The following is a 72,089-nucleotide window of genomic DNA, read 5'->3' as shown; positions in this document are numbered from 1 at the left end:
TGGAGTGCACGACTAATGGTTGTCCTGTGGACAGATTCTCCCACCTGAGCTGTGGATCTGTGCATCTCCTCCAGAGTTACCATGGGCCTCTTGGCTGCTTCTCTGATTAATGCTCTCCTTGCCCGGCCTGTCAGTTTAGGTGGACGGCCATGTCTTGGTAGGTTTGCAGTTGTGCCATACTCTTTCCATTTTTCAGGTGATGGATTAAACCGTGCTCCGTGAGATGTTCAGAGCTTGGGATATTTTTTTTATAATTAAAAAAATTAATTATTTGGGACTTTGAGGTAATAGGGGCCGTTCACATCCCCTCCTCCATCCCAATTCAATATTTAAGGAAAAAGAGCAAAAGACTGGACTTTATATGAGGCACGCGGGAGCAGAAGCATAAAATATAGTAAAAAACAGGTTTTAATAAATTCAAATAGTCATATTTACATGTTATTGCACATAGCCATATATTAGTATTTTCTATTTCATCAAGATATACATTCCAACAAGGACTTAATAGCAAATACATGAAGAACTGAATATTTAGTAAACACAAATTATATGTAGGTACATGACCCATTAAAGTGTCACTTAAGGAAAAGAGCAAAAACAAGGTGACGTGGGCCTCTTCAACGTCGGAGGTGCGGCAGGGAGCAAAGATTACATCATCTCTCACTCCCCACATCTCCACTCTCCTGCCCTCACTAAATGGACCAGTGCTGCCAGCCTGCCACCAATGAAGCGACAATGTACATTTGGTGGCACTGGCTGGCATGGCAAGTGACGTGGCAAATGACAATCCACATCAGGTGACGTGGCAAGTGACAATCTGCAAATGGTGGCAGGTGATGTGGCAATCTGCAAATGGTGGGAGATGTGGCAAGTGACAATCCACATCTGGTGGCAGGCAACATGGCAAGTGACAAGCCACATCTAGTGGCCGGTGACGGCAAGTTAAAAAGCTACATCTGGTGACAGGCGACGGTGGCAAATGACATGCTGCATCTGGTGGCAGATGTAGCAAGTGACACGCCCAGGGCTCCCACAAATTCTGCCTTATGGTGAGTTGAGTTGAACCACTTTGTTGTATATTAGAATGTAACAATAGAAACAATGCGCTTTGATCACCCTGACACCATATCAACCATGGTGCCATGATGATTGAAATGCCAACACCAGCCTTTGCCTGCAAAAAATTGCTTACTACCGACGTGCTCCGTCGGCCTGCAAAAAAGGTTGGTGACCGATTCTATGGGCTCTAGACCCAGATCTTTTGCAGACCTAGCAATGCCCCTGGTTAGGGGTATCGGATAAAAGGGAGCTGAATACAAATACACGCCACACTTTTCAGATCTTTTATTTGTAAAACCTTTTGAAAACCATTTATCATTTTCCTTCCACTTCACAATTATGTGCCACTTTGTGTTGGTCTATCACATAAAATCCCATTTATGTTTTTGGTTGTAACATGACAAAATGTGGAAAATTTCAAGGGGTATGAATACTTTTTCAAGCCACTGTATCTATGTACAGAGGCGGTGGAATGTGCAGTCTGTGGATACCTGATGAAAAGATGGCTGTGTTCTCTGTAGGTTACCAGCAGTAGACTTCGAGGCATGGCTTGAAACTTGTAGGCTCCGAGGCAAAAGATAACCTGGGACACCCCTACTACCACTTGCCACTTCCACCGCGTGCCAAGATACTCCAAGTGGCTGAAGAGTATTTCAGATCTTTACATATAACGACAGTAATTTTAAAGATTTTGGAGAAGCTGTCCACATTTTGACATACCTTTTCAATGTATTTCAGTAACCTGGAGCAGGGGTAAACAACCTTTTGAGAAAGATCACTGGGGTTCAGCGCCCACTCTTTTCTTTAGCAAAAAATAAAAAATAAATTAACTAGTAAAGAAAACTTAGAAAAAAAATAAAACAAATGTCACTGCAAAAAAATTAAACTTTGCATACCTTAAGTGTCAGTAATTTTATGTTTGTCTTATTTATTCTTTTTTAACCTCCCTTTTTTTTCTTATTTTTTTTTTTTTTTACAATGGTATTTTTGAAAATTTCTTAGCAGCCCCATTTGGGGTGCAGGTGAAATATTAGGGCTCTAAACTGACATTTTACTTTTTGAGACAGAGAAAGGAGATTGAGGACACAATCCTCAATCTCTATCGCTGCAGCCTCAACTGCACAGAATGAACGAACAGGAATTATAATTACTGATCACTCACTGTGTTCAATCAGAAAAGGAATGAGCTGGTAAATGACATATCATCCCCTGCAATGACATAACATCCCTCGCAGCATGGTGAGAGAGGCGAAGGAGGGAAGCCAGACGCACTCTGGGGGGCACAGGGCCCAGGCAGCAAGAAATAACAGTAACCTGGACAGGAGGGGCCATGGGGTCAGCATATACAGGAACTGAACCCCTTCATTTTCCTCCTGCAGCCGCTGAATGGTGGCAGGATGTAGGGAGAAGAAGCAGGCCTTTAGCAGCTGCAGGAAGAAAATGGAGGGGATTGGTTCCTTTATATTCTGCCCCCCGTCCAGATTTAACACGGAAAGTGACAGGATAGTCGCACAGGGCCGGACTGGCCTACTGGGACATTTCCCCGTTGGCCGCCTGCCCCGGGCGCTTCGAGAGGCAACTGCTGTGCTCTCCTCCCTCTGTCCTCCAGCACTCATATGTCATGGAGCTGAATCTGTGTGTGCAATGTCCCCTCCCCCCTAGACCAGCTCGTGTGATAGTCTTCTAGATGGAACACTGATTGAATCAATGTTCCGCCTATCACACAAGCCACTCTAGCAAGGTGGGCAGGACCTTGCACACAGACCCAGCTCCATGACATACGAGCGCCGGAGGACAGAGGTAGGGGAGTGCTGTGTGTTATGCAGAAAATGGTGAGGCTGACAGTAGTGGGCACAGAGGTTGCAATTGGTGGGCACTGAGGCTGACAGTGGGCACACAGGATGCAATTGGTGGGCACAGTGAGGCTGCATTAGTGGGCAAGGCTTCATTGGTGAGCACAGAGAGGCTGCATTGATGGGCACAGTGAGACTGCAATGAATTTAAGCTGCATTGGTGGGCACAGCGAGGCTGCATTGGTGGGCACAATGAGGCTACAATGATGGGCACAGTGAGGCTACGTTGGGCACACGGAGGCTGCATTCATGGGCATAGGGAGGCTGGATTGGTGGGTACAGTGAGACTGCATTCATGGGCACTGTAAAGTTGCATTTCATGGGCACAGTGAGGCTGCAATGATGGGCACAGTGAGAGTGCATTGAATGGGCACAGTGAGGCTGCATTGATGGGTACCATAAAGCTGCATTGATGGGCACAGTGAGGCTGCATTTGATAGGCACTGATGAGGCTGCCGTGATCTCTTATATGATGTCTGCAGTCTCTAAACATCTCCTGTACCATGCCTGCAGCCTCCCACACCTCCTGTATCATATCTGCTGCCTCTGACCATCTCTTGTATCCTGTCCTCAGTCTCTAGCCATCTCTTGTATCCTGTCCTTAGTCTCTAGCCATCTCTTGTATCATGTCCTCAGTCTCTAGCCATCTCTTGTATCATGTCCGAAACCTCTGACCATCTCTTGTCTTATATCAGTGATGGCGAACCTTGGCACCCCAGATGTTTTGTAACTACATTTCCCATGATGCTCCAACACTCTGAAGTGTAGTGGAGCATCATGGGAAATGTAGTTACAAAACATCTGGGGTGCCAAGGTTCGCCATCACTGTCTTATGTCATGTCTGCAGACTCCGAGGGGGAGTCTGGAGGGGAGTTAAGAGTGGGAGTGCCGCCAGGATGGGGGTCATGGGAAAAGTCAGATATGTGTGGACTGTAGAGAGGAGACTATAGGATAAAACCAGAGCCACCAACCTGGAGCCATCTAACTGAGCCCTCCACAGTGCACCTGAGAGGAGGTCAGTGACAGCGCTGCCAGGCAAGTCGGGGGGGGGGGGGGGGTCACTGATATAAGCAAAGAGTGAATACAATAATATAAGGGGGCACTGATATAAAGGTTTCCCCCTTATATCAGTAAACCCCCCCTCCCCATTCTTTCTGCAGAAAGTGATCTCTGGAAACCAGAGTCCCTCCCCCCACGTTCCTGGGGTGCCCCTTGATGAGGGACCAATTTTTACCACTTTTAACTGGAATTTGCGTTTTATTTATATATATATATATATATATATATATATATATATTACTGTGTATGCACTCTTCAAATGTGCTTTAACCACTTAAGGACCGCCGCATCTACCTCGGCAGAATGGCATGTACGGGCACAAGCCCGTACCCATACGTGCTTGCCTTCCAGCGGCTGGCTGCGGCGGTCCGTTTTGCTTCAGGAGCGATCCGGGATGAGCAGATGGCCGTTGGTTTCTGGCCATCCCCTCTCGATTGCTCCTGGCGAATGAGAAGCTTCCTCTGCCTGTGTAGACATAGGCACACAAATCCCCCCCCCCCCCCTCCCAGTCACAGTGTCACTGATTACAGTGATCATTTATTTACTGATCACTGCATTTAGTGTCAGTTGTGACAGTAAAAAGTGTCAGTGCAGTTAGTGTTAGGTCCAGGGTAGCCCCCTACCCCCCCCATAAAGGTTTAACCCCCTGATTGCCCCTAGAGTTAACCCTTTCACCCCCTTTTGCCAGTGTCACTAAGCAATCATTTTTCTGATCGCTGCATTAGTGTCACTGGTGCTGCTAGGTAGCTAGTTATTTTTTAGGTTCACCGCCAGGTTTTTATAGCGTTTGGTACCCCCATATACAACCTAATAAAGGTTTTAACCCCCTGATTTCCCCTAGAGTTAACCCTTTTACCAGCGATCACCGTATAAGTGTCACTGGTGATGCTGAATAGCCAGTTAGTTATTTAGGTTCCCCGTCAGGTTTTTATATAACGTCAGGGACCCCCATATACTACCTAATAAAGGTTTTAACCCCCTGATTGCCCCTAGTTAACCCTTTCACCAGTGATCACCGTATAAGTGTTACTGGTGACTCTGGTTAGTTAGTTTGCTTTTTATAGCATCAGGGCACCCACCATTTATTACCCAATAAAGGTTTAACCCCCTGATCACCCGGCGGGTGATATCAATTAGGTTTTAGGGTCAGGGTCTGCGTCGCCCCAGGCAGCGCTAGGTTAGTGCCAGTACCGCTAACACCCACGCCCAAAGCATACACCTCCTGTAGTGGTATAGTATCTGAGCAGATCAATATCTGATCTGATCAGATCTATACTAGTGTCCCCAGCAGTTTAGGGTTCAAAAAAACGCATTGTTAGCGGGATCAGCCCAGATACCTGCTGGCACCTGCGTTTTGCCCCTCCGCCCAGCCCACTCAAGTGCAGTATCGATCGATCACTGTCACTTATAAAACACTAAACACATAACTGCAGCGTTCGCAGAGTCAGGCCTGATCCCTGTGATCGCTAACAGTTTTTTTTGGTAGCGTTTTATATTTAAATCCTGAAGGCAAAACTTGGTTTCCGGGGTCCCGTACGCGGTTAGGCTCCCAAAAAACCCCCCACATGTGGTATCCCCATACTCGGGAGAAGCAGCAGAATTTATTTTGGGGTATAATTTCACATATGCCCATAGCATGTGTGAACAATATATCATTTAGTGACAACTTTGTGCAAAAAAAAAAAAAGTTCATAATATTCCCGCAACTTGTGGCAAAATATAAAATATTTCATGGACTCAACACACCTCTCAGTAAATAGCTTGGGGTGTCTACTTTCCAAAATGGGGTCATTTGGGTGGGTTTTGTGCTATTTTGGCATTTTATTGCCTTCGAAACTGTGATAGGTAGTGAGGAGTGAAATCAAAAAGTTGCACCCTTAGAAATCCTGAAGGCAGTGATTGGTTTTCGGGGTGCCGTACGCGGCTAGACTCCCAAAAAGTCCCACATATGTGGTATCCCCGTACTCAGTGGAAGCAGCAGAATATATTTTGGGGTGCAATTCCACATATAACTATGGCATGTGTGAGCAATATATTATTTAGTGACAACTTTTTGTAAACTTTTTTTTTTGTGTGTCATTATTCAATCACTTGGGACAAAAAAAAAATATTCAATACTGTGTGTGTGTGTCTACTGTGTCTAAAATGGGGTCATTTGGGGGAGGTTTGTACTGCCCTGCCATTTTAGCACCTCAAGAAATGAGATAGGCAGTCATAAATTAAAAGCTGTGTAAATTCCAGAAAATGAACTCTAGGTTGTAGACGCTATAACTTTTGCTCAAACCAATAAATATACGCTTATTGACATTTTTTTTTACTAAAGACATATGACTGAATACATTTTGGCCTAAATGTATGACTAAAATTTTGTTTATTCGATTTTTCTTATAACAAAAAGTAGAAAATATCTTCTTTTTTTTTTTCAAAATTTTTAGTCTTTTTCCTTTTATGTCGTAAAAAATAAAAATCGCCGAGTCAATCGAATACCATCAAAAGAAAGCTCTATTTGTGGGAAGAAAAGGACGCAAATTTCGTTTGGGTACAACATTGCATGACCGCGCAATTACCAGTTAAAGCAGTGCAGTGCGAAATTGTAAAAAGACCTCTGGTCCTTAGGCTGACAATTGATCCGGGGCTTAAGTGGTTAAGATGCATGGTTTTCCCTTTCATGAACAAGGAAGTTATGACGTTATGATGGTTATGATGTTGGGCTGGTATAATAATGCTATGGGCTGGTATGACATTTTTTCCAGGGCTCCCGGTACAGGCTGGAAATAAATATATGAACGTGTCAGTTTTTGATATGCAGGACACGGGAAAGCTTGCATATTGTGTCATTTCTCATAAGTAGGGATGAGCCGAACACCCCCCGGTTCGGTTCGCACCAGAACTTGCGAACGACCCCCGCGTTCGGTACGAACGTTAGAACCCCATTGAAGTCTATGGGACTCGAACGTTCGAATTGGAAAGTGCTAATTTTAACGGCTAATATGCAAGATAGTGTCCTAAAAAGGGTTTGGGGACCTGCCTCCTGCCTCAGGGGACATGGGTCACTGCAAAAAAAAGTTTTAAAAACTGCCGTTTTGGCGGGAGCACTGATTTTAATGACGATTAAAGTGAAAAAAAAAAAGTGAAATATTCCTTTAAATATGGTGCCTGGGGGGTGTCTGTAGTATGCCTGTGAAGTGCCACATGTTTCCCGTGTTTAGAACAGTCCCTGCACAAAATGACATTAAACGGAAATAACACCATTTAAAACTGCTTGCAGTTTTAATGTTATATCTGGTTCCTGCAATATGGTTGAAAATCATTGAGAAACATGGCATGGGTAGCCCTCCCTGCCCATTACCAGCCTATTTGGGTCTTGTACGCATATTAAGGGGAACCCCGTACCCATATTAAAAAAAGGAAATGCGTGTGGCCCCCAGGCCCTATATACTCAGAACAGCAGTATACAGGCGGTGCAAACAAGACCGGGACTGTGTAGGTTTGTTGTGTTAAGTTGAATCTGTTTGTCATTTTCAACCGGTACATTTTTAAAGTGTAGCTCCAGTCAAAAAAACTATCTTTAAGCTTTTTGGAAAACATAGGGAAGGGTTATCACCCCTGTATAATTTGTTTTGTCGTCCATCTTTTTTCATCTCACTTGCTGCTGTCTCCTTGCGTTTGCAAGTAGGAGATGTTTGAAAGTAGGGGCCTGCCCTATATTATAGCGGTATGTACTGGGTACAGAGCACGCAGACAGCACGCACTATCTCCTAACACTACTGACTGCAAGCTCTATTATTAACCACTTGTTAGCCCAATGTTTGCATAAAGTGAAAGATGAAGTTATGCTGAGTAAATAGATATCAAACATGTCACTCTTCAAAATTGCACATGCCCGTGGAATGGCGCCAAACATCGCTACTTAAAAAATCCCCATAGGCGACGCTTTAATTTTTTTTTTACTGGTTACATGTTTTGAGTTGCAGAGGAGGTCTAGGACTAGAATTATTGCTCTCGCTCTAACATTCTCGGCGATACCTCACATGTGTGGCACATGCGAGCACATGGGGACATGGGCGCTTTAATTTTTATTTTATTTTTTTATTGTTCATTTTACTTTATTTATTTTAGTTTGACATTTTTTTCCCCAAAAATATATTTTTGATCACTTTTATTCCTATTACAAGAAATGTAAACATCCCTTGTAATAGGAATATGGGGTGACAGGTCCTCTTTACAGTGAAATCTGGGGGGTCAATATGACCCCACATCTCACCTCTAGGCTGGGAAGCCTGAAATAAAAAATAAAAAAAAAGATTCTGGCTTTGATCGTACTGGCGAGTTGGTAGAAGCACCGGAGGGCGGTGAGGGGTGGGGGGCATCTATGGCTGGGTATTTCAGGGTATCACCGAGTATGGCTGGGTATCTCTGAGTATGGCTGGGTATGGCAATTTATGGCAGGGTATTACAGAGTATTGGCGGGGTATTGGCGGGGTACTACAGAGTAATAGCAGGGTACTGCAGAGTATTGGGGGGTACTACAGAGTAATGGCAGGGTACTGCAGAGTATTGGGGGTACTGCAGAGTAATGGCGGGTACTGCAGAGTAATGGGGGTTACTGCAGAGTAATGGGGGGTACTGCAGAGTAATGGCAGGGTACTGCACTGCAGAGTAATGGCAGGGTACTGCAGAGTATTGGGGGTACTGCAGAGTAATGGCGGGTACTGCAGAGTAATGGCGGGTACTGCAGAGTAATGGCGGGTACTGCAGAGTATTGGGGGGTACTGCAGAGTATTGGGGGGTACTGCAGAGTAATGGGGGTTACTGCAGAGTAATGGGGGGTACTGCAGAGTAATGGCAAGGTACTGCACTGCAGAGTAATGGCAGGGTACTGCACTGCAGAGTAATGGCGGGGTACTGCAGAGTAATGGCGGGGTACTGCAGAGTATGCACTGGTATTGCAGAGTATTGGCAGGGAATTGAGGGGTTAAATTCGGTGAGCAGCGATGTGGGCACTGCAGATGCAGCCCACATCGCTGCTGACACCGATCTCTTTCCCCTCCGCTGTACCGATCGGTACAGAGAGGGGAGGGAGGAACAGGCGTCATAACATGACGCCGGTTTGTTTCCAAGTGATCACTCCGTCATTTGACGGAGCAATCACGTGGTAAACGGCCGCTATGAGCGGCCGTTTACCGTGATCCGTGATGCGACCCGGCGGTCACGGATGCTCTCGAGTGCGCACACCTCGGGGCACGCGAGAGCAGAATTCTGGGAGGCCGTTAATTAACGGCCTCTCAGAGTTAAACAACCCCCCTGAAGCCGTTAATCGGCAATGGGCAGTTGTTAAGTGGTTAAAGCTAGATCACTAGCTATATAGGTGAGGTGAATATAGTGGTGTATACTGCAGTCAGGGCACAGACAACAACCACTACACAGCAGCAAGATAGGAAATCAGCCAAAAACGATTGGTGTGTACTGTGTTGAAGGTACACAGAACACCCACTGCTTCAGATGCTAAGTAACACACTACACGAGGCCGCCTCAAAGGCGGCCTTATATAGTGTGGGGCGTGCACTACACAGCCTGAGCTATGATTGGCCACAGGCAGGATGCCTGTGGCCAATCATGGCTCTCCTCGCTGCCGGCGCTGCGATTGGCCAAGCATGCGGGGTCACAGTGCATGCTTGGCCAATCATGGGGCAGCAATGCACTGCGCCACCGCAGTGCATTGTGGTCCGCGCGCGCGTCACTCGAATTTTGACGCGAACGGCCCAAACGTTCGGAATTCGCCGAACGCCCAAACAGCCAATGTTCGAGTCGAACGTACGTTCGACTCGAACACGAAGCTCATCCCTACTCATAAGTATCAGATTCCAATCAATATGAATGTGGAAATATAATACCGTGCTTTGTTATCCCTGCAGATCATTGCAGCTGTAAGATATGCAGAAGGATCCTCTTGCTAACCCCTCCTTTATCAGAACTGTATTATTCCTAACGAGGGTCTTGCAGGTCTCGGATAAGAGTGGGGGACTGATTCTGCTGATAGTCACAAAAAGTCAACTTGTATTGACAGAGAAGAAGCGTTGTCTGCGTAGGTTTGTTTCTCTAAAGCTGGCCATATACAGCTCAAATGTCAGCCAATTCCTGTAAATCATCACACGCCTCAACAAACTTCAATTGCAAAATCAAAGGAGTCAGCCAATCGGCTACATTCACTGGTTGGGTGTTGGGTTGAGTGTAACCATGGGTGTTGGTTGTCAAAACACCATGTCTGGCAGGGGAGCTTGGTCCATCCACACTGTTTAGCATGGATGGGAGAACTTATGGATTTTTCTCGTTCAACCCAGTTTAAGTCCACACAACTGTCTCACAAATCCAAACCCTACTTGGCAGACTGGATTATCTGCCACTATTCACTGATCTTTAGACCCCTTTTCCCATGTTCTTTTCAATCTCACACGATCCTCTCTCGCTAACCTTTCAGTATATTGTAGGGCAATCCGTTCCTTTATTGATGGTACAGCACACAGCAGTGCAATCTGAAGTCACCTTTCATTATTTAATTCCAGTGAATTGGGTTGCTCCCAGAGCAGCCTTTCTAAACCAGGCAGAGGCGTAGCTTGAAGCTTAGGGGTCCCGATGCAAAACTTGACCTGGCCCCCCCCCCCACTACTTCCAACATGCATGCAGATACATCCACCGCATGCAAGGATACTTAAAGTGGCTTAAGAGTTTTGCGCTCACAGAGTTCCTCTTTACATCAGAGGACAGGGATCACCGCTGGAGAATCAGAGGATGGGGAACCCTGGCAGGTAACTTGGCAGAGCCCCTTTCCCATCCCAGCACTGTATACAGCCCCCCACCACACACACCTGAAATCACATTCCTTTACACACACTCTGTGAAGGCTGACAGAGTGTATCCGGCTTTTATGTTGCCCTTCTGACCTGTGAAATCCCCTGGTCGGAACAGCAGTGTAGTTCCAGTAGGCAGATACACCCTGTGCAGATCATGGCTAACTGGCTGTGTTGTAAAGGAATGTGATTTCAGGCCTGCGGAGGAGGAACAGTATAGAGTGCTGTATTGGGAAAGGATCTCAGCAGCTAGGCATAGCATGCAGGGTGGAGGGAGTGGTCAGGGGGCTTTGGGGAGGCAAACTAGATATGGGAGGGCAAAGCCATGTGACACAAAATCTGGAGCCTGCAGCCCTACAGGGCACATAGCACATCAGGGCACATGGCACATCAGGGCTCGGGGCACATCAGGGCTTAGGGCACATGGCACATTATGGGGCATATCAGGGCATGGGGCACATGGCACATTGGGGCACATTATGGCACATAGCACATCAGGGCACGGGGCACATGGCACATTGGGGCACATCAGGGCACATGGCACATCAGGGCTCGGGGCACATTATGGCACATGGCACTTGAGGGCACATGGCACATCAGGGCGCATGGCACATTATGGAGCATATCAGGGCCCATAGCGCATCAGGGCATGGGGCACATCAGGGCAAGGGGCACATGGCACATTGGGGCACATCAGGGCACATGGCACATTATAGGGCACATAAGGACACATGGCACATCAGGGCATAGGACATTGGGGCACAGCACACATCAGGTCACCGGACCTATCAGGGCATAGAACATCGGGGCACCTCAGGGCATGGGGCACATGATGAAGCACATCAGGGGGCATATTATAGAGCCCATCATGGGATTTTACTAGCCAGCATGCAGAGTAGCACAGGAAGCATCTGTCTGTAATAAGTTCTCTCTCTCATATAACACAGCGCTGCTCGCTCCCCGGCGGCCCCTCCTCTCTTCTCATCTATCCCAGATGATCTTACAAGCCAATGGGGATAGACGAGAAGAGAGGAGGGGCCGCTGCGGAGCGTGCAGCGCTGCGTGACATGAGAGAGAGAACTTATTACAGATGGGCGTTTCCTGTGCTACTCTGCATGCATCTCGATCTACCCGTTAGGCACCAGCTGTCGGTGGTTGACGGGTAGATCGCCGCGCACCTCAAATGTGGCTGAAACTGGTCCACACTGGCCAACGGCCCACCAGGAATCTCCTGGTAGTCCCAATGGCCAGTCCATCCCTGGACGCCAATGATCTTTTTAGTTATCTGTATAGGGGGATTCTTCTTCCCAATGACCACAAACGTAAGGAGCAATCTTCCCACTGACCATCACACCACTGAATCTTAAAATGTAGGTAAAAGGAGAACATGCCCATGGGACTTTTTATTGCAATACATAAAATGTTATAAACATTTCTATCCCATATTAGAGTTTAAAAGACAAGGTAAACAATACCTATATCTTGGTATAGGAATGAAAGACATGTCAATGCTGACTGGGTGATCCTTTCTCAACTCATTGATTCTGTTTTTGAATTTTTTTAAACATTTTCCAACATGTTGGTGTTATCTTTCACTTAGATGTTATAAGTTGCACTTATAGAGTAAATATAGCTGAATAAAACAAAAATTGTGTCTGTCTTCATTTCAGACTGCAAAGCAACAAAATGTGATTATTTTATAGGGGGTGATTATTTTCTATAACCACTGTATAACTGCATTAGCTGGTATTTTATATGTTTATCTGAAGTTCAACTTCACAAGTGTAAATCTGTCACTTCCATGATCTTATGGATATTGAATTCTAAATTATAATGTATTTTATTTGTAGTCTTTGACCTGTCACCTGACCTGTTTTTTTTCACAACCAGTTTGTATTCATTTTTTTAAAATTGGGTCAAAATTATTTTCCTAATTATTATGTCTCAGCTAATATTGGTTCCTAGATACACTGTCATGAGTTTAAAGAAAATTTCAAAAGCTAGAAACCTGGTGAGGAAGGTCTGGTTGGATCCATGTCTACTACTTCTGGACCTCCACTTGAGATAAGTAGACTGATGAATTATCAGAGCCCTCAATGATGCAGCTTCATAATCCAAATGGGCTATGAGACAGCCTAATGTTAAACATATTTCACATTCCTCGTAGTCGTTCATACTCTCATGTTTATTATGTCAGGCGACTTCTGGTTCATGTTTCTTGGAACAAGATACAGAATAGAGCACTCGATCTCCATCCCGAACAAGTGTTTTTAATCCCCATGGACAATTCTGGGGAACCTCTACTAGTTTTTCCATCCACTGAGGAAATATCGAATCCGTGTGCAAGGAAATTGGGAACTGAGCCATACAGAGTAATTTGCCATCAGGGGTATGGACTGTATGTGCTCCATCTGGTGGATCAATATATTGCTCTTTTAGAGGTTTTTGGCTTTCTGACAGAGGTTACTAAAGTCATTTGAGGCAAATTAGCCAAAAGTGTCCATATGTTGGATTAAAACCTAAGCACACAAAGAAAACTGCCTGAAGCTACGTATTTTTATGCTTCCGGGCCTGGCAAGCGTAACAAAAGACTGAACCTGTTAAACTGGAAATGCTAAGTAATGCCGCGTACACACGATCGGAATTCCGGCCAGAAAAAGACCGATGAGAGCTTTTCATCGGAAAATGTGACCGTGTGTATGCTCCATCGGAATTTAGCTGTCCGCATTTCCGCCAGCCAAAAATTGATAGCATGTTCTCAATTTTCCCGACGGAAAAACGTTCTATCGGTAATTTCCGATCGTGTGTATGCAATTCCGACACGCCAAAAATCGGGCATGCTCAGATTCAACTACGAGACAGAAGCTATTGGCTACTGGCTATTGAACTTCCTTTTTCTAGTCACGTCGTACGTGTTGTACGTCACCGCGTTATAAATTATCTGAATTTGATGTGACCGTGTGTAGGCAAGACAGCTTGAGCCGAATTCCATCGGGAAAACCATCAGAGCTTTTTCCGACCAGAATTCTGATTGTGTGTACGCGGCATTAGGCTTTCCTCTGCCTTCTGATAACCACATTGGTCAAGTTGGAAGAATTGTCTGTTCAGTTGCCGTACTTTTGTGTGCAGGCTTACCTGTAGGATGACTTCAAGGATCTTAAAATAAAATCTTATCAACATGCTAAAAGAAATTGTATGCAATATGTAGGATATCCATATTTGTTAATAACATAGGCTTTTCTGTCTGCTTTGCTGTGCTACACCATTGTTGTGCTTTTCTTCTCCTTCTAACATTGTAAGTCAGCCGACTCATTGAAAACAATGCACTCCCTGTGTGGGTCTTCTCTCGGTGCTTGTTAGCCTTGGTGCAGAGTGGCTGCATATTTGCGCGCAATAGAGCTGTGCCTAAAGCATGCGCTGTGCACACTCTCAGCACAGTGACAGGCGGCAAACGGAAACCTCCTGATCGTTGCTTGCGATTGGGAGTTTGGTGACCATTAAGGATCCCTGACCAATCCCCAACTAGGATTGACAGGGGCCAGGCCTCCTTAAATACTTTGGGTCAGCCCAGCTACGGAGGAGTTGTTTTGGTGGAAGAACTGAGAGATGATGTGTTGGGCTGGCGGTGCCTTGGAGACAGCACTCCTGTCTGGGGGGTTGACCTTGGGCTGGGGCTCGAAGCTGTAAGGGAACCCCTCCATACAACCCAAATGAGGGGTGTGCAGAGCCGGAGAGGACAGTGGGGAACACTGCCAAGCAAGTCTTCAGGAAGGATTCACCTGTTTTTCCAGTGAGTGACAGGCACAGTTGGAAGATCTGGGAGAGGTATGCCAGGAGTGTATGTAGAGCCAGAGGGAAAGACTGTGATGTTACTGGCGTTGAAGTAGGGTGACCACATTTCCACCTGCACTGTATTTGACCTGTACAAATGACCCCTCATCTCCTCCTCCCTCTGTGTATGACGTATGGCTCTGCTGTATGGGATTAGGACAGGAGGTAGGTAGGAGTTCCTGGTGACCTGTGGACGTAAGATGGTGGATAAAGGGTGAGGAGGATCAGTACCCCAAACCCATTGTGTTTCACAGTTCTACAGGATGACCCTGGCACAGGATTAGACCTAGCGTTTCACCAAAACTAGGGGGCTCTCTTATGTACAGTGGTCCGTGAGGACTCCTATTTAAAGCTCATTTACAGCATATTAAGAATATGTAAATGGTTGTCCAAAGCCTGGCCATAGGTTCAATTTAAATTATAAAAGAAAATTCTACATCTGTCAACCGGGTAGGGGCATTAGGATTTTGGGAATATTTTTGGCATGACGACACAAAAATTCTTTGTCATTTTGAATCCACACCTTCGAGTATAATGTCCACCAGATACGTTGGATTAAGAAGGCTTCTCCTATTTGTAGCAAGGTCCCGGGCCCTTTTTAGACTAATCAGAACCTCCAGAGTTAGGAATAGCTGACATGCTTCTGTGTAGAGTGGGTTACAAGGCATGGTGGGTGTAGCGCAAGGTAGGTTCATTCTTGAATTCAAAGAGATTTATTGTCTCTTAACCGCTTGCCAACCAGGCGCCATAGTTGTACTGCGGCAACATGGCTGTGCGAACTAAAGGGCCCACGGAGCCGATGCGAGTGCCTGGCAGTCCCGATCACCGCTGGGCTCCCGTGATCGCTCGGGGCACACCGAGAACCAGGATCTGTGTGTGTATAAACACACAGTTTCCGGTTCTCTGAGGGGAGAACAGACAGATCGTCTGTTCATATTGAGTATGAACAATGATCTGTCATCTCCCCTGCGCAGTCCCCTCCCCACACACACTAGGGAACCCATTAACCCCTTGATTGCCCCCTAGTGACTGCCAGTAACATTTTTACAGTAATTAATGCATTTCCATAGCACTGATCGTGGTAAAAATGCCAGTGGTCCCAAAAATGTGTCAAAATTGTCCTACATATCTGCCATAATGTCGCAGTCCCAATAAAAATCATAGATCGCCACCATTACTAGTAAAAAAAAAAAAGAATTATAAAAAAGCCATAAAACTATCCCCTATTTTGTAGACGCTATAACAGTGGTGACATGATTGGAAACTGGTCCCACCGGCTGTCTATAACAGCTAGGTCGCTGTGTTGCGAGTGCGCAGTGAGCATGGTCTTGGCACACAAACCTCGGCCATCCATGGACGCATGTGAGCGTTAAAGCCCCTCCTTTTTTGTCGCCATAAACCACATTACATGGGTGGCAAGAGGTTAAAAGAAAACATAAGGTTATTTTATATTGTACTTTAGAATTATGCATGGATTTCCTATTGTGTTGTAATGTGAAACAGTTTGTTGTATAAGTTTATATTTATTTAAAGCGTTTGTTACCCCAGAATTTCATATATCTGATATCTGCCTGCTGTATTATGTACTTGTATGAAAAAAATATCCTGTTCACTTTATATTGTTTCCTTTGTGTGAAATCCCTGGTGATCCTGACAGTCACTCTGCTTTCCTATTAAAAACTGACCACACTAAGCAGGAAAGCACACTGTGGTCAGTTCTCTAGCTCTGCTGGAAACTCCGCCTGTTGTCCAATAATCAGACTTATCCTGACACGCCCCCCCTACACAGCCTTTTACTGGGAAGCTTAGTGTACTGCTGCTTTTCCTCCCCCCTCCCCAGCTCTTATGTAGCTGAGAACAGAGGGAATGTGATCACTTCTAAAAAAAAAATAAAAGGGGGAAAAAGGTATTTATAATTTTTTTTCTTTTATCTATACACAAATGTTTTACCTTTCATTTCTATTTAAAACTGGGTTGTTTTACAAGGTGATCATTTACAATCACTTTAGGTTGCAGCAATGACAAGCAAATGAAAACTAGTTTAGCATCATATAAAACTGTGTGCGCTTCAACAGGCAAACATTTCTACTTCTGCATATACTGCATGCTAGCATTATTTACTATTGTATTCTCTCTATGGGGTTGATTTACTAAAGGCAAATAGACTTGCACTTTGCAAAGTGCAGTTGCTCCAGAGCTTAGTAAATGAGGTAAATCTTTCGAAAGAATACCCAATCACATGTAAGGAAAATAAAATAAAAACTGCATTTTTTCTCGCACATGATTGTCAATGAGCAGAAGCTGTGCTGACTTCTATCATCCATTTACTAAGTTGTGGAGCAAGTTCACGTTGCAAAGTGCACAGTCCATTTGCCTTTAGTAAATCCACCCCTATAAGTCTGCTGTATGAACTTTTTCTGGGCCTCCGTTCACTTTTGAGCATGAGCGTTCTCAGGAGATTTTTCTTTTTTGAAAATTTTTACAGTATACACATTTTTCAAGCGCTATCAGACTTGAGAGTTTCTGTTTTGGCCAATGGAAAGCTAGTTACTTAGAGGAGGAGGAAAAGGTAAGATTGTTGCTCAATGGGCTTCCATTGAAATCTGTAGGGTCCAAGGGAGACTGACTCAAAGAATCTAACTTTTTTTGTGCTTTGAGCACTTTGAAAAGGGGCAACTTTGAATATAATGTAAATTTCAATGTTGAGGATTGAGGCATAATGTCCTTAACCCTGAAAGCTTATCCAGCAAATTTTGGATGTTGGTGCAAATAAAAAAAAGTGTATTTGAAATGTATTGAAGATTTATTCTCAAAGTCCCTATCTTTGATTGTTCTGCACATTGGCATGTAAAAAATGCAGATAAAGCATTTAGTCCCAAGTAGGAAATATGAAAAGCTTGTTTTTCCAGTTCGAAAACTATAAATGCATGTCATTGTTTGAATAAAGTTATTTTTAAAAGTATCACGTGAGAGGAGTGGCTCAGTGGCCTGCCATACAGTCTGTGTCAATGAATGGATGGAGAAAAAAAATTGCATGACGAGAACTGAGAAGGTACCTGGGATTGGCCCATGCCGCATAGTGGAGGAAGTATCGTAGAGGAATGTTTCATGAGATGGTCCAAGAGAATAGGGGTTTTCAAAGACGATTTGGAGAAAGAAACAAAGAAAGTGAAGGGTCCTGGTGCTATAAGGTACTGTGCTTTTGAGTAACCAGAAAAACAAATTCTAAAGCTGGGCATACACTATACAATCTGGTTTAGCTTTACCAAAACTATATAAGAGGTGGACACACCTAAACAGTCCATTCAATTAGAATCAAATCGGGTAAGCCCTTATACTATGTAGTTAAGGTAGATCTAAAGAAGATTGTACAATTAGGTTGCTTATATATTCAGCCACATGAATGCATTTTTTTAAAGTGTTATTAAAGATAGATTTTTTTTTTTAAATTAAAAATAACAAACATGTTATACTTACCTGCTCTGTGCAGTGCTTTTGCCTGTCTCTCCTGCCAAGTGCCCCCAGAGCAAACAACTTGCTGTGGGGGCTCCTGAGTCGTGGCACTTGGGGTCCATTCAAGCACAAGGCTGCAGCTCAGCCCCGCCCCCTCTCTCTTCTCATTGGCTCGCTGGCACTGATTAACTACAGAGGGAGCCAGTGGCTCCCACTGCTGTCTCAGCCAATGAGATGGAAGAGTCCATGGAGAGCCTGGGTTCTCGTGCACATCACTGGATCATGATGGGGCTCAAGTAAGTATTGGGGGCGGGGGGGGGGGGAGCTGAACACAGAAGGTTTTTTTTTACCTTCATGCATAGAATGCATGATGGTAAAAAACCTTCAGCCTTTACAACCACTTTAATTCAATTTTGGCCAGTGTAAAAAAATCTCCTTTTACTGTAAATAAAAAGTATACATTTTATTCTATAATTTTGTCCTGTTATAAAATGACACTGTGGCTGAAAATTGAGTGCCAGTGCCCCTAGCCAAGTTCTTCATCAGCACTCAAATTTGTTTGAACAGTGTTTAATAGAATTAAAAAATGAAAAAATAGAAAATGGAAAATTGTATACTTACCTTTTCCGTAATTTTCCTTTCCTGTCGAATCTTCATGGCAGCGTACACTCTGGGTTGTGACTCTGCCTCCACAACCTGATAGGACCACATAACTATAAGATGACGATACGGCCCCCACCCCAGCATTCTCCGTATATATATAAATCACCTCAAATGGGTGGGACATTGTATGCTGCCATGAATATGCGTCAGGAAAGGAAAATTACGGAAAAGGTAAGTATACAATTCTCCGTTTTCCTGTCGCATAATGACAGCATACACTCTGGGGAATAACTCGCAAACTGGGTGGGAGTTCAAGAAAATAAATTTATTAACAAGGAACAGAAGAGTTGGCCTGAATAACGGGCCTTCCAAAATCTACTGTTGAAAGCCGTGCAGAATCCACCCTATAATGTGATATGAAAGTGTTTCTGGAAGACCAGGTGGCTGCTTTACAGATGGTCTCCGCCGAGACCCTACAATAGGCTGCCCAAGAAGTTGCCACTGACCTGGTGGAATGCGCCTTTAAGCCCTCCGGAATCTGTCATTTACTCAGTAAGTAAGCCTTCTTGATTGCTTTAACCAGCCATGAAGCGATGGTACGAGCGGATGCCGCCTGACCTTTCCTAGGGCCATATGGAAGAATCAAGAGGTTCTCCGATCTCCTCAATGACTCGGTTACTGAGAGATACTTCAGGATGTTGCCCCTGACATCCAGAGGATGAGGATCACCCTGATGTGTGAAAAGGGCTGGAAGATTAATCTCCTGATTAAAATGGAATGATGAAGATACCTTCAGTACAAAACGATCTGATGGTTTTAGCACTATCCTGTCCGGGTAGACGACCAGGTAAGGCTCCTTGGCCATCAAAGCTTGCATCTCCGAGACTCTTTTTGCTGAAGTAATTGCAATCAGGAAAGAAACTTTTAGCGTCAGGTCCCAAAGGGAGATGTTGTCGAGCGGGAAAAAATGGTTCTTTGGACAGGATTTCCAGGAAACAGGTCCCATGCCGGGAATGAAGGTTTTCTAGGTGGCCTTAGTTTAAGGCAGGCTTTCTGAAACTGGATGACCAGGGGGTCATGAGCCCATTTCACCCCGGTCAAAGCAGATAAGGCTGATACCTGGACCTTCAGAGTACTGGATCGAAGCCCTTTCTCTAGACATGACTGCAGGAAATCCAGGATTTTCGGGGTTGTCAGAGAAGATATGTCCCAACCTTGTTGTTGAGAAAAGGTTGTAAACTTCTCCCAGATCCTTCGGTATGTATTGTTGATAGTCGGCTTCCTAGCCTGAAGTAATGTCTCAACTACCTTCTGAGAACAGCCCTGTTCTAGATACCTAGTCCTCTCAGCCTCCAGGCCATCTGATGTAACCTCTCCGGGTTCGGATGTAGAAGCTGGCCCTGGGAGAGCAGGTCTGCTGACAGCGGGAGAGGAAGTGGATCCGCTGTGTTCAACTGAAGGAGAGTAGTGAACCACGGCCTCCTCTGCGAAAAGGGGATCACTGCCACTACTAATGCTGCCGACCTCTTGAGCCTCAGAAGAAACCTCTCTATGAGGGGAGTCGGAGGGAAGATGTAGCCGAGGTTGAAGTACCAGGGATGTTGAAGACAATCTATTCCCTCCGCTGAAGAAAAGGGGGTTCTTGATAGAAACCTCTGACATTTTGCGTTTGCTGGAGTAGCTGCTAGATCTATGTCCGGTGAGCCCCAGGTCTAAGTTATGAGCATAAACGCTTGGGGACTCGGAGACCACTCATTGTTGGAAACAAAGCTTCTGCTGAGTGAGTCGGCTAGGGGATTCTCAGTCCCCGGAATATAGGTCGCTCTCAGATCCAGCAAGTTCAATTGAGCCCACTCCATCACAGGGTCGAACTTCCTGCATCAGGGAGGAGCTTCTGGTGCCCCCCTGCCTGTTGATATAGGCGACGGCCACATCTTCAGAAGGACTCGATTCCCCCTCAGGTAAGTACTGAAGGCCAGGAGGGCCTGAAAGGCTGCTTTCATCTCCAGCACGTTTGAAACTGCATCCCGGATCCTGAATGGCCAGCAGCCCTGGGCTGCATGATGTTGGTAGTGAGCCCCCCATCCTTCCATGCTTGCATCCAAGGGTACAGATTCCTGAGGAAAGGGAACTATATGCTTGCATCTCATCAGATTGCAGGAACGAGTGAACCACTGTAAGGATTGTTTGACCTCCTCCGAGATGTGGATCGGTTGGGTCATGGATGAGCCGTCCCATTGACGCAGAAAAGAAATCTGAAGGGGTCTCGTGTTCCATTGGACCCACTGGACCATAGGAATGGTCGCAGACAGAGTGCCTAGAAGACTGAGACATGCTCTGGTCGGCAGGGATGTTGCTGAGATTGCTCTTCTCACCTTCTGAATCAGTAGGGAAATCTTTTCCACTGGCAGTTCCACTGTGTTTGTCCGCGTATCCAACTCTGCACCCAGGAAGATCATCCTCTGGGTAGGATGAGCATTGCTTTTTTTCCAGTTTATCAACCAGACCAGTCCTTGTAAAGTGGCAACTAGGACCCCCCCTCCAGTTTGCGGACCTGGCATGGCTAACCATATAGGCAGCGTTAGAATTGCTCTCTTTTTTAAATCTTCACTACTTACCAAAGTCCTCCCCCCTTACCTATTAGGCTGATGGTGATCTGCTAGGGCAGTGGTCTCCATGGAACGGAGAAAAGGGCAAGCCTAAGGAGATACAGTACAAACAATTGGCATGGAAGAGAACAGAAAAGAGAGAAAACACAGAGGTAAAAGCAAAGATACATTGATACAGTAATGATCGGCCACTTACCTCAGTATGGTGGATGAGGATTTTCAATAAGGAAAAGCAGGAAAGAACAACCGCAATCTAGGCTCTGGATACCAAGTGCAATGCAGCTTTAGTCAATCAGCTTTTAAAATTGGCCGCCGAGGTCACACCCCGCTCGCGCATGCGGCGGCCGATGCCATCTTAGATGCTGGGAAAACTAACATACTGCCCAGAGCTATCGTACTGCGCATGCACGGAAGCGCTGGGACGCTCAGAACATGTCCCGGCGTCCCTAGGAGGACTACAGTGCCCAGCAGAATGCCCAAACACAGATGGGGGGAAAAAAGCAACAAAAACAGGTACACAGGGAACAATAGAATGGAGACCACTGCATTTTGGCTAAACCTGTTTAAGGCTTATATGCCAGAGTGCTTAATAGCATGCTGCAAAGCCTGTTTAAGGCTTATCATGGTAATTAGGAAGCAACACCAGAGTCTATTTAAGACTCAACTGAAGATAGGTGAAGATAACTGAGGCAGTTTAAGCCTTTAACTGAGGCAGTTTAAGGATTTTATCCAAGGACACAGAGAGAGAGTTTGTAACATACCCCTGAGATCACCAGAGTGGGGTTCCTTCCATTTAGCATCGTTTAGAGGCTGTACCGGCAAGGACTTCCACCCAGGAGAGGCTAGAACCTGGCTTGGGCGAAGCAGTAACGGGGGTGCTGATCCGTGTGGTCCCAACAGGTGAGGAAAAATAAGAGAATGCTGGGGCGGGGGCCGTATCGTCATCTTATAGTTATGTGGTCCTATCAGGTTGTGGAGGCGAAGTCACAACCCAGAGTGTATGCTGCCATGATGATGCCAAAGGAAAACCAGGTTGGCTGTATCCTGGCGAAGTGTGTATTATATGCTTTATTAAAGCAGAACTTCACCCTAAAAGTTCCATTTATGCCCTCCTCTAAAACTTTTGGGGGGGGGGGAGTGGGTACCTAGTTTTGGCAGGTACCCGTTCTCACTTACAATTAGATCGACTAGCAGATTCCACTGGAAGTTTGTCCCCCTCTGCCCGCAACCTCTAGGGACACGCCACAGGTCCAAGGAGGCGTCAGGACCATTCACACAGCACAGGAGTCACAGGTGGCTTCCCACTTTAAATATGCCAGCACTGGGCAGCCGAAGACCGGCGAAGACCTGGCCCAAGTGAGGATGGCGCTGGATCTTTGAACAGGTACATGTTTTTTCAAACAGGCCGAAAATCAGCTTTAAGTACTGCCAGGCATTGGCTGCAGGATTATGGATGTACATATGTAAAACTTAGGTTTCTCACCTACACATAGAGAGGGGTTCCAGAGTTTCTGAATGTTAAAGTGGTCCTAAAGGCCGACGGCAGTGGCGTTGCTAGGCAGGTGCGGGGGTTGTGCCAGACCCGGGTGACACCCGCCAGAGGGGTGACACCCGTGGGTAGTGGCACCGCCAACAACGCCTACTGCATTGTGTACCGTGCCGCAGCTGTGTCCCTCAGCGGCGCGGAACTAAGCCGCCAACCCCTCCTCTCTGTTTACATCCACAGAGGAGGAGGAGCCAAGCTTGAGGGATGATTGCTACTGTTCTGAGGTCTGTAAGGGGTGAGTGTCTGTACTGCTGCGGGGGGGGGGGGTCTGCATGGGGTCTGCACAGAGGGGTGTCTGCACTGGGGGGGTCTGTACTGGGGCGGGTGTCTGCACTGGGTGGTCTATACTGGGGGCGGATGTCTGCACTGGGGGGTCTGCACTGGGGGCGGGTGTCTGCACTGGGGGGTGTCTGCACGGGGGTCTGCACAGAGGGGTGTCTGCACTGGGACGGGTGTCTGCACTGGGAGCAGGTGTCTGCACTGGGGGATCTGCACTGGGGGTGGGTGTCTGCACTGGGGGGTGTCTGCACGGGGGGGGGGGTGTGTCTGCACTGGGGGGTGTTTTTTTTTGCGCTATAAACAAAAAGAGTGACAATTTAAAAAATATATATATTTTTTACCTTTTGCTATAATAAATATTTTTTCAAAACAAATTTATTCATCAGTTTAGGCCAATATATATTCTACATATTTTTTGGTAAAAAAAAAAAAATCACAATAAGCGTATATTGATTGGTATATTGATTGGTTTGCGCAAAAGTTATAGCGTCTACAAAACAGGGGATAGATTTATGGCATTTTTCTTATTTATTTGTTTTTTTACTAGTAATTGCGGCGATCTGTGATATTTAGCAGGACTCCGACATTGCGTCAGACAGATCGGACACTGTTGGCACTTTTTTGGGCCCACTGACATTTATAGAGCTAAAAATAGCCACTGATTACTGTATAAATGTCACTGTCAGGAAAGGGGTTAACACTAGGGCGATCAAGGGGTTAAATGTGTCCTAGGGAAGTGTTTCTAACTTGGGGGCAGTGTAGTGACTGTGAGTAGAGAGACATTGCTGTTTCTAATCACTGGGAACAGCAGATCTCTCTCCTCTCACTGACAGAACGGGGATCTGTCTGTTTACATTGACAGATCCCCCGCTCTCTCTCTTTCAGGAGCGATCGCGGGTGCCCGGTGGACATTGCTGCTGTCGGGCACGTGCATCAGCTCCCTCATCACACGGTGGGGCGCCTGCTAAGGCTATTTGAAGGGCTGACGTACAGCTATGTCGATTTGCCCAGGAGAGCCAACCTGCCGCAGTATAACGACGGCAGCTTGTTGGCTAGTGGTTAAAGGGTAACTCCACTAATAAGAAAAGATAATATAGCGCATATAATTGCGACACAAGTCAAATATTGTAATTGCATGTCATTAAAAATGACCTTTCCTTTTCAATCTGCCGCTGCTGTAATTTTCTGAGAATGCAATGCAATATGGCTACCTGGAAGTTTTCTGTACACAGAATGTGTACTGAACGCACCCAGAAACATAATTTCCTGCTTGTGTTATTGGCTCACCAATTTTCCCAGAAGTCTGCCTAAAGCCTCGTACACATGGTACGATTGTTGGACAACCGAGCGTCTGATTTTTTTGTCAAAAGGGCATGTGCCAGGATCTTGTCTTGCATACTAACGTTACACAAATTGTCGTGCCACAAACATGAACGTAGTGACGTACTACGAGGAATTTCAGCTCTTGAGAGCCACCCTTTGGACCCCTTCTGCTAATTTTGTGAAGGTGAGCACTGATTCCGAGCATTCGTGTTTTTTTTTTCCTTTTGACTTTTATGTGACGGATTTGTATATTTACTGACCGTCCGAAAATCTGACGTGGAGCTGTCGTTTGACAAAATTTACTAGACTGTCATCCAACATTTGCTGGCCGAAAATTGGAAAACAATTGTTGAAAGGAGCGTAAAGCCTCCACTCCCAGGTCCATATCTTACCTGGTAGCCAGACCTCATTATTAGTGCACAGCCGTGTGTGTGTGTGTGTGTGTATATATATATATATATATATATATATATATATATATATATATATATATATATATATATATATATATATATATATACAGCATATGAGCTGTCTGATCCTCAGGTCTCTCTCGCTTTCACTGCTGAGGCTGCTGCTGGAGGAAATAGCTGAGTGATGACAGAATACTAAATACGTACAAGTGCTGCCTGTTTGTGTGGGGGAACCAGTTAGGGGGCAACAGGTTAGGCAGGAACTATCCTGAGTTTAGTTGTTAGTTTGGACTAGCAGATGTTTTGTTTGTTTTATTTTACAAACGGGCTGTACACTGAAACTGTTTTTTTTTTTTTTGCTACCCTGTGGAATAACAGTGCAAGACAAACCTGCCTGGACTGTTCCTGGGTGTCCCTGTCTCATGCATGGTTTACTGCTGCCAATACTAGTTGAGCCTATCCCCCTTACAACACAGATAATAATACCATGTCGCTGATAAATATAATTTAGAGCATTAGGGCAGTGTGGATCCTTGCGGCCAGAGCTATTCGCGTGCCTGCAGTACACTCCTCTCTATACCAGCGTCTGTAATTACTCTCTGCTCTAGTAGGTCAAGAATCTGTCATACTGTTGAAAGACAAAGACAGATCAACACTGATTCAGCCAATGCACCTTGATTCTTTTTTTTCTTTTTTCTTTTTTTTTCTTTATAGAGCGACACCTTGTGGGAAAAAAAATAAAATATAGACAATTTTAATGTTATGTACTATCAGTAGGTGGCGACCTCTTGTGGTAGAAAAAGGTCCACATTTCTATTCAAAAAATACAGTAAGCAGTAAATGAAGGAGCATTTTTAAACTTTGATCAGCAGTGCATACTGACTGATGCACCTTAAAAAGTTGCCATTAGCATGTTGAAATTGTCATTTGCTATTTTTGTAATTTGCATTATATATCTATATATATATATATATATATATATATAGTGATCAGCATAAGTGAGTACACCCCAACAGATTTGTCAGAAAACTTTCAGAATCAACATTTTCTATGGGACACTATACTACAAAATATTACAAATACAAATGTGGCCCATTGATTGCAACCAAGATTTGTTAATTTGCACACACACACAAACAATTTTTCCTAACAAATTCATTCAAGACCATGTTGCAAAAATGAATGAAAGTCTTACTTTGGCCAAACATTATACACTTTTCTTGTTCAATTTCCTTTAGATTTAACCTTCCACTATGTAGTACAAGGGCCTGCCTGATTGCATACAAATTGAACCTGTTTAGGTTTGACCTCACATTATATGGTTTTGGTAAATCTAAAAAAAAAGGAAAATTTTACAAGAAAATTGTATAATGTTTGGCCAGCCTTAGGAGCAAAGCTAAATTGTAGACCACAAAATCCTAATTAACAAAAATTAAACTACAGGTGAGTCTAATTATTCATTTAACAGGTGTCCAGTAGAATAGACAGTTGATTATAAATGAGCATTACTTAAAGCGGACCTTCAGTAATTTTTTCATCTTTCTATCTATTAAATCTTCTGCCCTTGTTGTTTTAACTTTGGACAGTAAAACATTTTTTCTCTGACAGTAAATACCTTATACAGCCCACTTCCTGTTTCTTGTCTGGTCATTAGCCTAGACTTATGACATCATGCCAGCTCTATCTCTCTTGTGAGAGTTTGCCAAGGAAGGAGGGGTGGTGAGTCATAAGAGGGCCAATGAGAGCTGCAGAGCTGGAGGTGTGTCTGTTTAAATCCAGAAAGCGAACAGGCAGCAGCTTCAGCTGCCCACCGTTAAAATGGATGGAGCCAGACTTAGTGGAGGGAGATTTCTGCAGCATATTTGGCAAATACAGAATCATAGTATATATAAAATAATATGTAAAGTGGTTGGAGGGAAGCTTAAGAATGGCAAACATGTTTTTATTACAGATTATGTGAGCAGACTGCAGTTCCTCTTTAACAAAGAAAACCCCTTTCCTATTTCATACTGTCAGCAATGGCACCGCATGGAAGAGAAATGTCACAAAGCCTGAGAAAGAAAATAAGTTCTTTAGAGAAGAAAAGTGAAGGCTACAAGTAGATCAGCAAAGCTTTACATATCAGTCAGAATACTGTAGCAAAAGTGATACAAAGATAAAACTGCAACCATCTCACAGAGACGTCCAGGCCGTCCACAGAAGTTAAAGAGGAAGTAAACCCTGCTGAGTTTACTTCCTCTTTCATTCCCTGCAAAGGCAAAGCATAATGGACTACTATGCATCGCATAGTAGTCCATTATGTGTCACTTACCTGACACAGGAGCCAGCGAAGTCACCACTGTCCCCTGTAGTCCGGTGCATCCCTATTGTCGGTGGGGTCTCGCAGCTCCGCCTCTGTCATTCGGCGAAGCCGCGATGACGTCACTCCCGCGCATGCTCACGGGAGCCGACACGCGCGGCAGCTCCGTTCTTGGAAATGCCGCGCTCAGTGCGCCTGCGCGCCGCTGTCTACGGCGCATGCGCCGTAGACAGCGGTGCCTGTCTTCGGGCAAATATCTCCTAAACCGTATAGGTTTAGGAGATATTTCTTGGACCTACAGGTAAGCCTTAATCTAGGCTTACCTGTAGGTCAAAGTGTGTTGTAAGGGTTTACAACCACTTTAACACCTCAACAGGAGAGTCTTCTGATGAGAAGGGTTGAAGAAAATCACCATGCAAGTTCACTTTAGTTAAAGAAGTAAAAAGCCCAACTGGGGCAATTGTTTCCAGTGACACAATGCAGCGTACACTGCAGAGGAATGGCATGCATGGGTGTCATCCATGAAGGAAGCCTCACCTGAAGCCCATGTACAAAAAAAGTTGCCTATAATTTGCCAGGGCCCATGCTGAAAAAGATGACTACTGGGACTCTGTACTCTGTAGTGATGAGACCAAGAGAAATGTTTTTGGAACTGTTGGCTTGAAAACTGTATGGCGTCGCAAAGGTGAGGAGTACAAAGAAAAATGCATGGTGCCTACAGTGAAACATGGTGGTGGCAGTGTCCTTCTGTGGGGCTGCATGTATGCTGCTGGTGTTGGGGAGCTGTTTTTCATTGATGGTATCATGAATTCACAGAAGATGCTACCATCACTCCGTTTTCAACATGACCAGGGCCGATCCTAGGGTCACAGATGCCTGGGTGCAGAAATATTTCTGGTACCCCCACATGGTCATGGTCATCTTACTAACTCCTCTCCTTTACACATTTCCATGGCACCAACTCATACACAGAGATGCTCCCCTAAGGAGTCTTCGTTACCCTGGGATCCTCCCATCGTCTCTTAACAATAAACAAAATACAAGAGAGTACACTAATGGGACCTGGAGAGGGGGTCTCTCTAATGGACACAGAGAGGGCTTCTGTTAGAGAGTCTGTTAGAAAGAACCCCCAGACATACTGCAGACATACTACAGAAGATGGTCATAGTCTGCAGACATAGCACATGAGATGGTCAGAGTCTGCAGACATGATACAGGAGCTGGTCAGAGACTGCAAACATAGTATAGAAGATGGTCAGAGACTGCAGACATGATACAAGAGATGGTCAGAGACTGCGGAAATGATACAAGAGATCAATGCCTCAAATGCAGCCTCATCAGTGCCCACCAATTGCAGCCTGCCAGTGCCCACCAATTGCAGCCTGCCAGTGCCCACCAAATGCAACCTTATCAGTGCCCACCAAATGTAACCTTATCAGTACCCACCAAATGCAACTTATCAGTGCCCATCAAATGCAGCCTCATCAGTGCCCACCAATTTCAGCCTACCAGTGCCCACCAAATGCAGCTTATCAGTGCCTACCAAATGCAGCCTACCAGTGCAGTGTCCATCAAATGCAGCTTACCAGTGCCCACCAATTGCAGCCTACCAGGGCCCACCAATTGCAGCCTACTAGTGCCCACCAAATGCAGCTTATCAGTACCCACCAAATGCAGCTTATCAGTACCCACCAAATGCAGCCTTATCAGTGCCTATCAAATGCAGCCTTATCAGTGCCCACCAAATGCAGCCTACCAGTGCCCACCAATTGCAGCCTACCAGTGCTCCGGGATCACACAGAGCGGTGACGATCTCCTGCTGTCACAGAGCTTGGATTTGAATCTCCCAGGTGGCCATTGTACCAAAGTCCCGGCTCCTAGACTGGCTCGTGGCTCCTATGATACATGTCACACTAATTACATTTCACCGCATTAGATCAGTGTTCCGTCTATCTCACAAGTGCTGATCTAGGAGGCAGGATTTTGTTACAGCATTGCCCGACATTTAAGACCAAAGCTCAAAATGCACAGGCGAAGGTGCATTTTGGTTCCCCCACCCGTGCTTAGCTTCAAGGTTCCTGCAGTTCACATAGGTGGAGAGGGGTGGGAGGAGAAGGAGCAAATTGTCTCTCTCCTCTCCAGTCTGTGCGAGGGGGGGACTGTCAGTGCAGACTGTGAGCCTTATGAGAGAGATGCTGAACACAAAGTCCTGCAGCAAGCAACCCCACTGGGCCCTCCCACAGTGGCGTAGCGCTAGGGCGGCTTATCCCCCACTCACAGCTCTCACCCGCTCTGTGACCTGGATCCTGGCAGCTGAGGGATGTCTCACCCAGAACTTGGGAGCAGAGGGTTGCTTTGGCATAACGTCAATCTGTGTTCCCAAGAAGCTCAGTGTGGAGCTGGAAGAGAGGGGCCTGGGGGCAGCAGAGGGAAGATGTATAGGAGGGGCGACAGGACAGTAACATATAGAGGAATCGAGCCCCGCCTCCTGTAGCCACTGAATGCCTGCAGGAGGGAAAGTTTGAGAAGCGGTCATTCAGTGGCTGCAGGATGTGGGGATCGATTCCACTATATGCCATCCCTACTATTCAGAGAGTGCGGCCCCTGTAGCTACTCCCCTGTTTGGGGTGATTGCCCTGCATCTGTGTAACAGCTAGCAGCATATGCTTGATTTGGGGGTGGGGAAGGGTTGGTAAGAGGATACTGTATGTGCTAGGGGGCACTTTGGGAGCATAAAGGACATGTGCTGGGGAGGGGTCAAAATTTATATCCAATCTCCCTCCTAGCTAGTGATGGACGAACTTCCGACGGGACGTTTCGCGAACGCGAAACGCGAACGGACACAAACGTTCGCGAAAACGACCGTTCGCCGCGGGCTCCATTGACTTCAATGGGAGGCGAATTTCGCAAACCTTTAGGTCGAATTTGCGGCCACGGGGTAATTATTAGGGGGTAGCACGTAGTCCCACCACCTGGACAATAGCATAATACATGTATGAGGTGAATTTGGGATCGATAACTACAAGCATTTTTTTTTTATTTGGGAAATTGTTCTGACAATTCAGGACTATGGAGCTAATGAAGGCAATGGAGGAGAGGGAAGGTCAGGGACCAGGGTAGGCAAACAAGAGGGTGCAGGAGATACAGAGCACTGACAGCAGCACCGTAATACAGAGCACTGACATCAGCACCGTGACATACAGCGCTGACAGCAGCTCCGTGACATACAGCGCTGACAGCAGCTCCGTGACATACAGCGCTGACAGCAGCTCCGTGACATACAGCGCTGACAGCAGCTCCGTGACATACAGCGCTGACAGCAGCTCCGTGACATACAGCGCTGACAGCAGCACCGTGACATACAGCGCTGACAGCAGCTCCGTGACATACAGCGCTGACAGCAGCTCCGTGACATACAGCGCTGACAGCAGCTCCGTGACATACAGCACTGACAGCAGCTCCGTGACATACAGCGCTGACAGCAGCTCCGTGACATACAGCGCTGACAGCAGCACCGTGACATACAGCGCTGACAGCAGCTCCGTGACATACAGCGCTGACAGCAGCTCCGTGACATACAGCGCTGACAGCAGCTCCGTGACATACAGCGCTGACAGCAGCTCCGTGACATACAGCGCTGACAGCAGCTCCGTGACATACAGCGCTGACAGCAGCTCCGTGACATACAGCGCTGACAGCAGCTCCGTGACATACAGCGCTGACAGCAGCTCCGTGACATACAGCGCTGACAGCAGCTCCGTGACATACAGCGCTGACAGCAGCTCCGTGACATACAGCGCTGACAGCAGCACCGTAAGCAGCCCCAGGAGGAAGTCAGCACAGCACAGGGATGGTGTGATCCCCTCATAATAAGAACCCCCAGGAGGAAGTCAGCACAGCACAGGGATGGTGGGAGCCCCTCATAATAAGAACACCCAGGAGGAAGTCAGCACAGCACAGGGATGGTGGGAACCCCTCATAATAAGCAGCCCCAGTAGAAATATGACACCGCTCAACCTCTTCAAAGAGGAGGGTAGGGGCATATAGTACGGTGTGCTTTTTTGGGTCAGGGAAGTGAGCCAAATGAATTAAGAAGGTCTGTGTGCTTGATTCCAAAAATTGTTTATAGACATATACATGGTCTACTGATCACATGTGTTGAATTCCTCCGAGATCCATGCCTCATTCATTTTTAGAAATGTGAGGTAGTTAACACTGTGGTGAGCTAGGCGAGTACGCTTATCGGTCACAATCCCCCCTGCTGCGCTGAACGTCCTTTCGGACAGGACACTGGATGAGGGGCAAGCCAACAGTTCGATTGCAAATTGGGCAAGCTCTGGCCAGAGGTCAAGCCTGCCCACCCAGTAGTCTAGGGGTTCATCACTCCTCAGAGCGTCCACATCGGCCGTTAACCCAATGTAGTCGGACACCTGACGGTCTAGGCGTTCCCTGATGCTGGATCCGGATGACACCTGTCGATGGGTCGGCTGAAAGAATGACCTCATATCCGAAGTCACCAACACATCTTCAAACCGGCCTCTTCTTGCAGGCGCTGTTGGATTGGTACCCGCAAATCCTTCTCTGGGAGTGGGAATTGCTCCTCTGCCAGCGCACGCAAAAGCAGAATGCAGCATTTCTCGAAGCAAGGCCTGGAAGTGCTGCATTCTGACAGCCCTCTGCGACGGCGGTAACATTTCCGCCATTTTGTGTTTGTACCGGGGGTCTAAGTACGTTGCCACCCAGTACTGGTCCTTGACCCTCATGCTTTTTATACGGGGGTCCCTATTAAAACACTGGAGCATGAAGGCCCCCATTTGCACTAAAGTGGAAGCGGTGTGGTGGCCTGGCTCCTGCTCATCATCCAGGATAATGTCGTCCTCTTCATTCTCCTCTCCCCATCCTCGCACAACAGGGATCCCAGAAAGGTTTAAAGCATGCTCTTCTTGCTCCTGCTCATCCGCCCCGGCACCATCCTCCTCTGACTCCTCATCAGACTCCTGTTGTTGACTTGTCTCAGATAGAGTAGCCCCCCCTGGGAATTCATCCAGCATTGCGACTTCCTCATCTTCCCGCTCCTGCTCCTCCACAGCCTGATCAATGACACGACGCAATGCACGCTCCAGAAAGAAGGCATAAGGTACCATGTCACTGATGGCGCCATGGCTGCGACTGACCAGTTTGGTGATCTCCTCAAATGGCCGCAGAAGTCTGCATGTGTCGCGCATGAGCAGCCACTGGCGCGGTGAAAAAAAACCCAGCTCCCCAGAACCGTTTCTTTCGCAGAGTTCATACAGGTAGACGTTAACTGCACGTTTCTGCTGGAGCAGCCTATCAAGCATATAGAAGGTTGAGTTCCATCGCGTCGGGCAATCGCAAATAAGACGTCTGACCGGCAGATGGTGTCGCCGCTGAATGTCAGCAAGGCGAGCCATGGCCGTGTAAGATCTTCTGAAATGGGCCGAGATTTTCCTTGCCTGCCGCAAGATGTCCTGGACCCCAGGGTATTTGACAAGGAATCGCTGCACGACCAAGTTTAAGACGTGTGCCATGCACGGCACGTGCGTGATTTTGCCCTGTTTCAATGCGCTAAGCAGATTGGCACCGTTGTCACACACCACTTTACCAACTGTCAAATTGAGCGGTGTTAGCCACTCATCTGCCTGTGAACGCAAAGCTGAAAGGAGTGCCGGGCCAGTGTGGCTCTTTGCTTCCAGGCACAACAGACGCAGCACGGCATGGCAACGTCTCACCTGGCATGTGGAATAGGTTCTGGGGAGCTTGGGCGGTGCAGTGGAAGAGACGCTAGCAGCGGAAAAGGAGGAGGCAGCTGAGGAGGAGAGGGAGGAGGATGGAGTAGGAGGAGGAGAAGAAGAGTCAGGCCTGCATGCAATCCGTGGCGGTAAAACCAAATCTACACGGGTGCCACGGGTTACATGCTTGACGGCCGTCAGAAGGTTCACCCAGTGGGCAGTAAAACTGATATACCTTCCCTGCCCGTGTTTGCTAGACCACGTGTCTGTGGTCAGATGTATCTTGGCACCGACACTGTGTGCCAGAGATACATTCACTTGCCGCTGAACATGGCCATATAGCTCTGGGATGCCCTTCTCTGAGAAATACTTCCTTCCTGGGACCTTCCATTGTGGTGTTCCAATGGCCACAAATTTGCGAAAGGCCTCCGAGTCCACCAGTTTATATGGCAGTAGTTGGCGGGCTATGAGTTCTGACAAGCCAGCCGCCAACCGTTGGGCAAGAGGGTTATCCGGCGTCATCATTTTTTTACGCTCAAACATTAGGCCCACGGAAGCCTGCCTTTTTGCAGAAAAATGTGAGCTTGGCGTGATGGAAGGTGGAGTGGAGGACAATTGTGAGGAGAGAGGAGAAGGAGAAGTAGAAGACGAGGCTGGACGGTGAGAGCCTGCAGTGTGGCTTTGTGTGTTCCGTTGCTCCCACTGGGCTCGGTGATGGCTGCTCATGTGCCTTCTTAAGGCGGTCGTCCCTAGGTGAGTATTGGGCTTACCGCGACTAACGCGTTGACTGCAAAGATTGCAGATGGCAACGCTATTGTCAGCAGCGGACACGTTAAAAAAAGCCCACACTGCGGAGCCATGTGCCGGTGTCCTGGGAGCGCCAGATGTGACCGTACATGGTCGATGACTCGCTCCTGATACATTTGCAGTCTGCTTTGTCCCTGCTGTGCAATGTAAGTCATTGCTGCTTCTCCTCCCTATCTGCTGGTCCATATCTCCCTCTGAACTCCCCTCCTCTTCCTCTCTTGTGGGCACCCACGTGACATCACTAGACACGTCATCATCAACGTCACCTTCCCCACCGCTATAAGTAGAGTAGGCAGCAACACCGGGGACCAACCTCCTCCTTGGGCTGATCTGGGTACTGGCGTCAGACTGCTGAGTAGCGCTTGTTGCTACCTCCTCTTCCTGATCCAATACCAAGAGTGGCTGCGCATCAGAAATGTCCTCTTGATATGGATCGGAAAATAATTCCAGTGACTCAAGCGGAAGGTATGTGGTGGTGGTGGTGGTGGTCGTGTTGTTGGTGGTAGTGTCTTTGGGGGTGCACATAGCAGAGAGTGAAGAAGAGGGTGCAGATCGAGAGGATGAGGAGGGTGCAGAAGAGTAAGGCTGAGCGAGCCACTCAACCAAGTCTGGTGCATCCTTTAAAGTAATTGAACGCACCTTCTGCAACTTCCCACTTTGGCTCAAGCCTGTTGCTCCTGCCCTACCCCTACCACCCCTGCGGAAGGGCCTGCCTCTTCCTCTGCATGTCATTTTTTAAATGACCCTGTGACAAAACTCTTAGTCCCTATACCGCTGAAGGACTGCTGCAGTATAGGTGAGCGGTCAGCAGTGGTGCACGTCAACCCTATCTATTGTGGACCTATAGCGGTCCTTACAGAACAGCAGACTGTACCGCACTCAAGCCTATGTACCGTAGCACCCTATACCAAGTTACCAGTCCTTATAAGAACTTTTGTGGACCAAGCAGGTTGTGTATTAGTGTTTAGCAGACTGTACGTCAGTCCCTATACCGCTGAAGGACTGCTGCAGTATAGGGCAGCGGTCAGCAGTGGTGCACGTCAACCCTATCTATTGTGGACCGATAGCGGTCCTTACAGAACAGCAGACTGTACCGCACTCAAGCCTATGTACCGTAGCACCCTATACCAAGTTACCAGTCCTTATAAGAACTTTTGTGGACCAAGCAGGTTGTGTATTAGTGTTTAGCAGACTGTACGTCAGTCCCTATACCGCTGAAGGACTGCTGCAGTATAGGGCAGCGGTCAGCAGTGGTGCACGTCAACCCTATCTATTGTGGACCGATAGCGGTCCTTACAGAACAGCAGACTGTACCGCACTCAAGCCTATGTACCGTAGCACCCTATACCAAGTTACCAGTCCTTATAAGAACTTTTGTGGAACAAGCAGGTTGTGTGTTAGTGATTAGCAGACTGTACGTCAGTCCCTATACCGCTGAAGGACTGCTGCAGTATAGGTGAGCGGTCAGCAGTGGTGCACGTCAACCCTATCTATTGTGGACCGATAGCGGTCCTTACAGAACAGCAGACTGTACCGCACTCAAGCCTATGTACCGTAGCACCCTATACCAAGTTACCAGTCCTTATAAGAACTTTTGTGGAACAAGCAGGTTGTGTGTTAGTGATTAGCAGACTGTACGTCAGTCCCTATACCGCTGAAGGACTGCTGCAGTATAGGTGAGCGGTCAGCAGTGGTGCACGTCAACCCTATCTATTGTGGACCGATAGCGGTCCTTACAGAACAGCAGACTGTACCGCACTCAAGCCTATGTACCGTAGCACCCTATACCAAGTTACCAGTCCTTATAAGAACTTTTGTGGACCAAGCAGGTTGTGTATTAGTGTTTAGCAGACTGTACGTCAGTCCCTATACCGCTGAAGGACTGCTGCAGTATAGGGCAGCGGTCAGCAGTGGTGCACGTCAACCCTATCTATTGTGGACCGATAGCGGTCCTTACAGAACAGCAGACTGTACCGCACTCAAGCCTATGTACCGTAGCACCCTATACCAAGTTACCAGTCCTTATAAGAACTTTTGTGGAACAAGCAGGTTGTGTGTTAGTGATTAGCAGACTGTACGTCAGTCCCTATACCGCTGAAGGACTGCTGCAGTATAGGGCAGCGGTCAGCAGTGGTGCACGTCAACCCTATCTATTGTGGACCGATAGCGGTCCTTACAGAACAGCAGACTGTACCGCACTCAAGCCTATGTACCGTAGCACCCTATACCAAGTTACCAGTCCTTATAAGAACTTTTGTGGAACAAGCAGGTTGTGTGTTAGTGATTAGCAGACTGTACGTCAGTCCCTATACCGCTGAAGGACTGCTGCAGTATAGGTGAGCGGTCAGCAGTGGTGCACGTCAACCCTATCTATTGTGGACCGATAGCGGTCCTTACAGAACAGCAGACTGTACCGCACTCAAGCCTATGTACCGTAGCACCCTATACCAAGTTACCAGTCCTTATAAGAACTTTTGTGGACCAAGCAGGTTGTGTATTAGTGTTTAGCAGACTGTACGTCAGTCCCTATACCGCTGAAGGACTGCTGCAGTATAGGGCAGCGGTCAGCAGTGGTGCACGTCAACCCTATCTATTGTGGACCGATAGCGGTCCTTACAGAACAGCAGACTGTACCGCACTCAAGCCTATGTACCGTAGCACCCTATACCAAGTTACCAGTCCTTATAAGAACTTTTGTGGACCAAGCAGGTTGTGTATTAGTGTTTAGCAGACTGTACGTCAGTCCCTATACCGCTGAAGGACTGCTGCAGTATAGGGCAGCGGTCAGCAGTGGTGCACGTCAACCCTATCTATTGTGGACCGATAGCGGTCCTTACAGAACAGCAGACTGTACCGCACTCAAGCCTATGTACCGTAGCACCCTATACCAAGTTACCAGTCCTTATAAGAACTTTTGTGGACCAAGCAGGTTGTGTATTAGTGTTTAGCAGACTGTACGTCAGTCCCTATACCGCTGAAGGACTGCTGCAGTATAGGGCAGCGGTCAGCAGTGGTGCACGTCAACCCTATCTATTGTGGACCGATAGCGGTCCTTACAGAACAGCAGACTGTACCGCACTCAAGCCTATGTACCGTAGCACCCTATACCAAGTTACCAGTCCTTATAAGAACTTTTGTGGAACAAGCAGGTTGTGTGTTAGTGATTAGCAGACTGTACGTCAGTCCCTATACCGCTGAAGGACTGCTGCAGTATAGGTGAGCGGTCAGCAGTGGTGCACGTCAACCCTATCTATTGTGGACCGATAGCGGTCCTTACAGAACAGCAGACTGTACCGCACTCAAGCCTATGTACCGTAGCACCCTATACCAAGTTACCAGTCCTTATAAGAACTTTTGTGGACCAAGCAGGTTGTGTATTAGTGTTTAGCAGACTGTACGTCAGTCCCTATACCGCTGAAGGACTGCTGCAGTATAGGGCAGCGGTCAGCAGTGGTGCACGTCAACCCTATCTATTGTGGACCGATAGCGGTCCTTACAGAACAGCAGACTGTACCGCACTCAAGCCTATGTACCGTAGCACCCTATACCAAGTTACCAGTCCTTATAAGAACTTTTGTGGACCAAGCAGGTTGTGTGTTAGTGTTTAGCAGACTGTACGTCAGTCCCTATACCGCTGAAGGACTGCTGCAGTATAGGGCAGCGGTCAGCAGTGGTGCACGTCAACCCTATCTATTGTGGACCGATAGCGGTCCTTACAGAACAGCAGACTGTACCGCACTCAAGCCTATGTACCGTAGCACCCTATACCAAGTTACCAGTCCTTATAAGAACTTTTGTGGAACAAGCAGGTTGTGTGTTAGTGATTAGCAGACTGTACGTCAGTCCCTATACCGCTGAAGGACTGCTGCAGTATAGGTGAGCGGTCAGCAGTGGTGCACGTCAACCCTATCTATTGTGGACCGATAGCGGTCCTTACAGAACAGCAGACTGTACCGCACTCAAGCCTATGTACCGTAGCACCCTATACCAAGTTACCAGTCCTTATAAGAACTTTTGTGGACCAAGCAGGTTGTGTATTAGTGTTTAGCAGACTGTACGTCAGTCCCTATACCGCTGAAGGACTGCTGCAGTATAGGGCAGCGGTCAGCAGTGGTGCACGTCAACCCTATCTATTGTGGACCGATAGCGGTCCTTACAGAACAGCAGACTGTACCGCACTCAAGCCTATGTACCGTAGCACCCTATACCAAGTTACCAGTCCTTATAAGAACTTTTGTGGACCAAGCAGGTTGTGTATTAGTGTTTAGCAGACTGTACGTCAGTCCCTATACCGCTGAAGGACTGCTGCAGTATAGGGCAGCGGTCAGCAGTGGTGCACGTCAACCCTATCTATTGTGGACCGATAGCGGTCCTTACAGAACAGCAGACTGTACCGCACTCAAGCCTATGTACCGTAGCACCCTATACCAAGTTACCAGTCCTTATAAGAACTTTTGTGGAACAAGCAGGTTGTGTGTTAGTGATTAGCAGACTGTACGTCAGTCCCTATACCGCTGAAGGACTGCTGCAGTATAGGGCAGCGGTCAGCAGTGGTGCACGTCAACCCTATCTATTGTGGACCGATAGCGGTCCTTACAGAACAGCAGACTGTACCGCACTCAAGCCTATGTACCGTAGCACCCTATACCAAGTTACCAGTCCTTATAAGAACTTTTGTGGAACAAGTGAGTTGTGAATGTTTAGCAGACTGCAGCAGAAGGGCAGCAGTCAAGTATAATATCCTTTCTATATTTGGAAGAAAGAATATTATACATGTACAAGCCTATTACTGTACCACTGATACCAGTCCTGAAAAGAACCTTTGTGGAACTAATAATAACAGCAAGTCTTTAAAATTACCCTCACTGCCTGACAACACTGCTTCCTTCCTGTCCCTATACAAATTGGCAAAAAAAGAGAACGATTAGTGGTTACTGGAACAGCTCTTTTGTGGACCTTGATAGTAACAGCTAATGATGATGATGATGATGATGATGATGAAAGACTAATCTGGCTGTCCCTGTAGCATACACCGTCCTTTCCCTTTCTCTAAACTAACAAAAGACACTCAGGCTGCTGCAAGAATCAGCAGCACAGCAAACCTATCAACACCTAACACCTATACCAGTCCTGAAAAGAACTTTTGTGTACCAAATAGCTAGTGGTTTATCTCTCCCTACTCCACACAGGAACCTGTCCCTATCTTAACAGAAGAAAGAATGTAAAATGGCCACCGGATCGGGTGTATTTATAGGTTAGGGGGAATGTACAAGTGTCCATGTGCTGTCATGTCTCAATTGGCTGTCCTGTATCACATGATAAACGTGTCACCAAAGGTTAAAGTTCTTGTATACATTAAACACGTAAGTCCGCCGCGGCGAACGACGGAAAAAGGCGTTCGAACGTGCGGACCGCGAATGTCGGAAATTCGCCGCGAAACGACCGCCGGGCGAACCGTTCGGCCATCACTACTCCTAGCACAAGTCCTCTCTCCTCCCAAAGTGCCCCCTACCACATATAGTATCCTTTTACTCCCCCCACCCCCCCAAATCGCTAGTATCCTCTTACCGTCACCCACCTCCCAAATCGCTAGTATCCTCTTACCGTCACCCACCTCCCAAATCGCTAGTATCCTCTTAGCCCCCACCCCCCATATCGCAAGTATCTTCTTACTCCCCACCACCAAATTGCTAGTATCCTCTTACCCCCCCCACTCCCCAAATCACTAGCATCCTCTTACCCCCCCCCCCCAAATTGCTAGTATCCTCTTACCCTCCCTCCACCGCCCAAATCGCTAGTATCCTCTTACCATCACCCCCCCACCCCCCAAATCGCTAATATCCTCCCCCACCCCCCAAATCGCTAGTATCCTCTTTCCCTCCCCTCACCCCCCCCAATCGCTAGTATCCTCTTGAAAAATCCCCCCACCCCCAAATCGCTAGTATTATCTTACCCCCCACCCCGCAAATCGCTAGTATCCTCTGGTGTGTTATCATCACAGACCTCAGATCAGATCCACAGATGCACAGTCCCCTCTGCCATGTATGAAAGGCAGGCGGCGGGGACAGGGAGAAACACTATCAGAGCTAACATTGTAGTGTGGGACACCAAACATCCCGCTAAAGCTGCAGGCGGATGAGCCCACACTAGCCCCTCTGCCCACACACAAAGAGGGAGGGGAGCACTCTACCACGTCGGCACCCCCATCTCTGCGGCGCCTGTGTGCAGTGCACCCTGCGCACCCGCCCAGGATCGACCCTCAACATGACGATGATTCGAAACACACATCTAAGGCCACTGTTGCATTTCTGAAAAAGAACAGAATGAAAGTGATTCAGTGGCCAAGCATGTCTCCTGCTCTGAACCCAATCGAGGGAATTCTAAAGAGACGAGCATCCCTCTCCATCCAGCACACATGCTCTAAGCCCCTGTACACACGGTCGGAGATTTCCACAACCAAATCCGTCGGATTTTGCCCGTCGCATTTTGAAACTGTTGCATACACACTGTCGGACAAAGTTGGCGAAAAATCCGATCTTTCAGAACGTGATGACGTAATTTCGTTACGATGGGACTACATTCAGGCTAGTAGCCAATAGCTTTGATGTAGGAATTTGATCTGAGCATGCGTGGCACTTGGTCCGATCAAAATTCTCTACACATGATCGGAGTATGTCTGATCGCCCCAGTTGGTCGGGAAATATTTCCAACATGTTGGAAAATTGGGTCCGACGGATATTCCGACGGAATCAGTCCGATGCATACCACACACAGTCGGATTATCCGACGACACGGTCCGATAGGACACTTTCCGACGGATTCTCTGACCGTGTGTACAAGGGCTAAAAGAGGTTGTCCTTGAAGAATGGCAAAAAAAGATAGATGATCGCCAACTTGTTCATTCCATGCCTAGAAGACTTGGTGCTGTCCTTATAAATGATGGCGGCCATACAAAATACTAGATGTAGTAGTTTTTGTTGTGGGGTGTATTCATTTTATTTTATTTTATTTATTTGAACTAGATGGACTAGATGGACTAGATTCAACCTGACTAACTATGTAACTAATTTTGAGTAAAACTGAAGATTTTTTAATCTACGTTACATTACTTACTTATCACATTACTTTTATGTTTCAAAAGGGGTGTATTCATTTATGCTAAGAACTGTACTATATATACAGTATGTCATAAAAGTGAGTACACCCCTCACATTTTTGTAAATATTTTCTTATATCTTTTCATGTGACAACACTGAAGAAATGACACTTTACTACAATGTAAAGTAGTGAGTGTACAGCTTGTATATCAGTGTAAATGTGCTGTCCCCTCAAAATAACTCAACACAGCCATTAATGTCTAAACCGCTGGCAACAAAAGTGAGTACACCCCTAAAGCCCCATACATGCGATTAGAAATTCTGCCAGCAAAAGTCGGATGTGAGCTTTTGGTCAGAAATTCCGACTGTGTGTATGCTACATTGGAATTCCAGCCAGCAAAAGATTGAGAGCAGGTTCTCTATTTTGCGGTCGGAAAAAAATGTCATCAGAAATTCTGATTGTCTGTACAAAATCCGACCTGCAAAATTCCTACGCATGCTCGGAAACAATTCGACGCACGCACAGAAGCATTGAACTTAATTTTCTCAGCTCGTCGTGATGTTGTACATCACCGCGTTCTTGAAGGTCGAAAGTTCAGAGAACTTTTGTGTGACCGCGTGTATGCAAGCCAAGCTTGAACGGAATTCCATCGTAAAAACCATCCAAGTTTTTTCCGATGGAAAATCCGCTCATGTGTACGAGGCATAAGTGAAAATGTCCAAAGTGTAATTTCTTCAGTGTTGTCATATAAAAATATATAATAAAATATTTACAAAAATGTGAGGGGTGTACTCACTTTTGTGAGATACTGTATATATATCAGCAGTGGTGGCTGGTAGTCCATTTTTTTGGGGGCGCCAAACAAACGGATAAACAGACAAATAAACTTCCATATACAATTCAACAAGTCCTGTTATGTTCACTTGTGATGGAAACCTTAAGTGCCTCTGCCATAGCTCAGCCATGTTTCACTGTTACCAGCAGGAAACCTGCCAAAAGGAAGCCTACGGGATGAACAGAAAATGTTTGGCACCAGCTTTAGGGCAGGTTTCCTGATGGCTGAATCTCCAGCTGTGGTTATTAAAGCAGAGTTCCCAATAAGCAAATCTCCCACTGCAGCTATTAGGGCAGGGTTAAGGTAGCTTTCCAGATAGACAAATCTCTCACTGTGGCTATTGCAGATGGATGTACTGTATCTCCTGAAGGATGAGAAAATGCACCATGGCTATGAAGTGGTATTTTGCCAACAATTTTCCACCTCATTGAATTCCCAGTCGAATGGATGTTGGGCAGGAGGTGGCTCATATACTGTCACCTACTGACTTTAATTCGGGCCTGTTCTTTAGGAACCGTCAATCCATTTGATCCATGTATGCCCAACTTAAATCTGACTCCCCCCCCCCCCAGTGCCACATTTGGCACCTTTCGGGGGGGGGGGGGGGGGGAGAGTACCTGTTTTTGACTGGTACTTGAACCCACTCCCTGGAGATTGCGCCGCTATCACACGGGAGTTCGGCCATCTCCTCCTTCCCCCGCCACCGGGCCATTCAGAAAACACAGCACTCTTCGGACATGTGCAGTAGGGAACCGGCTGTGAAGCTACAAGGCTTCACTGCCGGGTTCGCTTACTACGAATGGTGGCAACACCCAAGAGCCGATGCAAACATCGGCTGGGGTGCCAACATTGCTGGATTCCAGAACAGGTAAGTGTCCCAATATTAAAAGTCAGGAGCTACAGTATGTATAGCTGCTGACTTTTATTTTTTTTCCTGGGGGGGGGGGCAGAACTCCTCTTTAATAAATAGCATGCATGTAGACAGCAAATGAAAATAGAAATCAGCAGAATAAAAAGGTGAAAAAAAACCCATGGCAGATTTTTATAATACAAATTTCTTTAAGGAGCCAAATTACAAAGCAGTGCATGTGACTTTTACCAGACATTCACTAGTAATGAATCAATCACTGATTGAACACATGGACCTTGAAGATTCACCTGCAGTGAATGTTGGGTGAATGTCAAATGCATTTCTTTAAAAAGGAGTTCATTCAGTTAGGGGCTTATAGCGTTTCATTCACTTAGAAGCTTATAAGGGTCAATCAGTTCAGGATTTTTAGAGGTTTGTTCAGTTTGGGGCTTGTAAGGAGTTGGTTCAGTAAGGGCTCTTTCACACGGGGCGGATCAGTGCTGATCCGCCCCATGGACATCCGCTTGCTCAGCGGGGATCGGTCCATTGATCCCCGCTGAGCAGGAAGTTGACAGATTCGTCTTTGCACACTGTGCAGGGACGGACCTGTCAGAGCGCAGCTCTCCCCTATAGGAGATCGGATGACAACGGACTGCAGAGTCTGTCGTCACCCGATCCGATGCGATGACGGATGGAAAAGTAGATTTTTCCTCCGTCACACTTTTTGGGTCGGATGTCAGCGGACATGTCACCGCTGACATCCGACGCTCCATAGACCTCTATGGAGCATCCGTTCAGGTCTGCCTGAAAAACTGACAGGCGGACCTGAATGGATCGGTAGTGTGAAAGAGGCCTTAGAGGTTTATATGGCTTCATTCATTTGGGTGCTTATAGGGGTTTGTTCAGTTAGGGGTTTATAGAGGGTTCATTCAGTTACGGTTTATAGGGGTTTGTTAATTTTCTCAGTTGGTGTTTCAAAGGGGTTTGTTCAGTTAGAGGTTTATAGGGATTCGTTCAGTAATGCCCCGTACACACGAGAGGGATTAAGTCTGACAGACCTCCAAAGGAGTTCCGCCGGAGTTCCGCCGGAGTTCCGACGGAGTTCTGGCGGACTTTTCGACCGAACGGACTTGACCACACACCATCACACCAAACTCCGACGGAGTCGAACGTGATGACGTACGACTGGATTCGACGTAGGAAGTTCCTAGACAGTAGCCAATAGCTGCCCTAGCGTCGGTTTTAGTCCGTCGGAGTAGCACACACACGAGCGGATTTTTCAAAGGGGACCGGGTCCGGCGGAGTTCCGTCGGGAAAATTTAAAGCATGCTTCATTTCTAAAGTCCGTCAGACTTTAGCTTCGCTAAAGTCCGTTGCAGCCCACACACGATCGGATAGTCCGCCGGACTCAGTCCGTCGGAGTTTGGATGTCGAAAAGTCCGCTCGTGTGTACGGGGCATTAGAGGGTTAAAGGGGTTCATTCAGGTAAAAGTAATGGTAAGGGATTTATAGAGGTTCATTTCATTCAGAATTTTTTGGGGTCTTTTCAGTTAGGAATTTAAAAGGGTTCATTCCGTTAGGGGCTTATAGGTATCCATTTGGTTTGGAATTTTTTTGGAGTCCTTTAAGTTAGGAGTTTAAAAGTGTTACTTCAGTTAGGGGTTTATAGGGGTTCATTCAGTTGGGGTTTAGATCTATTTTTACATTATCTTTCCTGCGTCCTACAACCTTTTTCTGCTTGATGGTTGACTCTGGAAGACTGGTTGGACATGTGTGTACAACATCTGCTATATGAGTACATACACTCATATAAATAAAGAAGGTCTGTTTCACATTACTGTTTATTGGATTAGTGTGATGGTGGATCTGCAACATGGCCAGGCCCCTCTTTATTTGCCTACTACATAAACCAGTTATACATCATGTTATTTATCATAATATGCACTATGGAGAGAGTGGCCATCATGTGCCTTAGTAATGAGGTTATTGAATAAAGTCACGATTGGGTAGGAAGATATTATTTATAATAACAGTTGTAATAGATGTTTCAAACTCCATTTTTGGTGACTTAAAGCTGAACTCTGCTCAACCTTTAGAAAGAACTTGTGGATGCACCGTCACCTACCTTTATAGTATAATATTATGTTGCTCATTTGGTCAATAAGGCAGGGGGGTGTAAAGTAGAGGATTACCTACCCTGTTTCTAGCTTCCCCCAACAGCCAGCTCTTTTCTCCAATTGGCTCCAGCTCCGGAATGTGGGTAGGCACTCATTACCTACAATGAAGAACAACTATTGCTGCATTGTACATGATGATGTCAGCAAGGGACCAACTGCCCAATCAGCAAAGAGGAGCAGTTTTGGAGGACCAGTCATCCATCCTCATACCAGTAGGGAAGAAGCCTGAAGAAGCAAGCAATAAGGTAAGTATTTCTCTACTTTACACCAGCCCAAAACGTGCTTATTAAGGCTGACTGTGTTTTGCCTCGCCTAACACATCAATCAGTGCAATCAGTTATACAATCGCCTTTAAACTCACCATACATCTTGCAAACCAATAGTACAATCTGCTTTGGATATTTCTGATTGGATATCAATTTTTGGTAAAACTAAAGGAAATTGTACCATCCGATTGTAATATACATATGTGCCAAGCCTTAGATTTATCAACAAACTTCTCACTGCATGGTTGTTGGTAAATCTAAAGGTGTCCATACACTTTGGGGTCTATGTATAGAATGTTCGTTGTGTAGATGTTACAAACATTCGCACAATTGAAGATGCTTTTTTTTTTCTAATACGTAGATCCTATATCAGTGGTCTTCAAACAGTGGCCCTTTGCTTTTATCCTGCCCTAAGATATTTTATGCTGCCCAATTTCATCCACTTCTACCAACAATGAGGCATACCCCCCCCCCCCACTGACACCAATGAAGGCGCACTATTCCTCCAAATGATGCCAATGAAGGCGCAAAACTCCTCCCTATGACACCAACGATGGGACACAATTCCTTCCAATGACACCAACGATGAGACACAATTCCTCCCAATGACACCAACGATGAGACACAATTCCTTCCAATGACACCAATGATGGGCCCAATGACACCAATGATGAGACCCAATTCCTCTTAATGACACCATGGATGAGGCAAAATCCCTCCCGCTGTTACCAATGATGGGACATTGTTTTTTTCTACTGACATCAAAATCTTTTGTACTCCCAATGGCCACAGTCTGGTCCTCCTAAAGTCTGAAACTGGCTCTTTGGTTAGAAAGTTTGGAGACCCCTGTCCTATATCATCAGCTCTACCCAGTGGCAATGCTGCATTTTTTATTCCATAAATACTTCAATCAGGGAAGAAAAATGCAATATGGTTATTAGGTGGCACTCATGATATAAGAACAACATACATTAGAGACATTAGAGCCCAGGCTCGGACACTTGCTTTATGTGTGTATCAAGAAATGATGCTTCAATTCAAAATCGAAACATTAACAGCGCTTATTAAAAATATTCCTAAATATTCCATGGTAAATGTTTCATACCGAGCAGTATGTAATTGCTCACTCCCTTCCTACTGACATGTAAAAAGTAATGGGTTCCTAGATAAACAATGAATCTATCACAGAACAAGCAAAAACATGCAGGGAGTGTTATCTTGAAAATACTATTCTTCCAAAGGAAATAATGAAATAATAAAACGTTCATGCAATAACAATAGGAAGATGTGTTGTGCCTTAAAGAGGAAGTAAAGCCTGATGGGTTTACTTCTTCTTTGTCTCCCTGCAAAGGTAAAGCATAATGGGCTACTATGCATCGCATAATAGCCCATTATGTGTCACTTACCTGACACAGGAGCCAGCGATGTCACTGCTGTCCCCTGTAGTACGGAGCGTCCATCTTCTTCCGGGTGTCACTGCTTCGGCCACTCGCAGTGCCAGAGCAGCGATGACATCACTCCTGCACATGTGCATGGGAGCCGCCACTAACGGCATATCGCCATTAGCAGCGGCATGCTGCTACCGGTGATAGTGTGCCTGTGCACAGCAGTGCCTGTCTTTTAGTAAATATCTCCTAAACCATGTAGGTTTAGGAGATATTTCTTGGACCTACAGGTAAGCCTGAAGCCGCGTACACACGGGCGGACTGTATGGCCTACTTAGTCCGTCATACAATCCGACGGACAGTCCGTCCTACTTTCGAATGAACGGACTTGACCACACACGGATGCACAAACAGTCCGTCGAAAGCTTGCGCGATGACGTGTACAGCATGTACGACGGGACTAGAAATAGGAAGTCCAATACTCAGCAATGCACCCTTCCGCCTTGTAAATCCTTTCTGAGCATGCGCCATTCTTAGTCCGTCGAACTAGCCTACTGACGAGCGGATTGTCCGCTGAAACCAAAGTATGACGGACAGAATTTCGAAAAATCCGAAATACTTAGTACGCCGGACTGCACGCTGAAAAAGTCCGCTGAAGCCCACACACGAGCGGACTGTCCGCTGAAATGTGTTTCGACGGACTAAGTAGGCCATACAGTCCGCCCGTGTGTACGCGGCTTTAATCTAGGCTTACCTGTAGGTCGGAGTGGTTTGTAAGGGTTTACAACCACTTTAAGTCCAAAACAATCATGTGCCAGGAATGTTGAGTTTCTACACCATCACAGGGGCGGATCCAGAGTCTAGTCTCGGGAGGGGCACTTCTATAAAATATGTTTTTTGGGGGCAATTTATATGGGAAATGGCTGGTATTGGCACTTCAATCATTACGGCACCATGGTTGTTATGGTGTCAGGATGATTGAAGTACATTATTTCTATTAATACATTGTAATATAAAATTAAACGGTTCAACTCACCATAATGCAGAATCAATGGGAGCCCTGAGGATGTCTTTCGCCATGTCGCCTGCCACCAAATGTGGATTGTCACTTGCCACGTCACTTGTCACCAAATACGGATTGCTACTTGCCACGTAGCCTGCCACGCATTGCGGATTGTCACTTGCCACGTCACCTGCCACACATTGCGGATTGTCACTTGCCACATAGCCTGCCACACATTGCGGATTGTCACTTGCCACGTCACCTGCCACACATTGCGGATTGCCACTTGCCACGTAGTCTGCCACACATTGCGGATTGTCACTTGCCACGTCACCTGCCACACATTGCTGATTGTCACTTGCCACGTAGCCTGCCACACATTGCGGATTGTCACTTGCCACGTCACCTGCCACACATTGCGGATTGTCACTTGCCACGTAGCCTGCCACACATTGCGGATTGTCACTTGCCACATCGCCTGCCAGACATTGCGGATTGCCACTTGCCACGTCACCTGCCACACATTGCGGATTGACACGTAGCCTGCCACACATTGCGGATTGCCACTTGCCACATAGCCTGCCACACATTGCGGATTGTCACTTGCCACATCGCCTGCCACACATTGCGGATTGCCACTTGCCACGTAGTCTGCCACACATTGCGGATTGTCACTTGCCACGTCACCTGCCACACATTGCTGATTGTCACTTGCCACGTCGCCTGCCACACATTGCGGATTGCCACTTGCCACGTCACCTACCACACATTGCGGATTGTCACTTGCCACGTCATCTGCCACACATTGCGGATTGTCACTTGCCACATAGCCTGCCACACATTGCGGATTGTCACTTGCCACATAGCCTGCCACACATTGCGGATTGTCCCTTGTCACATAGCCTGCCACACATTGCGGATTGCCACTTGCCACGTCACCTACCACACATTGCGGATTGTCACTTGCCACATAGCCTGCCACACATTGCGGATTGTCACTTGCCACATAGCCTGCCACACATTGCGGATTGCCACTTGCCACGTAGTCTGCCACACATTGCGGATTGTCACTTGCCACGTCACCTGCCACACATTGCTGATTGTCACTTGCCACGTCGCCTGCCACATATTGCGGATTGCCACTTGCCATGTCACCTACCACACATTGCGGATTGTCACTTGCCACGTCACCTGCCACACATTGCGGATTGCCACGTAGCCTGCCACACATTGCGGATTGCCACTTGCCACGTAGCCTGCCACACATTGCGGATTGTCACCTACTGTGTCACTTTTCTGCTAAGGTGTACTTTTGTTGAGTTTAGAGTGAAGATAGGCAGCAGAGAGATGATGTAATCTCTCTGCTGCACACAGCTTCCTGCACAGTGAGGGCGGAACTGGAGGGATGCAGGGCAGTGAGAGATGATGTCATCTCTCTGCTCCCCTGCCCGCTGGCTTCCTGATTGGCCAGCAGCCCTCCTAAGCCACCCAGCTGCCCCCCCCCCCTCACCCGTCCACTCTGCACAGTCATCTGCGGAACCGGGTGCGCTGGTGCCCACGGAACCGGCCGCGCTGGTACCCGTGGAACCGGCCGCGCTGGTACCCGCGGAACCGGCCGCGATTGTACCCGCGGAACCAGCCGCGGGTACCCGCAGAACCGGCCGCGATTGTACCCGCGGAACCGGCCGCGCTGGCACCCGCTGGGCATATTCTCGGAGGGGGAAATTGCCCCGTTGCCCCCCCTGGATCCACCGCTGCTTCACATGTGAAAATGTGAGAGGAGCGTTTCAGCAAAAAGAAACCTGATGCACTGAAACGCTAGGTGTATTTAGAGCTTGAATATTCAATTATGTCAATGGCCAGAATTAATTAATAATCTGGCCAATAAAATTAATGAATGTTAAAACGCAGCTTTAGGCACATATTTTATGGTGCTTTTCTCTTGCCAAGAGAAATACCTTCAAAAGATCTGGGGAAAAAAACGCATGCATGGGATGCCATGTGACTACATTAATGGAGGACACTTAGGGACTTATGCCTGAGTAGGTTTTTTACCTTTTTTGGGGCAAAAATTAGGGCCTTACGACCTCTTTTCTATTAATAACATTGACAACGAGTCCAGTAAAATACCACCCTGGTGGTGACCACATGTATGAGAACCAAACCAACAGGAAAATATTGCTGTCCATAGAAACCAATCCACTCGTTATTGATGCAGATACAAATTGTTTAGTTGCTACAGGCAACAAGATATTTTCTTGACAGGAAATTTTCCAAACTTGAAGAGCATATTGAGGAGATGTTAGGACGAAGATGATTGAAGAACTCTATGTGATTTATGGCAATAGAATTGGCAGACGTGTTTCCTTGGTTACACAAAGGAGACTTGCAATTAATTTTTCCTTGGATGTAAGTTTGGGAGGAACGCCAGTAATATCTGGCGACCATTTATCATTATGTTTAGATGAGAAACATTACTTATTTTTGTCCTATACAGCTTATATGGATTGTGTTTACATGGTTTGGTTTACCCAAGAGATCTGATTTAGATTTGCTGCTCACAATCAAAATCAGATAGTTTTTCTGCTATTTTCTGAAAGTTTTAGAGAAGATTTAAATGTCCGTTGCCTACATACTGTGTGCTAAAAGGTTTCCCTCTTCACCATTTCAGAAAGCTGGGAGGTATGCATCTGCCTCAGTAAGGACTACCCAGCCTGGAGAAGAGGACCCTGTGGAGTTACACTGACCCACCTGAAGACTTCATAAATGGGAATGTGTGGGTAAGAATGGGGATGTTCCCAGGCATGTACTGGCCATTGGGACTACAGGGAGTTTCCCGGTGGGCCGATGGCTCAGTGGGCCGGTTTCAGTGACAAAGTAATGGCTGCGCGGCTCGCCCTCAACTTCACGCAGTGATGTGAGAAAGATGAGAAAAATACAGAGGAGAATAAGTGAATTAATAAAAGAGGTTAGTGAGGACTCCTTATGTTATTCTACTTATGTTTTTTTGCACAATTGCGTATAGTTTTATATACTGTTTTTGTGCTTGTTTGAAAAATTAAAGTGGGCTGGTCTGGATGAAGTCCAGGGCCAAATTTTTGTCCCAGTCCAGCCCTGGGTGTCCCCTTGCTGAACTACACTTCTGTAGATTTCTGTGCCGCCTCACCACCATTAATTTGCTTATAGGACTGTGATTGTGTGCCATCATACTGCAAAGTCCTGTGGTAACAAAAGATTTGGGGGATAAAAAGGGGACACGGGCATCTGGCTTTCCTGTACATGTCAATTGACAAAGAGCTGAATACCTTGCTGGAATGGAGGGAATTTGAAGACATAGGCCAGTGATGGCGAACCTTGGCACCCCAGATGTTTTGGAACTACATTTCCCATGATGCTCAACTATACTGCAGAGTGCATTAGCATCATGGGAAATGTAGTTCCAAAACATCTGGAGTGCCAAGGTTTGCCATCACTGACATAGGCTGTCCAAGAGATATCCATGCTATTTTATTGTAGGGACCAACAACTGGGATCTGACAGGGTTAGTTGAACAATATACACACAATAAGGGAGTTGTATTGCCTGCTAAAAAATTTTTTTATTTTTGTCCATCCAGTCCTGAGATTTAAACAGCCGCACACATACATCCAGATGAATAACACCACTTACAGTTAAGGTATAAAGTGCAGTCCTATCTCTACCTCATCCTTCTGACTGGATATTGAAGGTGAAGCAGTAAACAGCATTATACAAATGTTGGCATTTGTGCTCTCAGACTAGATTTTGTTGTGCATGAGTTACCATGGTAGATCCAGAAATGGGGGACATTTTATCATCCTGGACATGGGCATTACTAAAGACTCGATGGGGCATCAAACCTTTCCCAGCATATCCAACACTGAAAAGAATATTTGGGTGAAGTGTGCACAGGGTTATGAAAATATAATGATCAATCCATGCAAAAAATGCATTCAGTAATGCTATATCCCTGAAGCAGTTCCTGGCTTTGTTCCTGCCACCTTGTAAGTCTTCCATGAGTCTAGTGTCTTCATAGTGGATTCTCCATAAACATTCATAAAGAGGGGAAACCAGGACACTCCACTCAAAGCTGAGAGCAGTTACCATGATAGATCCAGAGATGGGGGACATTTCCTCATTCTGGGCATGGACATCACCAAAGACTCGATAGGATATCATACCCTTCCTACCCTATCCAAAATGCAAAAGAGCATTTAGGTGGGGTGTGCAGAGGGTTAAAAGAATATAAAGAACAATAGTTGCAAAAATTGTATCCAACAGTGTGATCACCCTGAAGCAGTTTTTGGCTCTATTCCTGCCACCTTAGAGGTCTTCCATGAGACTTGTATCCATAGTGGATTCTCCGTTAACCTACATAAAGATTGCACTGCAAAGAGGAGAAATAAGAACGGTTCGCTCAAAGCTGAGCACCAGTTACCATAGTTGATCTAGAAAAGGGGAACATTTTACTTATCCTGGACATGGACATCACTAAAGACTCGACTGGGTATCAAACCCTTCCCACTCTATCAAAAACGTTAAATGAATATTTGAGGTGGAGTTCTGCTTAATACACACTAAGCCTTTAATTGGTTTGTATGAGTTGTTAGGCTACATACGACTGGCGTGGGTGTAAACTAAAGACCTTCACAGGGTGAGGCCAAGACACAGACTTTAGTTGCAGTGAGGAAAGTATTCCAGTGGTGTTTCCAGACTGAAAAATTGTGCCTTATATTTTAAGAAACATTAGCCGTGGGGAACGAGGTGAAGGGGCTACACATCCTTTCAACTGCTCTGCAGAGATTGCAAAAGATTCACGCTGAGACTTGTCTTGGATTGAGAAAGATCAACATCTGCTGTTTCTTCCTGGTTTACAAAATGCTCGCCCGAAGAGGTAAGGACTGTCATTTCAGCAGTACGAGATCAAGGTAAGCAAGACTACAAGAGTCGTGCAATGACACCTATGATAGGGAATGCTGACTTTAGCACAGTTTACAGAAATTGGAGGGAGACCACGTGTGCTGAGCAAACATGAGCACAGGGGAAAAAAACTGACACCACTCAGAAATTCACGTGGTATTGTATGATACAGGCTACACCATTACATTAAGAAACAAAGAATAGGGAAAGACTTAATCTGGGTGGGATAGGAGTGGCATTGGAATGTATTGGTACTACTTATCTGGGTTTATCCTTCAGGACTCTGCCACCAGCTGGCTGCTGAGTATACTGCACCAACAAGTATTATGACTATCTTTGCATACAAGAAGATTAATCTATAACGGGGTTCTCCAAACTAAGGCTGCAGGGCCAAATAGAGCCCAGTGTAAGATTTTCAGACTCTGATGTGTCTATTATGTAGGGGCAACTCTAACGTAAGGGAGGCCCTGATGTAAAGTAAACTTTGATAGGGACTCAGATGTAAGGGGGATTTTAAGTGTTTTTCAAATTTCTTTGCTTTGTATTCCTGAAGTTTTTTCTCTGTTGTTCTAAATTACTTTCCCAATTTCAGAAAAGTTTGGACGCTGTGCAAAATCTACATAAAAACAGAATGCAATGATTTGCAAATCTCATAAACCAATATTTTATTCACAATAGAAAATAGAAAACATATTAAACGTTAAAACTGAAAAAATGTACCATTTTAAGAAGAAAAAAAAGGTAATTTTGAAAATGATGGCAGCAATGCTTCTCAAAGTTGGGACAGTGTAACAAAAAGTTGGCAAAGTGGTACTAACAAGGAAGAGCTAGAAGAACATTTTGCAATGAATTAGTTTAAATGGCAATAGGTCAGTAACTTGATTGGGTATAAAAAGAGCACCTTAGAGAGTGAGAGTCTTAAACTCCATACACACTGTGAGATTTTCTGCTGATTCTTGTCTTCAGATTTCTCCAAACCATGTAGTGCAAGGGCCTGAAAACAGAAAATAGATCCCACGCCTCCTAATTTCTAAACTAGGTTCCTAAGCTGCTACCCCTTAACTAGGTGAAAAATCACCAGTGCAGAATTTGGAAGGTTGGTAGGGGGCGCTAATTGGTCTAACAAACCTTAAAAAAAAAATAAAAAAATGACAAGGGCCAGCCTGATTGCATATAAATTTAAACTCCTAAGGTTTGACCTCATATTATATGGTTTTGGTAAATCTGAAAACAAAAATCAGCAGAAAATCTGATAGTGTGTATGGGGCTTAAGAGGTGAAGATGGGCAGAGGTTCACCAATCTGTGAAAAGCCGCATTTAAGCATTGTTAGCTCATTATGAATAACTTACCTGAGAACGAAGCCCCCGAAGCCGTCCTCCGTCTTCCTCTTCACCGCTGCCATGTATCCCAGAGTGACTTCCAGGTCTCGCTGCTCCGGCGCTGTGATTCGCCGGAGCCGAGATGACGTCACTACCGCGCATGCACACGGGAGCCGACACTCGCGGCATATCGCCGCGATCTGCGGCCTGCCCAGTGCGCCTGCACGCCGCTGTCTACAGTGCCTGTCTTCGGGTAAATATCTCCTAAACCGTATAGGTTTAGGAGATATTTCTTGGACCTACAGGTAAGCCTTAATCTAGGCTTATCTGTAGGTCAAAGTGGTTTGTAAGGGTTTACAACCACTTTAAGAAAAAAAAATGGATCAAAGTCTGTTAGCTTTTGTAAGTCATCGGAGGCCTGTACTATTAAAAATAGATGTATGGCCAAAATGTTTTTGTAGTTTTTGAAAGAGTAGGAAAGGGTTAAAGCCCTTGTCTAGTTATTTTCTCCTATCTGCATCCTATTGGGGAGATTTTCTTTCATTTCCTGTCCCTAGAAACACAACAAAAAGTAATTTGAAATTTCTACAAACTGAGGTGAATTCTGCTCTTTGGCCCTTTTTGGTATCAGTGGCGTCAGTTTGGACTCCCCCTCACTTTTTGTCTTGGTGTTAGTGGGTGTTTTGTCACATATGGCGAATATTAAATTATAGTGTAGCGCTATAAAAGAAAAGTGACCTGTTTATGACCACATAGTGATATAACCATATTATATAAATGTCAAAATTAAATAACATTCAAAAATGATGTTTCTCAGAATACACCACACTTGCATAGAATCGTGAAAAAATAAAATAATCAAATATTGTGAAAAAGTCCAAGAAAAGTCCAAAAAAATGATACACAAAAAAAAAAGTCTCTTAATTAATTTAAATCCAATCCACACGTGAAGGGAAAAGAACCATCAACCTTCTTCTTATGAAGACAGCATGCAGACACCCTGTGACATTTCCATCACCGAATAGGATGTGAGCTTACCAGATTAAATGGATCCAAACGAATATATATTTGAAGGATCACTCAGGCTTTGAACACTCTTAAGTAGAGCTCTCCGACATAAAAGACTCTCCAGGGAATTTTCAATCCAGTACTCAAATGATGAGAAAATCTTCCGTTTTAAACTCCAACGCACATTGTAGAACTCATACAGAAAGGAAATGAGGGCCACAATAGTGTAAATCCGTTTTAAAAGAAATTTAATAAAATAAGTAATGAACTTACATGTATCCAATGAATCAAGCGCTTATATCATATAAAAAACAGAGCTGCAGTAGGAGTCCCGACGCGTTTCGTCCTCAAAAGACCCCAGATGACGTCTTTTGAGGACGAAACGCGTCGGAACTCCTACTGCAGCTCTGTTTTTTATATGATATAAGCGCTTGATTCATTGGATACATGTAAGTTCATTACTTATTTTATTAAATTTCTTTTAAAACGGATTTACACTATTGTGGCCCTCATTTCCTTTCTGTATGAGTTCTACAATGTGCGTTGGAGTTTAAAACGGAAGATTTTCTCATCATTTGAGTACTGGATTGAAAATTCACTGGAGAGTCTTTTATGTCGGAGAGCTCTACTTAAGAGTGTTCAAAGCCTGAGTGATCCTTCGAATATATATTCGTTTGGATCCATTTAATCTGGTAAGCTCACATCCTATTCGGTGATGGAAATGTCACAGGGTGTCTGCATGCTGTCTTCATAAGAAGAAGGTTGATGGTTCTTTTCCCTTCACGTGTGGATTGGATTTAAATTAATTAAGAGACTTTTTTTTTTTTGTGTATCATTTTTTTGGACTTTTCTTGGACTTTTTCACAATATTTGATTATTTTATTTTTTCACGATTCTATGCAAGTGTGGTGTATTCTGAGAAACATAATTTATGAATGTTATTTAATTTTGACATTTATATAATATGGTTATATCACTATGTGGTCATAAACAGGTCACTTTTCTTTTATAGCGCTACACTATAATTTAATATTTGCAATTTGTTCACGTTTTTATATCCTTGTGATCGTGTTAGCAGCTTCTTTTTGTTTGTAGTTTATTTGGGGATAGCGCAGTGTCGACTGTTATTGGCAGTTTTTGTCACATATGGCGACCTATCACATTTGGTTACCCGCTGGACTGCGCATGCTGAACGCTGCCATATATGTTCCACCCCTGAGTCCAGGTTCAAGCCCCACTATCCAAGTGGACATAGATTATAATTATGCCGAGCAAAGCGAGGCCATGCCTGAAGCCTGGCGAGCAAAGCGAGCCCACGAGGGGCCCTGTGTTGTTGGAATGCTTATGGTGGCACATGCGCACTCCAGCGGGTAGCAAAATGTGATGGGTAGCCGAATGTGACGTGACATGGGCACAGAGACAAAAGAGAGAGAGAGAATGTTCTCAGCAGAGACATAGATAGCAATAAAACTTTATAGATAACACTTCATACACATTAACATGATTTTAAGGGGAAACTATAATGGCCAGTGGTCAGTATTATTTTATATTTCTTTTGCAAAGCTTTAAACAGATTTTTATTTATATTATGTTAGTATTTACATAAATTCAGAATTGTACAAACAAATGTTAAAATTCATGGAACTGGAAAAAAAAACTACCCTTGCTGTAGGGCACTCCCCAGGCTGCACCTTTTTTACTCAGGGTGCCAGGAAAAAGTCTTTTTGCTTACCTTTTTTCCCAACTCCCCTGGCAGATGGTGCTCACTTCCATGCTCTGGGTTGTAAGGCCCCATTCACACCTGAAAGTAGTGTTTTCAGGCAGTAAATCGCGCAATTTTACAGCGATTTTGCAGCGTTTTTGCTGCGTTTTTACTGCGATTTTGCAGTGCTTTTTGCCATGATTTTGTGCAGGGTAAAAGGTCACCAATGCAAAAAGAAGAAAAACGCCCAAATCTACCAGATTTGAGCGACAAAATAGGGTCGAGAACTTGTTTGCGCTTTGGGCGTTCAGCTTCAGGCGACATGGATTGGAGATGTGAACCATCTCCATTGAGAATAATAGATTTTTTTCCCCTCCAGCGTTTTGTAGCTTCAGGCTTCAAGCTACAAAACACTCAGATGTGAATGGGGCCTTAGAGAGCCATTGGTGTCCTTGCTTACAGTGCAGAACTGTTGGTCCTGCGTTGTACAAGATGACATTGCACCTGAATCTGCCAGGTGAAACACAGAAGATAAGAGGCCTCGGGGCACCTGTTGCATGGGAGGAGTAGCCTGCAGAAGCAAGGGCTAAGGTAAGTAAAACGCATTTTTCACTGCTACTCCAGGCAAAAATTAGAATTCAACCTTGTGCCCTAGGTAAAAACAAGCATTTTTCAGTTCTCCAGAGGTAAATACTGTAGGATAGTGTCATTTAACATACTGAGTTTTTCTAGAAAGAGAGTACGGAGATGGTTTCGGATCATCTCTTTCTAATTAAAAGTCTGTAGCGAGTCATTAAAGTGTTACTAAACCCACAACAGTAAAATCAGTCTGTATATGCAGTAAAACATGCTTGTTATACTCACTGTGTAACCTAAGGGGTTAATCCTCCCCAAAAAGCTGTTTAATCCTGTCTTCTCTGATCCTCCACTTCTTTTACTGTCCCCAGTCCATCGTCTAAAAGTACAGAGCCTTGGGGGGGGGGCAGCATTTTGCACATGCTTAGAGTGGTGTGAATTGCTAGAGAGGTTTTTTTTTGGGGGGGGGGGGGTGCATGGGATCAACACAGCGTCAATCAGCCCTGTCCAGACAGAGGGTCAGGCGTCATGCAGCCTCTTAGGATAGTTAGAGGAGAATGAAAACTCTTCCTACAAGCTTTAACCAGTGCTCATTCAGATACTAATAGAAGTCACAAGACTGCTATATATTGCTGATGAGAAAAAGTATTTAGCAGTTTATATTTACTAAAATAATTGCATTTCCATGTTCTGTGTACTGTGGGAGACCAGATATAGTGAATACAGGGTCCTGGGTTTCACAACACTTTAAGAGCAGAAAGAGAAGCATGTATGTGTTAGTATCTGTTTACATTTGAGTTTTAGAAGGCTCTCATGTCTACTCATGAACTAAAGATGATGTTTGCCTATTCTCACTGTGGGTACACCCTGAGCCTATTGGCTGGCCTCTGTCAAAAAAACAATACGAATGAGAATGGTTAGAGAACTTTCGCCATTTGTTACTGTTCCCTTGGAAATTTGCTAGTATCCACTTTCCTGCATTTTCCCCATCCACTGGACCAATCAAAATTTTTGGTCCATCTAAGGGGTCTCTGTGCAATTACAAACCACATGTCAACCAAATTGTTATTGTTTTTTTTTTTTGGTTTCTCTAAATAAATCATTTGTGTCTATTTTCAGGAATGATAACTGTGAACGAGGCTGCCAGCTTGGCCGAATCCCAGGCCCATTTCAAGGCCCTGAAACCATGGTGGGATGTTCTCATGGATTATCTTCTTGTTCTTATGCTTATGGCGTCCTTCTTTTCTGCCACTCTCCTTATAATAACGGATAAGGTTGTGTGCATGCCAAAGACAAAAGAGCCTGACAAGTATTTATCAAGGGAGTTAAATGAAGCAATATTTACTCCTTCATTATCTCCAAGACAGATTGGCCATTTGACCAACTTGGACTATCAGCAGTACACGTATGTAAGTGTTGTTTGTTACCACAAGGTGGTACCTTGGCAGTCCAAATATTTCCCTTATATGGCACTTATCAACACTTTGGTTTTACTTGTCAGCAGTAATTTTTGGTTTAAGTACCCAAAAACCTCTTCTAAAGTTGAGCACTTTCTTTCCATTTTGGCTAAATGCTTTGAATCTCCATGGACTACTAAAGCACTTGAGGAAACTAGTGACCAACCTCCACCAGAGAATAACCGTTTAAAATCCAGCAGCACACGCTCTATGGACTATTCGCCTAAAACACCACTGCTCGGTGAGTTTAGATTTCCTGCCATACATGCCCCGGTCTCCACAATATTGGACAAAAAAGAGGAAGAACAGGCTAAAGCTTTATTTGAGAAGATACGCCACTTCCGTTGCCATGCTGAAAACTCGGATGTCGTATACAAAGTTTACATATGCCAGACTGTGTTTAAAGTGATGACAGTGCTATTAGTGCTTGGGTATGCACTTAGCTTGATAGGATCATTCAGTTTCCAGCACACCTGTAAACCTGGAATACAGAATCTCATGGGATATTCTATATTCACCTGCACACACAACTTGGCATTCATACTGGAAAAAATTCTGTTGACTTATGTTCTATTTCTCTGCCTATATGCATTCTTGTCTTTTTATGCTTTATTTTGGCTATTCAGAAGTTCACTCAAGACGTACTCTTTTCAAAAACACAGCGATGGGACTGGTTTCGGAGATATTCCTGATGTCAAGAATGACTTTGCCTTTATGTTGCACATGGTAGACCGCTACGACTCATTGTACTCCAAAAGATTTTCAATATTTCTGTCAGCTGTGAGTGAAGGACGGCTCAGAGAGCTTGCACTGAACTCTGAATGGTCAAAAGACAAGTTGAAAGATACAATTGGTAGGGATGCCAAAGGACGGTATGAACTGGAACTTTCAATGTTACCTGCAGTACCAAGATCTGTTTATGAACTAAATGAGGTTGAAGTTCTTAAGCTGGAACTAATCTCATCTGCAACGCTTATAGGAGCAGTGTCCCAGCTGAAGTCTCTCTCCGAGCTTCACATCAGCCATTGTTCTGTCAAAGTGGACCCTGATGCACTTAGTTTTCTTCAGCAGAGTGTAAAAAGCCTTCATGTCATATTCACAGACTTGGAGGAGCTCCCATCTTGGATGTACTCATTAAAGAACTTACAGGAACTGTACCTATCTGGCAACCTCGACTGTTCCAGCAATAAAACCATTCGTCTGCAGTCCCTGCATGGACTTCGTGGTCTTCGATCTCTTTCTTTGACAAGCAACTTATCCCACATACCGTCAGCTTTAATGGATGTGGCTGGTCAACTCTCTAAGCTAAGTATACAGAACGGAGACACTGAGCTTGGCTCATTAGGCCAGCTAAGAAAGATGAACCGCTTGGTGGAACTCAAGCTCATTCATTGCAAGATCTCAAAAATCCCTAGTGCACTTTCTGGCTTAACAAGTTTGCAGTATATAGATATGACATCCAACCTCATTCAGAATGTTGATGAACTTGGTACCCTTCAACGCCTTAGAAGTCTGACCACATTGAGATTGTGCCACAATGCCATATCTCGACTTCCGCCATCTATTGAACTTTTACGTAATTTGGAGGAACTTTCCATTTCACATAATAAGCTTGATAACTTGCCAGTCTTTCTCTTTAACATGGTTAAGTTGAGATATTTAGATGTTAGCTATAACCTTATCAGAGTTATCCCTCCAGAAGTTGTTCACCTCACACGTCTAGAGACGCTGGCAGTTACAGCTAATCAAATCTCTTATCTGCCGCTTGAGTTGTTCCGCTGCTCTAGGCTCAGGTTTCTTTACGCAGGTTCTAATAAACTGTCCAGTATACCCTCTGAGATTGGACAGCTGCCTTTGCTGTCTAGCTTGGATATTACAGGTAACAATCTAACAACCCTACCAAAGGAGATCTGCAACTGCTTACAAATGAAGAAGGGGGGGCTGGATGTGGAGGAGCGTGTACTGGTAAGCTTACCTGAGGAACTGAGGGTCAGGTATATGTGAATGCTTATCATAACTGGACCATTTTAAAAGTCTAATCTGCTTGTATTATAATGATGGACAGTGTCGTAATGGGGGTTATTTACTAAAGGCAAATCCAATTTGCACTACAAGTGCACTTGGCAGTGCAGTCGCTGTAGATCTGAGGGGGACATGCAAGTAAAATAAAAAAACAGCATTTTTGCTTGTACACGATTGTATGATACAATCAGCAGAGCTTCCCCTAATTTCAAAGCTTCCCCTCAGATCTACAGCGACTGCACTTACAAGAGCACTTGTAGTGCAAAGTTGCTTTGCCTTTAGTAAATAAACCCCAATGTACGCTTAATATTATTCACCAGCATTGCCACCCTGAAGAAAATTACAAGTGGCTATGCTGACACACATTGCACAAACCTGGTCCACTGTTGTCACACTCAACAAAGTTTTTCAAAAACTGCAACCAAAGCGTGCGCAAGCAAACAGAATGTGACTGGTGGATATCAACAATGCTATGATACCAAAAATTATAAATAAAGATGAAAGCGGAGAAAAAAAAGGCATCTGTTTATGATATGCAGAGCCTTAGCAAGCTAAATTCCATCCAAGTAGGATTGTATTCAACTTTAACAGTAAAGGGATAATACATTCATTTATAGTAATTTATTCATTTTTTTGGGGGTGGTATTTGGCATTTATATAGTTCTCAAAATACCCAACAAAAGTCCAACTACCGGTGGTACTAGTGTAGCCACAGCAACAATTTTTCGATTGCCAAAGAATCTTTGGCAATATTATAGTTTGTCAATATTCCTGTCACTGTCATTTTTGCTGGATAGCAAAAAAGAAAAATTAATTTTAATACCTATTACTATTATCACATGTATTCATATCTGAATGAGGTTAACAGAATAAAATAATTTTTCACCACAGTGGTCCTTGAACTTGTGCTCCTGTTGAGGTCCTTCCTACAGTTTCCCTTTCTTCCTACTCAGGCCCGCTCTGTGGGCTCCTCCTTCTGAGGTCTTCCTTGCTCTCCCCTCCTTTTGCTGAGGTCTTTCCTGTACTTAACTCCTCTCCTGCTGAGGCCCACTTTGAGCTCTCCTCCTGCTGAGGTCCTCCCTGCTCTCTCTTTTTCCTGCCAAGGTCCTTCCTCTTCTCTCCTCTTCTCTCCTCTCCTGTGAATGTCATTTCTGCATTCTCCTGCTGAGGCCCTCTCTGTGCTCTCCTTCTAATGAGGTCCTCCCCACTCTCCAATCCTTTTGCTAATGTCCAGTCTGCTCTCTCCTCCTCTTTCCGAGGTCTTTCCTGCACTTTCCTCCTCTCGTCCTGAGGCCCACTCTGAGCTCTCCTCCTATCTCTCCCCTCCTGCTGAGGTCCTCCCTGCTCTTTTTCTCCTGCTGAGGGTTCTCTCCTCTCCTGTGAAGGTCCTTTCTGCCCTCTCCTTCTTCCGAGGGCCTCTCTGTGTTTTCCTCCAGTTGAGGTCCTCCCTTTTCTCCGCTCCTCCTGTTGAGGTCCTCCCTTCTTTCTCATCTTCTTGTTGAGGTCCTCCCTTCTCTGTTCTCCTCCTGCTCAGGTCCTCCCTGCTCTCTCTCCTCCTGTGGAGGTCCTCCCTGCTCTCTCTCCTCCTGTGGAGGTCATTCCATCTCTCGCCTCCTCCTCCTGTGGAGGTCCTTCATGCAATCTCCTACTTCTGCGGAGGACTTTCTTACCCGATCCTCCTTCTGCTAGAGTCCTCCTTGTGATCTCCCTCCAAGGTACTTTCTGCTCTCTCCTCTTCCTGTGGAGGTCCTTTCTGCACTTCCCTTCACCTTCTGCTGAGACCATCTTTGTGCTTTCCTTTTACTGAGGTTCTTCATACTCTCCCTTCCACCTGCTGAGATCCTTCCTGCACTCTCCTCCTCCTCCTGCCTGGGAACTCTCTTTGCTCTTTGGTCCTCCCTTTACTTTACTCCTACTTTAATCTAATACCTTCACCGGCAGCTTCCAGTGCTTGAGTATATGCTGGAATGGCTGCGCTTGTACCCTGCAATATTGCCAGAGTGGCTGGCAGTACATACTGTAAGTGTTCTTATGTCTGCTGCACAGGGACACTAACAAAAGAGAAAAAAAAAATATATATATATATATATATATATATATATATAGCTTCATTTTTTTAATAACAGATGCACTTTTGTTAATAAAACCTATTTTCACACAGCTCACTTATGTGTTTTTTTTTTCATTTAATTTGTGTAAAATGTGTTTTATAGATAGTTACAAGTTGAAACTGAACTATTGAGGTTGAAATATTCCTGTTTTTAATTGTAGTTTATATAATAATTACCTTTTTTGACATATGCAATTTGATTAACCTACGGACCAATCCCTCATTCCACATCACCAAACTGCTGTAATCCTATTGGCTAATAAGTCTGCCCATCGTAGTGATGGGCCAATAAGAATAGGGGTGGGGAGGAACAGGTTAGTTCTGACACTACCTGGAAGCATTGGAGCATTGCCCATTGTTATGGCCTGGCAATTAGGCACAGCAGAGGGCAATGAAAGCATCTGAAAGTACCGTATGTGCCAGGTACTTTTAGGTGTCTAAACTGCTATATTTGCTAGCAGCTTTCTTTTTTTAAGTGACAGAATCTATCGAGCCGTAAATACATTAATAAACATCTACCCTTTGAGAACCAGCGGCTGAAATTGTGTGCAGTATACAGTAGATGTCCACACTAATGAAATTACATTTAGGGGCTCATTTATAACACTATGCGCTCTACACTGCTAAGTTACTCCGCATCACGGCCTGCCTTTTGTGGCACATTTATTAAATGAATGTCGTGATAGTGAGCCTACGATACAATAGAATGCTGTAGTAAAAAGAAACAGAGGGCACACTGGCCTAGTGCATTATCCAACAACAATTTGTATTAAGGGTAAAATATATAAAATAGCTATTCACAAAGATAGGTAGTAAAAATGCTTATCTGACCACAACACGTAGCTACAATCTTCTAGGCTTGCAGATCCCTCTAGCTTGGGGGGGGGGGGGGGGCTCACCAGGGTCCCTTCTGGCTGACGTGTTTCGAAGGTATGTCCTTCTTCATCAGAGCCACAACATTTCCGCTTGACTTATTCCTATTAATAGTGCTCTTCTGGCTTTGGAGTCCTGAAGAACACTAACCACATTTGTTAATGCCTATGTCAATCGGCTTTGGTCTTGTGTTGATGCTTGTCTGAGGCACTTCTGAGGGCATTTGGAATTCATTGAAAGGTGAATTTCATATTCTTTAGTTGACCTCCTTTTTGACATGCTTTATGTGGGTTTTGCAGCCCTATAGACTTCTTGGATCTGGCGTGTGAGCAGAGTGCAGCAATGGAGTATCATTGGCAGAGAACACACAGGGGGCGAGTAATATGAACTGTATGTTATAGAACTTCACAACTGAATACAAGCACTCCCACCCAGAGCCACTTACGGGGATAGTTATAGCGCTACTGAACTTAAAAACATGCCAACCACTTGTGCCACTAGGAGCAGGACTGCTGCCTGGCTGGTCCAACCCAACCAGGAGGCTTCTTAGACAGAGATAGCTGACTCCCTGCACTCTCCCTACTCCTCTGGAATCTCTTCCTTTCGCTATACACTGTACCTGACAGACAGGGAACCATTCCCTACAGTAACCACTTGCATAATGCGTGCCAAGCCAGGGCGTCAAGGGCTTAAAGTGGTTGTCAACCCTTACACATACCCAGTTAATTACTGGCCTCAGGTGATACACAAAGAAGAAACAAATCCTACTACATACAGTAAGTTGTATGTGTTTATCTGCATTCTTCTCTTCTCTACATCTGGGGGCAGAGATCAGAAGTTACACTCCGAAGAGCTCAGTGAGGAGAGCTCTGGCAGCTGATTGGAGGGAAGGGACTCAACTCCATCCACACAGGAACAGAGCTGAGGCTATCAATCAGCTGGAGATTCTTCCCCTGTCACCTATTTTATCTAGGTGTCAAAAAAAATGATGTGAAGTGATTTATGCTGATAGCAGAGGAACGGAGCAGCAGACAAAAGTGAAACTTAGTGTTTTTATTTGAAATAACTACACACAATACAGAGATATGCTATGTCAGAAGTTTACAAAGCCCTGCCCTCACCCAAGATGGCCATGGAGGTCACGCCGGACTCCAGCATCCAATCGGACAGCTGTCCCCTGTGACCGCAGGAAGTCATAGAGAAACTAAGCTTCCCACAACTTCCTTCCCCTTCTGTACTGTCTCTTTGGTTCAGTGTCACCTACAGTGATAAGCAGGGCCGTCTTTAAGGCAGGGCAAAAGGGGCCGCTGCCCTGGGCCCTGTCATTGTTGAGGGGCCCAAAGCAGCTGCCTCATACTTGCCAAACTATCCCAGTTTACATTCCCTTGAAGTTTTAGTCCTGTGCTGCTACTAATGCTCCCCAGCTCTGCCCTATTGTTGTGTACAGATGACTCACCTGCAGACCTGTGTTTACATGTAAATACCGGCATTCATATGTAAATAGAAGTGACATGCATATGTAAATAACTGAGGCCAACTGCATTGATATGTAAATAAAGGCAGCATTCATAGGTATATCATGCCCCCCTGCAGTGAGGAGAAGAAGTGCTGTAACCTATCGCAACCAGTGAGCAGTATTACTGTACAGCAATCTCTAGCAGCCAATCAACAAGCAGAAATGTGCTGTAACCTCTAGCAACTAATCAGTGAGCCTTAAGAAGTGCTGTAACCTCTAGCAACCAGTCAGTGAGCAGTAATGATATGCTGTAACCTCTGGCAACCAATCACAATCGCTGCCTGATCTGATAAAGTAAACTGATTTTAAGTCTAGCTGCTATTTATTGTATGTCTCAGAGAAGTTGGAGAGCGAAATTGCATGGGGGGCCCTAAGAAAATTTTTGCCCAGGGTCCAATCAATATTAAAGACGGCCCTGGTGATAAGTACAGACTGCACCTGCCTACATTTCCATGTACATGGATATCCTTTGTTCAATGCTGCCTCCTGAGATGATTAATGTGGACAGTCCAGGAGGCTGTGGCTGGCCCGAATGAAATCGTATAGTGCCACCTTCAGGTTTGGAGGATATCAGGGTCGCCAACCATCTGTAAATTTACAGTTTATACATTTTGGCTGATTTACAAACTGTTTGTAAATGTCCTCCGTGGACAGCGGCCACCCATAAAAAAAAAATGTGTGCTCAAATGGGGGGGGGGGGGGCTAGGTTCGGCACTCAGTGATGTCATGATGCTGCTTGGCCCCTTTTATGAATTAGAAAGGAGTCAAGGACTCAGAACTGGAGTACAGGAGAGAAAAGTGTGGGAGAATACAGACAAAGGAGTGGAGACAATGGCAGAATACACACAAAGGATGGAGATGATGGTAGAATACACATGGAGAATGGAGTTGGTAGAATACAGAAGATGGCGATAATGGCAGAATACACACAAAAGATGGATATTCTGGTAGAATACACACAGAGGATGGAGATGATGGCAGAATACACACAGAGGATGTAGATGATAGCAGAATACACATGAAGAATGAAGATGGTAGAATACAGAGGATGGAGATGATGGTAGAATACATACAAAGGACAGAGATGATGGCAGAATACACATGGAGAACAAAGGTGGTAAAATACAGAGGATGGAGATGATGGTAGAATACATACAGAGGATGGAAATGCTGGTAGAATACACACAGAGGATGGAGATGATGGCAAAATACACACGGAGAATGGAGATGGTAGAATACAGAGGATGGAGATGATGGTAGAACACATACAGATGATGGAGATTCTGGTAGAACACATACAAAGGATGGAGATGCTGGTAGAATACACACAGAGGATGGAGATGATGGCAAAATACACATGGAGAATGGAAATGGTAGAATACAGAGGATGGAGATGATGGTAGAATACACATGGAGAATGAAGATGATGCTAAAGTACACACAAAGCATGGAGATGCTGGTAGAATACACATAGAGGATGGAGATGATGGCAAAATACATATGGAGAATGAAGATGATAGAATACAGAGAATGGAGATGATAGAATACAGAGGATGGAGATGATGGTAGAATACACACAAAGCATGGAGATGCTGGTAGAATACACACAGAGGGTGGAGATGACGGTGGAATACACGTAGAGGATGGAGATGATGAAATATATCTACTGTACCGTATGAGGATGAGTTGGGAAGTATTTTGGAGCATTTTAATTATTTCATTTCCTTCTGTACTCTTTGTTGAGGTGAGATATGGGGGAGCAGACAAAGAGAAGGGAGGGCAGTGAAAGTCTATGGAGGTGAAGGGGGAGGGAGACCCCCCCACTAATGGAATAGGGGGGTAAAGGCCCGCCATCCCAATCCAACGATGTTGCAGGAGAGTCTCAGCTGCCTGGGAGTCTCCCTCCTCATTGGCTGAGACAGCATCATGGCACCACTGGCTCCTGCTGCTGTCAAAGTCAGTGAGCAAATGAGGAGAGAGAGGGGCAGGACCAAACCACAGCTCTGTATCTTAAGTGGTGCCTCAACTTGGGTGCCCCCATAACAAGCTGCTTGCTGTGGGGGCACTCGGCAGGAGGGAGGGGCCAGGAGCGCCAACGGGGACCTGAGAAGAGGAGGATCCAGGCTGCTCTGTGCAAAACCATTACACAAATCTGTAATTTGGATCGGCCAGTAAATTTAATGAGTGTTGTCAGTAAAAAAAAAATGGTACTGTTAGTAATTTTTTGCCATCCTGACTACAACAAATTGTCTTCCAGCATAGTCACTTATAGCACAGTATATAGACATAAAAAAAAAAGTAATGGATTGAAATATAAGTATTAACTGCTTGCCGAGCGTATACTGTATATATATATATATATATATATATATATATATATATATGTATATTGCAACAAAATGGCTCCTCTGAGCAGGATCAGGTACCTGTACAGGATCCTGCACTTCCGGGTCTGGAGTGTGCCTCCAGCCACCCGCTCCCGCTGTCATTGGACACAGTGGGTCCAGCGAATGTGATGTCCGCCTGGAACCGCCGATCGTTCCCAAGACAGAATAGAGGTCTGTCTATGTAAACAAGGCGGATCGCCATTCTGTGAGAAGGGGAGCTAGTGATCCTGTGTTTCTGCTAAGCAGCAACACACATCTCTGCCTTCCCACAGTAAAAGCACTTCCTCCACAGTTAGAAAGCACTCCCTAAGAACACATTTAACCCTTTGATCGCCCCTGATATTAACCCTTTCCCTGCCAGTGTCATTAGTACAGTGGAAGTGCATATTTTTAGCACTGATCACTGTATTTGTGTCACTGGTCCTCAAAAAGCGTCAGTTAGTGTCCGATTTGCCCGCTGCAATGCCGCATTCCCACTATAAGGCCCCTTTCACACTGGGGCGCTTTTCAGGTGCTTTAACATTAAAAAAAGCGCCTGAAAGAAGCCTCACCTGCAATCCCAATGTGAAAGCCCGAGTGCTTTCACACTGAGGCGCTGCGCTGTCAGGGCGTCAAAAAAAGTCCTGCAAGCAGCTTCTTTGCAGTGCTACAAAGAAACTGCTTGCAGGACTTTTAGACCCCTTTTACACTGGGGCGCTTTGCTGGCGTTACAGCGCTAAAAATAGCACCTGCAAAGCGCCCTGAGTCTCCACTGTGAAAAGCCCCGAGGGCTTTCACACTGGAGCGGTGCACTGGCAGGACGTTAAAAAAAACTCCCGCAAGCAGCATCTTTGGAGCACACACCGCTCCTGCCCATTGAAATCAATGAGGCAGCGCGGCTATACCGCTGGCAAAGCGCCGCTGCAGGGGCAATTTGCGGGAGGTTTTAACCCTTTTTTGGCCACTAGCGGGGGTTAAAACCGCCCCACTAGCGGCCGAATACCGCTGCTAAAACGAAAGTAAAGTGGCGCTAAAAATAGCACAGTTTTACCGCCGACAACGCTCCCGTCCCAGTGTGAAAGGGGCATTTGACGCCCTGCCAGCGCAGCGCCTCAGTGTGAAAGCACTTGGGCTTTCACATTGGGATTGCTGATGAGGCTTCTTTCAGGCGCTTTAGAGGCGATTTTTTTTTTTTTTTTATTCTTTTATTAAGTATAAGTAGAACAGCATGAATATAACAGTCAACCGTACAGCATGATCCAGGGTCACAATTACATGAAAACAGAAAATAAGCAACCAAATGACTCTGGGTTCTTAGAGGGGAGTCCTACAGTTTTATGTGGAAGAGAGAGAATCCCCACCTCCGACATGTAGTACAATATAGCTAGGGCAGCTCCATTCGAACAAGTGTAATCATGGAGGACAACTGGGACCCCAGCGGACCAGCTTATCATGACCCATGTGAACCAGAGTAAAATATGAGCCGGTGTGGTAAAATTTCCTGTGACTTATGAAAATCCCTCACCCCGTCACTTCCGGTGCGGCTCCGTCACTGTAACAGCTGACGGCGGGCCTTTACTGCGCATGCGCCAAGTCCGTGATATTAACGGCGCATGCGCAAGATCTTTATTTAAGCGGTGGTTAAAAATTATACACGGAGACTTGTGGGTAGGCGGGCGGAGCTGAACAGATGCTTAGAACGTCAGCAGCAGCCCCGCCCACCCCACTAACATGCCCCTGAATCTTAAGCGGTGGTTAAAAATTATACACTCAAGTGGGCGGAGACTTGCGGGTGGGCGGGGGCGGAGCTGAACAGATGCTTAGAACGTCAGCAGCAGCCCCGCCCACCCCACTAACATGCCCCTGAATCGCTGGATGTTTGTTTATGGTCGAGAAAATTTATGGCTTCAGCTGCTATTAACAGCAATCGCGCATGCGCGGGATCTTTGCTTATGGTGAAGAAAAATTATGGCTTCAGGTGCTATTAACAGCAATCGCATGCGCGGGATCTTTGTTTACTGGCCAGAAAAATTATGCACTCAAGCACATTCTTATTGGTGATGAAAATTGATAGACTCGGGCGGGCGATGGCTTTATTATATCATCGGCAGCACCAATATGTATAGTATTTTTTAAATCATAAGAATATGCAGTGTATTTATTAAATCAGCAGAATATGGGCACAATGTCTGCGTTTGGGGACAGTGTGTGCATTTGGGGCACAATGCCTGTGTTTGGGGACAGTGTGTGCGTTTGGGGCACAATGCCTGCGTTTGGGGACAGTGTGTGCGTTTGGGGCACAATGCCTGCGTTCTAGCCTCGAGTGGGCGGAGACTTGCGGGTGGGCGGGCGGAGCTGAACAGATGCTTAGAACGTCAGCAGCAGCCCCGCCCACCCCAAGATTTTCTTCACTGGTCAAGAAAAATTATGGCTTCAAGCTGTATTAGCGCATGCGCGGGATATTTGTTCAGCGGTCGACCAAAATTATGCACTCAAGTGGGTGGAGACTTGCTGGGAGGGAGAGATAGAGCGGAGTTTAGAGAGGGGGGCGGAACTTGGAGAGGGGGCGGGGCCCCGTGCATAGCACTGACTACATATACAGTATATTGTTCTGCCAATAAATACGCCTCACTGTGCCCAGCAAACACCACCTCACTGTGACTAGAAATCGCCGCCTCACTGCGCCCAGCAAACACCTCACTGTGCCCAGCGAACACTGCCTCACCGTGCCCAGCAAACCCTGGCTCACTGTGCCCTTTAAACGCAACCACTGTGCCCATAAATTGCCGCCACTGTGCTATCAAACACAGCCACTGTACCCATCAATTGCTGCCAGATTGTCAAGCCGTAGCTGATCACCCATCTGTGCTGCTGGAGGGAGCCCAGATGGGCATAAATGAGGGACCTGCATGTCATGGTAAGTGAGACCATCCCATATCCCACTCCATCTTTCCAGAGAACAAAGACCCCCTTCCACCCCCCCCCAGGAGAGGGAACCCCTCCCCCCCGAGGACCCCCTTCCCCCAAGACAGAGACCCCCTTCTCCCCCCTGAGGACAGGGAAACCTTCTCCCCCCTGAGGACAGGGACCCCCTTCTCTCCTGAGGACAGGGACCCCCTTCTCTCCTGGGGACAGGGGCCCCCTTCTCTCCTGGGGACAGGGACCCCCTTCTCTCCTGGGGACAGAGACCCCCCTCTCTCCTGGGGACAGGGACCCCCTTCTCTCCTGGGGACAGGGACCCCCTTCTCTCCTGGGGACAGGAACTCCATCTCTCCTGGGAACGGGGACTTCATCTCACCTAGGGACCCCATCTGCCCTGGGGATCAGGACCCCACCTCCCCTAAGAACAGGAACCTGATCACCCTGTGTGCGCCAACCTCACTGCCCTGCCGGCCATGTGTCCCATGTGAGGGCCCTCCTGTGACAGCTCTTATAAGGACTTCACCCCACTGTGTGATCCCCCTACATGACTGATCCCTCTGTGTCCAAAACTTACACGGGGAACCCCTCTGTTTTCCCCCCCTACATGTCTGCATACTCTGACCACCCCCTGTACCATTTCCACATCCACTGACTGCCTCCTGTATCCTGTGCACATGTTCCGACCCCCTCTTGTACCATGTCTGTAGCCTCTAGCCACCTCCTGTGTCCTGTCTGCAATCTCTGACTATCTCTTGTCTTTTAACGTGTCTGCAGTCTCTTAGGGGGAGTCTGAAGAGGAATCAAGAGTGAGAGCACCGCCAGGATTGGGATTACGCGAGGAGTCAGATGTGTATGGACTGTGGAGAAGAGACTATAGAATAAAAACCAGAACCACCAACCTGGAGCCGTCTAACTGAGCCCTGCATGCTGCACTGGAGAGGAGGTCAGTGACAAGAGGGCACTCATATAAAGGTTTCCCATCATCTCAGTAACACCCCCCCCCCCCCCCTAGTGTATTCACTCTGCGGAAGGTGGTCTCTGGTCACCAGAGTTCCCCCCCCCCCCCCCCCACATGACATTTCCCGGCATTCCCCTTTATATCAGAGTCCGCAGGATTCTTCCCCAAGGCAAAGGAAAATGCTACAGAGCATGATCTAAGGAGGAACTCTGATGTAAGGGGTGCTGTGGTCACCAGAGACCACCTTATATCAGAGTCCACTGCATTCCCATTTACATCAGAGTTCCCACTTACATCAGGGTCTGCAGCATTGCCCTTTGCATCAGGGTTCGCAGAGTTCCCCCTGTTAGATTAGAAGGAATGAAGGCCCAGAGACATGTCCAGAGAACACAGAGGATACATGGGATAGATTAGAAGGGATGGAGACCCAGAGACATGTCCAGAGAACACAGAGGATACATGGGATAGAACGCATGTATCCTCTGTGTACTCTGGACATGTCTCTGGGCCTCCATCCCTTCTAATCTAACAGGGGGAACTCTGCGAACGCTGATGCAAAGGGCAATGCTGCAGACCCTGATGTAAGTGGGAACTCTGATGTAAATGGGAATGCAGTGGACTCTGATATAAGGTGGTCACTAGGGGGGGGGGGGTGTTACTGAGATGATGGGAAACCTTTATATGAGTGCCCTCTTGTCACTGACCTCCTCTCCAGTGCAGCGTGCAGGGCTCAGTTAGACGGCTCCAGGTTGGTGGTTCTGGTTTTTATTCTATAGTCTCTTCTCCACAGTCCATACACATCTGACTGCTCGCGTAATCCCAATCCTGGCGGTGCTCTCACTCTTGATTCCTCTCCAGACTCCCCCTAAGAGACTGCAGACACGTTAAAAGACAAGAGATAGTCAGAGATTGCAGACAGGACACAGGAGGTGGCTAGAGGCTACAGAGATGGTACAAGAGGGGGTCGGAACACGT

General features: G+C 45.9%; 1 protein-coding gene across 2 annotated transcripts; it reads left to right on the top strand.

Annotated features, from left to right (window-relative positions):
- Positions 1-17,655: 17,655 nt before the first annotated feature.
- On the top strand, positions 17,656-60,979 carry LOC143960978 (volume-regulated anion channel subunit LRRC8D-like). 2 transcript variants are annotated; one of them, XM_077470057.1, is made up of 4 exons: positions 17,656-17,841; positions 50,018-50,314; positions 52,106-52,258; positions 58,010-60,979. In XM_077470057.1, exons 3-4 carry the CDS (start codon positions 52,243-52,245, stop codon positions 60,349-60,351), a joined length of 2,358 nt encoding a protein of 785 aa, XP_077326183.1. In that variant the 5' UTR covers positions 17,656-17,841; positions 50,018-50,314; positions 52,106-52,242; the 3' UTR covers positions 60,352-60,979. The 2 variants fall into 2 exon arrangements, with proteins under 2 accessions (XP_077326183.1, XP_077326184.1); XM_077470058.1 differs by having other exon boundaries at positions 52,106-52,292.
- The last annotated feature ends 11,110 nt before the right edge of the window (positions 60,980-72,089 follow it).

Source organism: Lithobates pipiens, unplaced genomic scaffold (genome assembly GCF_037356315.1).
Source record: "Lithobates pipiens isolate NorthernLeopardFrog02 unplaced genomic scaffold, aLitPip1_a1.2 Scaffold_8, whole genome shotgun sequence".
NCBI classification, from domain to species: Eukaryota; Metazoa; Chordata; class Amphibia; order Anura; family Ranidae; genus Lithobates; species Lithobates pipiens.
This window is presented reverse-complemented; position numbering and strand designations above follow the sequence as displayed.